The following is a 72,089-nucleotide window of genomic DNA, read 5'->3' as shown; positions in this document are numbered from 1 at the left end:
ATAGCCGCCTGAGCGGCAAGTTTCTTCTCCAGATTCTCCTTACGGATATCTGAAGCCTTTTTTGCGGGTGTTTTGGCGGTGGACAGCATCTTTTTAGCTTCTTCTGCAAAACGAAAACACATCCGGTCAGAAACATGAAAATTTGGCATTGCAATCAAGAGAAAAAGGTCAGCCGGCATCAAATTAACCGGCTAGGGTTCGTAACCTTTGCTCTTAAACATGCTGCTAAGCCCACAGGCGGACAAGAAGCACTCGTCCTTAAAAAATTCGTGTTTGGGCACCCAGTTCTTAGGTACCCTTATTATCTCTCCGGTTGAGAGAGAGGAAGAGGTCAGCTCAAAAAATCCGGAGTCCAGAATTGCCACCCTGTCATTATCAGGAACTGGAGGCAGCCGGCACTTCTGCCCCAAAAGCTCTGGTTTCCGGTTGTAGGTCCGGTACTCCTTGTTCTCCTCCTCAGACGGACCTTTGACCAGGTAGAACCGGTTCTTCCAGTCCGACCATTTGGACGGCTTGTCCAAGGTCATCATATATTGGGGGAGGGTTGTCAAGGTGTATCAGGCCCTCCAGCCGCCTGGGCTCCGGCTCAAATAGTGCATATGGGCAAACGCCTCCCAGCCGGGGTTGAGACCCTGCATCTCGCAGGCGGCGATGTACCCTGGAATGTTCACCCAAGAATTTGGGGTGAGTTGCCAAACGCCTAGGCCATACCCCCTAAGTATGGCCTTAATTGTGTTGTGAAGGGGGAAGCAGACACCGGCTAGGAAAGCTGCTTCGTAGCACCCAAACCAACTGTTAGCGTTGGGTTGGTCATCTTCCCATACAACCGTCCCGAACTCCCCCGGCACGGTCATTTTGTATCCTCCACCAAGCGGCCGCTTGGTAATAAAGTCTTGTAGTGAAGACCGCATGAGGGCACGGTCCTTCAAGGAGACGGCGATCATGAGAGGGTCGTTTCGGCTTTGCCACGAAGGCCTCTCCGCCTCCTCGCTATCTTCTGACATGGTCAAGTAGCTGGAGCTACTACTTTCAACCCGACCGTCATCAGAGCCGGACGGGGAGTTGGGACCCTCATTGGCAGTTCCTAGCTGCTCAGCCTCCTAAGCCGGAGAGGTCTCCTCTTTGTAGGAGCCTAGAATGCTATCGCTTGGGGTGGCGGGGGTACCGCCGGATGGTTCTCTAACCGCCCCGTCTGGGCCTTGATTTTCAGGCGATAACTCATTTGAGTCTCCGCCTCTGTAATTGGGGTCCATAGTTGTTCCCCTAATTCTGGCCATTGTGTCCTGCACAGACACGGAGTCGGTCGATACAGGCGTTGAAAAGGGGAAATTCCAAAGATCAGAGGCGGCAGATCCAGTTCTAGACTCAGCCGTACTAATTGACCGGCTGAGTTCACAACTATGGTCCGGATATGGGTATAAAGGGTCCATCTACCTATGGGACTTATAAACAAAAATGCAAGCAAAAGACGCAAACGAAAATACATGGAAAAGCAAGAAGGAATAGAGACGGTACCTAGAGTAGAAGAGAGTTGAAACCTCAAGAAATTTCTTGGGGATGCTTGCGAAGACACAGACGGTTGGAAGACCAGCTAGGTTCTCTGGGGTACCCTCTCAAAAAACTTTTGCTTGCTTACGACTTTACAGGCGGTCTGAAAACCGGCTGCTCTTAAGACTATCAAATCTCCGTGTGCTCTGAATTTCAAGTACCGGATGCTCTCAAATGCCGGATGCTCTCAAAATTCAAGAAAATTCACGAAGTTTGTAAATGAGCTCTCATGCGCTTCTTCCCCTATTTATAGGGGTTGCCTCAGAAGGCGAAGGGACGTGACCCTTCCCCTTCTGCTTTTCCCTCTTCTTTCAGTTAGAATTTGAAGGGGTTTTGTAAAAAATAAATAAATAAATAAATGTGTTCCGTCAGCTCTCTTCTCAGGTGCCACGTGGCACCCTTCCACGTCAGCACCTGAGAGGGGCAAATGTTTGGGGTGAAATTACCCCAGCCACGTGGCCCTATGGCTGAGCGACACGTGGCACCTTGCTATTGGTCAGCAGGGCTCCAATCCCCTGCTGACACGTGTCCTAGGAACCCTAAATGGGGAACCAATGCTCCCCACTATAAATAGTGGGAGTATCCTCATTAATGGGGAATTCAATTGAATCCAAAAAATTCAATACATTCATAAATACACTTACACCAAAACCGAGCAATATTAATTGCGGAATTCTCCCATTACGCGAGAAGTAATTTCACTCTTTTACGCACTATCTTCCTCCTGTACATCACTGACTTGATCGTCGGAGGCGGAACTCCACCCAACCGGAGTCTTCGTGGTTTTGCAGGTACAGGCGGCTGAAGGGAATTCTTGGAATTGTAACTCTCCCGCAGGACACATCAAAAAACCCCGAAACATCATCAACAAATTTACTTGATTCCTTAAGTCCATAGAAAATATAGGTGCTTCATTAACCCAAAAGGCAAAATAAAACTCAAACGTCCAAATTTTATCAAAAGTGCCAAATTTCCAAATGTCCTCTTTCGAATATTCTTACTTAGTAATTCCTATCCTCAAGTATAACCTCAAAATATTGTTACTCCTTTCGATTGACTAACAAAACTCCCCTCCAAATCAAAAGATAGTTATTTTTCATTATCACCTTGATCAATCCTTCCATAAGCACTTTACAACACTTTTATTCTTCCACTTTTACAGTTTTATATGCTCTCCAAGACGATGTAACCTTGTTTCAATGACCTTGCAATTATACCCCTTTAACTCCTCCAACAATACTATATTATCCTTTCTCCACACACAATAGTGTACTTATCTTACCTCAAACTTTACTCAACCTTTATATCCTTTGCTTACATTTCTCCATAAAAACCATCACCTTTTCTTCAACATTCCTTGAATAAATATCTTATAATTCACAATTAATCTCAACTTCAATTACCTCATAAGTAATCCATACTTAAATTATATCAACATTTTGCAATCCGCTCCATAAATCTTGCCATAGATTCAGTTCTTTATGACCTTCTCATATCCATAGCTTTATAACACTAATGCTTCCCAATATACTATTTCCTTATAATTCAAAATTCCTTAACTTTCAAGAGTTACTCAAGCCACCTTCTTAAATAGTTCACCCTGAGTATCTTCATTATTAGCTAAACTCCTTGCTAGTTGTTGGGCAACAACTGCCAATTGTCTCACTATTTCACCTAGGTCTCTTCCACTATTGTTGTTTCCACTTCCTGCCATATTCCTTCGTCTAAATTTAAACAAAAGGGGTATTTATTAAACATGGTTTTGACTAGCCCTCAAGTTAGACACTCATCTAACTAATATGTACTTTACACATACACATTAAATTTTAAGCTAACAAACCGAGATTAGAAAATCTCCAAAATTTGTAGCTATTCCAACAAATATTGAAAATCTCCTAGAAATTCATTTCCTTTACAATACCTGTTTTGCCCTTTTTAAAACACGAAAAAGGAAAATCTAAGATATTACCGCCACCGTGAAAACGGCTAAGGCAATTATCAGAGACACACAGCGAAAGACTATCATTAAAACTATTTAAAATCAAGTCAACTTAAAAGTCAAACCAAACGTAAGTAAAAGTCAAACAAAGTCAAACGAAGTCAACCTACAACTTGTAACCATTGTAGGCCCTTAAACCAAAATGCTTGAAAATCCTTTTGCGTTAGTCTCACAATCAACGTAAAGAAATAATAATTCAGAGCAATAAACACATCATATTCCTATGAGAACTAAGCATGATTCACTCTTCACTCATGCCCCATCATGATTATGCTTCATCACCTGAAAAGCTTCTCTCTACTTGTCCCCACTACTCGCCATTAGAAATGGGTCGTCGTAGGGCTAAGGTAAAGACAAGGCCAAAAAAAAAACACACGATACACACAATCAGCAAAGCTGAGTACATAAGCGTAATAAGAACACACTAACATGCTTTCATCCTATCAACACACAACTTACCTTGTTGCACCTGTTTACAAGCATACAAACATTCAACAGTTAACTAGACCAACAACTAGTCCAATTATTTAGCTTGATTACGCATCGACGGGTTTCCCCCTAACCTGCCCCAATAAAGGGGTACTAACACGGGAGCTAACCGTGAAAGTATAAAATAAAACACTCGTAAGTGGCGGAATTCCTGCGCATAATAAAAAAAAAAAAGGAAAATACAGCGTCTTGTACTCCAGTAGAAGTTATGGTTAAATATAAAACCCCATAACTCCCCCCATATGTTCATACTCAAGGTATATACGTTCCAAGAGTTTTGGTGCGTAATCTCTTTCACTTTACGTTATTTACCAATTATTAGACTTGGTGGTGACTCTCAAACACAACACAATCAAACATGATAAATCATTCAAACAATCAAACATACCAATTTAATTATTAAATAATTAGTGACCACATAAATTTATAGTTGAACCCTTTTTAATCTACCTCGGTGTCAAAGGAACCTTAAACGCATAATGCGCCACAAATCCTATCCCTTGGTGTTAAAAAAAACACCTTAAGTGCACTTGGGCACCAAAATATAATTTAATCCTCATATACATAGACAATTAAATAGCTCCTTCCTCATGCTTATAGCATCATAAAAATTATATGAACCATAATAAAAATTCCTATTTCATATTCTCAACCATATTAAACATTTAGTTTAATTAAACATGCTTTCTAACATGCAAATAATAAAATATGGTTCACAATCAACATGCCAATACAATTAATTCCAATCACCAATTCACCATAAATAATTCATACATAACCAATCATTCACCAACATCAATCCAATCAACAAATTCCATCCAATACCTATCATGATACTACTTGGAATTAATTTAACAAAGCCTAGCATGCTTCTATACACTTAAACTTTACCAAGTATGCGAACGTACCTTGAATGCGATCTCAAAATAGCCACGATTACACAAAGTCACTCACTTAGAAATCTCCTACAAACCAAAATTATAAAGGAGTATTAATACCTCTTTAACACAAAAATTCTAGCAATATATATTCTTTTCTTAAATCGCTCACAAAACATTTAAAATAAGTTGAAATTTTATTTAAAACCCTTACTTTGTTCCCAATTATATGGGTTATTAAAAATTCCTTCAAGAAACTTAATTTAGGCTTATATATAAAATTACCAGCATTATTAAAACATCTTAAATTGCTGTAATTTAATTTTAAAACACCTATTTCAATAATTTAGATCATCCACAATCTAATCCCATTAACACATATTAATTTAGAAACATAGGGTTTTCAATTTTGGGGTTTTTTTTAATTCAAAACTAAAATCTAAAAATTATAAATAAAATAATTATTATTAAACATCATAGAATCACCACAAAACCCAAAAACAATAATTAGATTTAGGTAGATTTAATTAAAAAAAAACAACATAAATCCTTCGTTAAAAATCAAAATTTGCCCGAAAACCATATTTAGAAGGTGAATTTGGCCACGAGAGGGTAGTGCTCACTATCCTACGTAGTGAGTTTTGTTTTGAATGTCGTTTACACACGAAAAACTTTATTTATTTGTACAAATCGGACGAGTTAGAATCTAAACGTGATTAAGAAAATTAAGAACGGAGAATAGGCAACACACAACCACCTGGGTCGCCGCTGCCACGCTGCCTGGTGGCTGCTGCCACCGGGGAAGTTTAGTGGTGGTGGTGGCCGGCGTGTGTGGTGGTGGTTAAACAATAAATAATTAAATTAATTAATTAAAGGGAAAGGGGAAAAATTAAGATAAAATAAAATAATAGGAGAGAGAGAATTTACCTTTGGGCGCACTCCACCCTGGGCATATGATGAGTATTTATACCCTCTCTCTTAAACTCCTACTTACTTCCCTTAATAATCCCTTTCCTATTCAAACTTTTGACCCTTTTAAAATAAATTATCTTTTATAAAATAATATGCCCCAATATTTTTAAATCATGAAATCAAATACTTTCAAGATTATTAAATAATAAAACTTACTTTTAATTAAAATCATTCTTTTTGTATTGAATAAAACCCTAAATAATTCATTTTGTATTATTTAAATACTTCATGAAATACTTATTTAAATTTGAAATACGTATAAAAATACGAGGTATTACATGTTCCTAGGAGGGAAACATCTCCCTTTTATTGGGTGTTGGAAAACGTGCCTAATACTAGGTTTCAGTAAACCTTGGGCTAATTGGGCTTTGCCTAGAACTTTGGGCCGTAAGAGGCCACTTGCTCATTTGGCAATTTTGCCTGCCACGTGACCTGATTGGTCCACCTTGGACCTCTCACGAGGTGACACATGGCGGACTCTGATAGGTCCACGTGGATGACACATGACAGGATATCATTAGTCCACGTGGCGGGGGAAAATCCCCTAATCAAAACGTTTGGAAGTTTCATAGTGGATTAAAATTTTACTAAATTCCACAAACTATTTAATTGTGGTTTAGAATTAAATAATGATCCTATTTGATTTATGAGAATATTCAAAACAGGGTATCAAGACCATGTCTTGGATAAAGAAACACCTGTTAAGTGAACACTCAATATTTCAATCGAAAATTATCCCTAATCAAGGTCATTTAAATGAGGGCGATTAATGACCACTTAAGATTAATGGGTAGTATGATTTATAGCACTGTTTCTTGTGCTATGAGGATATGATTGTCATAAATCATTTTCACAAGTATTAGTTTAGAACTATACCGGATCGACCTATGAGATTACTTTAAGAGATTTAAAATCTTCATAAGTATATTTCTCATTATAGCTATCGAAACCTTTTTCCTCGACCATGAGTATTGTAAGTTCTCTTGCTTGAGTACTAGTCCATTTTGATGTTGTCAAACGTCTGCCATAAATGGGGATTATAACGACAACACTCGGGCGGCCAGGTCCTCTTAGTAAAGGAAGCTAACAATGCAAGACTGGGAATGTCCCCCTACTAACAATAGGGAACATGTCTTTATTGTTTACAAGGCCTCTCGAAGAGCGAAACTGTGAAAATGCATGGCCATGCTCAGATGGATTTTGCAAATCATCTCCTTATTGACAGTCGAACTCGAAAATTGAGAAACACTTCTAGACGTAATACAGATGACGAAAAATCTTACCTTATAGTTCATGAAGAGACATTAAGCGACATAGGAAATGGGCCTTACACTAATTGCACACTTGTCCGGAAGGATAAGTGGGAGATTGAAAGGAATGGTGTCCTTCTAACAAGTGTATTATTCCGATAGAGGGTTCAGAATTATTAGAAAGCTAATTCTTCAGTGAGGTCAAGTGATCGGAATGCCTAGGTGGAGGCCGCTTCCGATCAGTAATATTAATGTGTAATTAATATTACAGCTTAATCTTGACTGAACCCTTCGGGTCACACCAATCGAGTAGCCGATTCGAGACGACGAATTAATCCGAAGGATTAAATGAGTCGTTAGAGTATTACAAACAATGACGTCGGATATCGAGCTTAGAGCGTCGAGACCGAGCGTCGCAAGTCGAGTCAAATTTAGAATTCGACGAGACGAGAAACCAAGCAAGCAACAAGTTCGAGCTAAGCCGTAGCCTCGCATTTGCCTAGAAATGCGTGTGCTAGGATAGCTTAAGATGTCATGCGCCTCACTAGGCATAACGCAAGCATGCTAGCAAGGCTGTTGCACAAGGCCGCAAGCATACTAGCAGCTAGCGCATGCTAGCGTGCTAGTGTGCTGGGCCACGCACCCAGCCGCATCATTGCTAGCTCAAGCACTGCAGTAGCGCGTTATGCGTGTTGTGCTATGGCGATGTGCGCTAGCATAGCAGCCTCACGCATCTCAGCCTCTCACACACAGCCACGCATCGCAGCATCGCCTAGCATCACAGCGTGCTATGTGATGTGGCTGTGCATGCTTGCATGCTGGGCATTGCAGCATGCTATGTGCTGAGGCTAAGCATGCATGTGTGCCAGGTAATGCCTAGTATACGCTACGCAGCAGCAGCAGCCCGCATTGCATGCGTGGCTTGCTGGATGTGTGCATGCGTATGCAGGCTGGCTAGCTAGTGCAGCCAAGGTGCAAGGCACTAGCTAGGTTGCCTTGGCAGCCAAGGCAGGCTGGTTGCTAGCTATGCATGGGCTGCTCTTAAGTTTTGGTGGGGACCGATGCTTGGTGGCCTTTCTTGGGGAGCAAGGGGATTTTTGGTCCCCTCCTTTAGTGGTCCTCACCTACCCTTGCTCACCCTTTGCCACTTGGAGCTTGTTGATTGCATTGCATTTTAATTTGTTTTTGATTAAAATAAATTGGTGGAAAAATGCAATTCTCCCACATTGATGGGAGAAGGGAGATCAAGTCTCCTTTCCCTATAAATACCCAAGTTTTGGGTTTGGGAAAAACCACTTGAGTTGAACTCAATAAGGCATCTCCTTATAGGTAAGAAAACCTTTAAGTTTGTAATACTCTAGTCTTTTCTTAGTCTAGCCCCGACTAACCTTCGGGGTAGAGGCCATTTGGGTCGGGTCTCGAGGGTAGACTCCGTCGGAGGCTCTCACGCTTGCGGAGCTAAGGCTTTGAAGTCCGAGCTCTATAGGAGCGAAGCACGCGTCGAGGATAAGAATGTCATTTCCCTTTCTCTTTGTTTTGTTGTTTAATTATGTGATTAAATGCTTAGTTACTTTAATTAATGAGTGGGTCTTGGGTGTGTTTCTCTTCCGCATAGCGTTGGACGCTACGAAACCCAACAGACATGACATGTGGCACCAGTTAGCATCAGGGTGAAACAACTTTTAGGCCCAATTCTCGAGGAGCCATAAAGCGACGCACCTCATTTATCTAGGTTTAATAACCTAGGAGCCACGCACTCCCTCACACTATAAATACCGTTTGTAAATGAACAATAATGCGCATTCAATACACATTTAATAAATTCACTCGAAAACCAAGGAATTTACTCCGATCTTTTACTCTCTAATTATTACAATCCTCTTTTCGGTACTAATGAGACTGTCTAATGCGAAACTCCGAAAAACCGAAGCTTTCCTTATCTTGTAGTTACAAAGCCTTCGGTAGGTTATATTAGATTAGGGGATTTTTCCCTAACCAATCATCGTCAGACAAATGGACCAATCAGGCCCTGCCATGTGTCCGCCACATGGGCCATTAGGAGCCTGCCACGTGTCAGACGTTGATCAGTCCACCATGGGCCACTTGTGTCACGCCACGTGGCCTCCCCCATGCCAAGCAGGAAAACCGGCCACCTAGGCCCAAAGACTTGTGGAAGCCCAATCAGCCCTAGGTTGACCTAAACCTAGGACTGGCACGCATCCTAAGAATATAAATACATTTACTAATCCTCATTAAAGAGGATTACGCCAATTAATTACTCTCACCTAGAGAAAACACTTAACCTTTTTTCCGCATTTATTACTCTTAAAACAAGTACTAACTTGACCGTCGGAGGCGGAGCTCCTAACACCCAGAGTCTCCGTTGTTTTGCGGGTACAGGCACCCGGTTCCAGTCTCGGAGTTGTAACTCTCCCGCAGGATATCAGAAAACCCCGAAACATTTTAGCGCCGTCTGTGGGAGAGTACTTTCGTGATGGCATCTAAGTCTGTACCGAATCCAGAAGTGAGGCGTCCAGAGGACGACCCTCAAGTCTACTCACACCACGATACTGAGAATGAGGTTGAGGTTGAAACACACACGGCCTCAGACGGGACCCTAAGGGCCCGACGAACCCGTCACACCGAAAGGAAAGAACGGGTAGATTACCAAGTTGGACCCAGCAATCCAGCCGGTTCACCGCCTGATCAGCTACAGGCGGCCGAAGGATCTGCCCATATTACACGGAACGAACTCATGACCTCCATGAGGGGGTTCAAGGGGGAGATCCAAGAATTGATCAGTAAGAAGACGCCTGCTCCCTTTAAGGAGCAATCGGCCAGAAAACCTTCTCATTCAGGAAGAAGGAAGCCTGTTCAGGGTCGAGAGGCGACCCCCCACCCTAACTCTAGGAAGTGGGAGCCGCCTGTGATCGACTTAACAAAATATCGTTTTCCCCCACCAGGGAAGAGGAAGCCCATTCGTCATGTACAAGCAGATGGGTCAAAGAAAACATACTCAGATGCTCGCCTATTGCTAGAGCAGAAGAAGAATGACCGACTGTCAGAGTCGGCCTCCACTTCAGACTTCCAAGATAGTCTGCACAATACCTCTATGAGGTATACTCAATCAAATTATGAGAGTCAGACAGGCGGTACCTCCCGTTGGTCTGGATTTCATAAAGAGCAGGCGGTACCAAACATGCCATACGTACCGCAACAACAATACTTCTTGCAGCCTCCTCTGTTTGGAGGACAGGCGGCAAAAAGCGTCTAACCTTTGGACTGGCAACTACGGTTGCTAAGACTTGGAAAACAGCCGTCCGCTTTCTCCAAGGAAATTACTGAGGCCGCCCAGCCAGCCAAAGTTAAGAATGTGCTAGTAGGCGCCTATGATGGCACTACTAACCCTAAAGACCACTTAATGGCGTTCACCAACCTAATGTACCTTCAAGGGTTGTATGAACCCACTTGGTGCAAGTGTTTCCCAGCAACTCTCAAAGGAATCGCACAACAATGGTTCGGCAACCTGCCGATTGGTTGTGTGAATAATTTCAGGACGCTTGCTTACTTGTTCACCTCTAACTTTGCTATGAACATTCCTGCAAAGAAGACGACCCTTGATTTAGGGACAATTTAGCAGGGTGAAAAGGAGGGGCTTCGTTCATACATCAGGCGGTTTAACCAGATGAGGAATCAAATTCAAGGGCTGCCGGATGAGGTAGCCTACACTGATTTTTTCAGAGGTCTTAAGGATGGGTCGACCTTCAAGTTTGACCTAGTTAGAAAGAGGGTTGCGACTCTCCAAGAAGCTTTGATTGAAGCTGAAGCCTGTATACAGGCGACTGATCTTTGTAATACTAGAAAGCAGTCGGATGGACGGAGGTCCGACAAAAAGAAAGCCGACCAAAGCAGTCGGCCAATAAAGATGAGAAAAAGAGGAAAGAAGTCTGGGCGGCCGACTCTTCTAAACAGCCGGCCCAGAAAAAGAAGAAAGAGTTCAAACCATACTCTCCGAAGTATGTTTCAACAAGGATAGCCAAGCTATCCTGAAAGAAATCAAGAGTCAAATCTCAATCGAGAAGCCGGCCCCCATGAAGGGTTCTGCAAGCAATCGGAACCTGGACCGCCTAGCTGAACAAGGCAACCTTGACTCCTATGTCAAGAAGTCCAAGGGGAATACTTCCTCAAAAAGAATCATCAGTCGGCTGACAGTTCTGATACTGATGACGCAGTCGTCTACACCATAACAAGCGGCTTCTTAGGAGGCGGCCCCACTATCAGGGGCAACAAAGACAATATCAGGCGGCTAGATGTTAATTTCGTTCACCAAGAACGGACCGCCAAGAGTTCATTCCCAAAGATTGTCATCACAGAAGAAGATCTAGGAGGAGTTAAGGGGTCGCATGATGACCCCATTGTCATTGAGTGCAAGGTGGCCAACCAAAGAGTTGGCCGGATCCTCATAGATACCGGTAGCTCCTCTGATCTCATCAGTAGCAAGTGCTTGGCAAAGCTTAAGTACAAGACTGATTGCATACATCCGGTATCCCACCCTTTAATAGGGTTTGGAGGAGGAGTCGTACACCCAGTAGGGCGAGTGGATCTACCCATTCGCCTGGGTGAGAAAGGGGAGGGCCCTCACATAGTGGTTCGGTTCTTAGTGGTTGAGGAACTCTCGGCCTATAACATGATCCTTGGACGACCCACCCTGAACAACTCTAAAGCTGTCATTATCCTCTCTCTTATGCTGCTCAAATTTGAGAAGGATGATGGAACAGTCGGCTCCCTAAGGGGAGATCAGAAGATGGCTCGAGAGTGCTATCTCTCGGGTATCAAACCCACTGTGGTGGCTGCTGGCCCAAGTGGTGAAAAAACTGACCTTAATTTTGTCAAGAAGGATGCGCCTGCTCAAAAGGCAGGTGGCAAGAAAAGAAAGCCTACCGAATTGGGGGCCGAGAAAAGAGAAAAAAGATAGCAATCACTGGCAGAGGAACGGTCGGATGAATTCCGCCCTCAGCCGGCTGGTGAATATACGGATGTCGTGCTGGACGACTCATGTCCTGACCAAACGGTCAAGTTGGGACGACTGCTCTTGAGATTTTGGTTGAAAATTTTAACCAACTTTTGAAGGAATTCAAAGACATCTTTGCGTTCGAAGTTCATGAAATGCCAGGCATCAGTCTTGACCTGGCGGTACATAAATTGGCAGTGGATCCGAAAAAGAAGCCGGTCAGGCAAAAAAAGCGAAATCATGGTGAAGAAAGAAGTCAGGCGGCAGCCGGCGAGGTTAAAAAGCTGCTTGATGCAGGCTTCATTCGGCAATGTTACTTCCCTGACTGGGTTGCAAATGCGGTACTAGTAAAGAAGCCGAATGGTACCTGGCAAATGTGTGTGGACTACACTGATTTGAACAAGGCGTGCCCCAAAGATAGGTATCCTCTGCCCAAAATTGACAGTCTAGTCGACTCAACAGCCGGCCATGCTTTAATGAGCTTTATGGACGCCTACTCTGGCTTCCATCAGATTCCTTTGTGGAAGAAATATCAGGAGAAGACGGCCTTCGTCACTAATCAAGGGCTATATTGTTACACGGTTATGCCATTTGGTTTGAAGAACGCCCCGACCACCTTCCAAAGAATGATAATACGGTCTTCTTTGATCAAATTGGGAGGAATGTCGAGGCATACATCGATGATATGATTGTTAAGTCCAAGCTTCAGACAGACCATCTGGCGGACCTCCGAGAAACATTCACCACACTCAGGCGGCACCATGTCATGCTCAATCATAAGAAATGTGTTTTTGGGGTTGAGTCTGGGAAGTTTCTCAGATTCCTCATTAATTAGAGAGGCATAGAGGCAAACCCTGAGAAAGTGCAGGCGGTCATTGACATGCAGTCGCCTCGCACCGTCCGAGAGGTTCAGAAGTTAACAGGTTGTCTGGCGGCCTTGGGAAGATTTCTCAGCCGGTCAGGCGACAAGTGCCTTTACTTTTTTCAGGCAATAAAGAAGAAGGTAAGGTTTGAATGGGGGCCGGATGCTGAGGCGGCCTTCCAAAAACTGAAAGTTCACTTGCATTCCTTGCCAAGGCTGGTTAGTCCCTTGCCCAAAGAAGTGCTTCACATGTATCTGGCAGTAACTGACCATGCTCTAAGTGCCGTCCTACTTGTTGAAAGAGACGGCTGCTAGCTCCCGGTCTACTTTGTCAGCCATGTGTTGAAAAATGCCGAGTTGAGGTATCCCTTAGTGGAGAAATTCGGTCTTGCTCTCTTCATGGCTGTTAGAAAATTGAAGCCTTACTTCTTGGCGCATTTAGTCGTCGTGTACACAGATCAACCGATCAAGCGGCCACTGACAACCATGGAGTCGTCAGGCCGAATGATCAAATGGGCAATAGAAATTCAGAGCCTGGAAATCACATTCGAGCCCAGGAAAGCAGTAAAGGGGCAAGCCTTTACTGATTTTATTGTAGAAATGACTCGGCCTTCGGATTTTCAAATTTCAGACCAAGTCTGGAAGTTCTATGTGGACGGGAGCTCCACCTCAAACGGCTGTGGAGCAGGCGTCATATGTCAGTCGCTAGAGGGTGATAGGTATGAGTATGCTCTATGTTTCAACTTCCAAGCCTCGAACAATGAGGCAGAATATGAAGCTTTGCTGGCCGGTATCCGCATGTGCAAGGCGGGTGGGGCAAGAAAAATAGACGCCTGCTCTGACTCACAATTGATAGTGAGCCAGTATAATGGCGAGTACGAAGCAACCCATCCGGCCATGATCAAGTATTTGCAGGCGGTACGACAAGCAGTCGGATCCCTTGAAGATTTTCACCTGACTCAAGTACCAAGATCCGAAAACAAGCAGGCGGATGCTCTTTCAAAGTTGGCGTCCTCGGCCTCCTGTGATACTCCAAGAACTGTCTTCTGGGAGGTTATGGAGAAAAGAAGTATTGAATAAGACCCTGTTGGAATTCTAGATCGAAGTTCAACCAGGATGGATCCAATCAAGACATACCTAACAGACGACACCTTGCCGGATGATCATCACCAAGCGGCCTCACTGAAAAAGTGAGCGTCCAGTTTTGAAATAATAAAGGGAGAACTTCACAAGAGAGGGTACCTTCAACCCTTCTTGAAATGTGTTACTCTAGAAAAAGGACGAGGGGTATTAGAAGATCTTCACTCTGGTTTTTGCGCTTCCCATATAGGCAGCAGGGCTACTTCTGGCCTACTTTAGAAGCAGATGCAATGGAGATGGTGAAAAAATGTGACAAGTGTCAGAGGTTTGGCAAATTAATTCACCGTCCGGCTACTGATCTCACTGCCATCCATAGCCCACTACCGTTTGCTAAGTGGGGCATGGATATTCTGGGTCCCTATACGCCTGCTACAGGCGGTAGGAAGTACATACTTGTTGCAGTCGACTACTTTACCAAATGGGTAGAGGCAAAGGCTGCTAAGGGAATCAAGACGAAGGATGTGATTTCATTCATCTGGAAAAATGTCATCACTCGGTTTGGGGTGCCCATGTCTATGGTATTTGATAATGGTCCCCAATTTGAGATGCATTTTCTCAAAAATTGGCTGGGAGATCAAGGCATCTCGCACTACTTTGCATCAGTCGGTCGCCCTCAAGCAAACGGCCAAGTAGAAGCTTTTAATAAAATCATCTCAGACGGTCTTAAGAAGAAGATTGAACGGGCAGGCGGCCTATGGGAAGATGAACTACCACATGTTCTCTGGGCCATTAGGACGACTAAAAAAGGGTCGACTGGAGAAACTCCATTCCTCCTAGCTTATGGCGCAGAAGTTGTTCTTCCAATTGAACACTATGAGCCGACTCTTCGAGTAATGCTATATGACGAAGAGGCGAACTGGGAGTCCATGCGTCTGGCATTGGACTCACTTCCAGAAAGAAGGGGAAATGCGGCCCTACGCCATGAAATCTACCACCTGAGAATGACAAGGTCATACAATAAAAGAGTGCATAGGCGTCCACTCAAAGTGGGTGATTTTGTTCTAAGAAAAATGGAAGCAGTCAGTAGGGCTAATGAGTCAGGCAAACTAACTCCCACCTGGGAAGGACCCTACCGAATTTATGAAGAGGTTCGAAACGGTACCTACCGCCTGGAAACGCCAGATGGCCAACCCTTGCCTCGAACCTGGAATGTAGATAATCTCAAAAAGTATTATTTTTGAATGATGTAAATAGCCGAGAGCTACTAATAAAAGTTTGTTATTTCACTTCATCTATTTTGTACTAAGAGGGGCATGCCTACTGGTAAAACAGTCGGCTACTCTCCATACTTTTTAAATACGCATTCAATAAAGAGGGGCATGCCGCCTGTATCTATACAACCAGCTACTCTCCCATACTTATTTAACCAAGAACTACCTAAGGCCTATGGCCGAAATGATCAGACCAGGCGCCCAGCCAACTGATCCAACTTTTAAAAACTAATCCGACCTGTCCCAACATCATAGCAGGCGTCCGGCGGCATCCATCCGGATGAAATTCGTCGCAGAGAGCAGCTCCCTTTTGGGTGGAACATTGTTCAATAAACTAATTACACGACACCTATGCGACTGTCCACAAAGACAACCACGTAGCCGTTTTTGAGACAAGGATAACTATATCACTGATCCAATGAGTGTTAGCAATTAACATCCGCGTCGGATAACCGACTGTATTACTTGGGATAAGTACAGCCGGTACCTCTTGAGTTAATAGCCAACAAACATTGGCGAATCAAGGGGTCCAGCCGGCCTCCGCCGCCTGGTACCTCTACTACTCAAACAAAAGTGACGGCGACTAAGTAACATCAATGTTAACTTATAGTCACTCCCTAAAACTTGGTTCGAAATCTAAAAGGTTTTTTAATAGACCGACTGTTTCTTAAACAGGAGCATTCAAACCCCTATTCTTACTAGGTTATCGCATCTTGAGTAAATAACCAACAAAATTGGTGAATCAAGGGGACTAGCCGGCCCACGCCACTTGGTGCCTCCACTACTCAAGCATAAACATGACGAGTGAGTAACCTCAAAGATTACCCATAATCACTCTCATACTTAGCCAGGATTCAAAAGGTATGACGAGTTTGCCTGCCTAAAGGCGAACCAGAGCGCTCGTACCCTAACCCTGCTAAGATGTTTTCTCTTCAAACCGAATATGTTTGAAAAGTTGGTTCACAGGTCGACTGCTTTTTAGCAAGCAAGGACTCAAGAACTTTTTCTATTTTCCTTTCTAACTTGTTTCAAGTTAAGCAAACCTAACGTATTCACCAAAATATGTTGGGGTCCGATTGGATTAATGGCTAACTAATCGCCTAACCTGGAACTAAGACAACCAGTTGTCCAGGGGCATAGGCAGCCCTCATATTGTACCTGTTCGCAACTTTCGGCCATACAAAACAGTCGGCATGACATGCAAGCGGATATCAAGGATCCTTGACACTTAGCAAAATATTCAAAATAAAGTACGAAGCAAATTCAATAAGCAAATACGACCAAAAGATGGTCGCCGAATCCATATAAACAGCCGGCCATAAAGACCGGCAAAATATTCAAATACCCCGGCCCCCTGGGCGGGTAAAGTGATACAAAAATAAACGGCACACAGGCCGAAGAAAAGTTAAAGAACATAGAAGCTTCAAGGTTGAGGCAGGGTTTCAGTATTGACTACCGCCTGATTAGTAAGGGACGCCTAGTTCTTAGAGGCATCCTTCTTACTTGTCCCGGCATCAGGGGCAGCTTCTTTGGACGCATCCACCTCAATAGGCTGCAGGGCCACCTCCTCCACTTCTTCTGAGCTGGACTCGGCCGCCTCGTCCTCCTCAGCCGCCTGCCTCATGATTTGTTGGTTGTACTTTTCAGTACAAGCATTGAATTTTTTCTCCTAGGCGGCATAGTGAGCTTTAGGGAAGAGGCTAGTCATCCTCATAATTTGGGCCGAGTCCTCCATCATGGCCTGAGCTAAAGCCATCTTTTCAGCCTCGGCCTTTGCATTAAGATCTTTGGTGATGGCCGCCTCCTGCGTCTCTAGGCGCTCCTTGAGTCTGTCAAGGGACGTCTGCAGACCTTCAGCTTTGTGGGCAATGTTTTTGAGGGGCCGCAGCTCATCGTTAAGGCTCTTGACCTTCGCCTCCAGCTCATTGTTCTTCTTTTTGGCCACCTCCAATTCAGTCTAGATGGTGGAAGTGGCCTGCGCCTGATAATAAAGAATATCAGTTGTCAAAATTTCATTTTGGGTAATTTGAAACATTGCCTTATCAACGTCAGAGGCGGCCATAGCTTTAGCAGCCTTTACCTCTTTATTCTTGGCACTAATCGGCCTTCGCAGGCCGTGTACTCTCAACATGGTCTAAAAAAGAAAAAAACCAGGCGTCAGATTAACAAAAAGCAGGCGGCATGCAAATTAATAAAGTTGAAAAATATTCTAAGTCTACCTCAGATAGGAGACCCATGATGCCGTCTAGGTCAAGGGTGCCGACTCCCTTGACCGCATCCCTCTCCTCTTGAGGGACGGCCTTTATCATGGACTTGGCCATTTGGACCAAGTCCGGTTCTGAAGGGCCGCCTGCATCAAAAACAAAGAAAAACATCAGAAACATGAAGAGAGTGATAAAGAAATAAGCAAGTCTAGCAGAGCAGGTTATACTTCTCGGCGGCCGTGTAAGAACAAGTGATGGGTTCCCCATACTTTGTGGGGTAGCCGGCTGCTTGTCATCCGATTGTTTCCTGGCAGATCCAGGCGTACTCCCACCAGTCGTCTTCCGAACCTTTGAGTCCGGTTGGTGGGAGGGTGAGGGTTTGGAAGTGCCCGTCTGCGAAAAAGACGAGTGGTTAATAATTATTAAGCAGCTTTTTAAAAGGCAAGTTCTAAGGATCGAAACTCACTATGGGTTGGCAGGAGAATCAGAAGCGGTTCGCTTCTGGTGCATAATTGAGGCTCGCAGCATTGCATCCGCCTTCTTGGAGGCAGAGATTTGGTCAATAGCTTCAGCTACAAATAAGAACCACAAGAGCTAGAAAAATTTTCAAACAAATTAAAAAAGGGGTGCATATATTCAAGTGGCCGGCTACCTATGGAGGACCGACTGCTAAGGCCACAAGCGGCCAGGAAAAACTCGTCATAGAGCCATTGAAACTCCGGGACGCAGTTTAGGGGCACTTGCTCGCACCCCAGTAGTAGAGTTTGCCCTAATCTCTACTTTAAAAAGCCCTCGGTCCAGGATCTCTTCCCTGGCCTTGAGGGGAACAAGTGGCATGCTGCGTCCGCCTGCTAAAAGAGGCGGATCCCTGTTCCACCTATTGTAGCGTTTGTTCAGCAGGCGGTCGGGGCTGGAGATGATGAGGAAGGTGTTTCTCCAATCCTTCCATTTATTTCTTTGCCCTTGGTCATAAGGTAGCCCTTATGACTAGTTAATTAGTACCAGCCGGTACCGCTTGCCTGGGGGGTCCGGCTAAGGTAGTTCATTTGGGCGAACACCTCAAAATTTGGCTCCGCCCCATGCATTTATAGTCTGCCAAGCTTCCTAGGATGAAGTTGCAAAAGCAATTTGTGAGAAGAGAGAATCACTCACTGATTGTTGGAGAAAAAATAAGGCTTTAGCATCTTTTTATTTTTTTTTTAATTTTTTTTTAATTTTTTTATTATTTTGCTTTAATTTTTATTCATCATTTTCTTTATCATCATATCCATCTTCAACAAACTCCCATAATTCTTGAGATTTGAAGAGAGTCTTCATCTTAATTAACCATAACTCATACTTATCACCATCAAAAATAGGAATTAGCGGCTGGGAAGTGGTGGAAATCCCATTTGTAGCCATGGATACTCTCAATTTGTTGGAAGTCCTCACTGTGTTTCACTCAAGCTCTCAATTGAAACAATGGCTACGGTGCCCACGTGTTTCTCTCTCTAACTTTACTCTTTTCTCTACAGTACCCACTTGAAAACCTCACTCAAACAGTTTATATATATATATTTTAACGGGTATCCGGGTACCCGAAATTAGCAAAGCTTGTCCCATGTCCCGTCCCACGAAACTTCTATTTTAGTGGGACGGGTACCCGACCCGAAAAAACTAAAAAATTTGTTAATTTCCCATCGGGTTTTTGTGGGTCATCGATAATCGGAACAGGACAACCGGGTCAGGGTTTTTTGAACACCCCTAGTTGTAACTCTCCCGCAGGACATCCAGAAAGCTCCAAAATAAAACTGATTCATGTCATATAATGAAACAAAACCGTCAGCGATTTTACTTTTTTTTTTTTTTTTTTTTTTTTTTTTTTTTAATCTCAAATTATGCCAATTTTGCCCCTAATAAACAATATTTGAACTGCTACTAGTATATTCCCATGGGCTAATACCATAGTGTGGAATGGCTCTGCTCCGATTCATCTCCATCAACACTCGCCATCATCATCATCATCATCAATTCCAGATTCTGCAGAAATCCCTTACATTCTCTTCTTCTTCTTCACAAACCCATCAACCTTACAACACAATTTCTCTCTCCTTCACTCACAACTTCCTCACTCTTCGCTCTTCTTCTTCTTCTTCTTCTTCTTCTTCTTCTTCTTCATCTTCAATGGAGTCTCCTCCCGAGGGTTACCGAAGAAATGTCGGTATTTGTCTCATCAACCCCTCTAAAAAGGTCTCTTCTTTATTTCCCTTAAATTTTTTTATTTTTTTATTTTTTTTTTATTTTTTTTTTTCATGTTACATTTTTGTTGATTTAATTTCTATTTTGCAGATTTTTTCTGCTTCTAGGCTAGATATACCTGATTCTTGGCAAATGCCTCAGGTAATTTAAGTTTTTTTTTTCTTTCTTTCTTTATTTATTTATTTATTTTTATCTTTGATTAGCTTGGTTCAATTGTTTGTTGATTGCGTAATTTTATATATATTTTTTTTCTTGTCTGAAATTGAAGGAGGTGAGTTGAATTTTCTACATAATTTGCATGTTTTGAAAGCAAATTTAGAAAATTCAATTATTTCAGTTTTTAAGGATAATGTCAGAGCTGTCTGAAGCACTATGAGCGCCGTGCTAAATACTCCGTATAAATTTTAGGTCCCTTTAAAAAATTCAATTATTTTTGGTGTAAGTAAACTACAAATTTACATTGAAAAAAAATTGTGTTTAAACAAGGCCAAGTATAAACTAGGCCCATTATTGCCCATTATTTCAATTGCTTTGAACTTTTAGTTGAATGCAAGTATGCAGCTCATTGTATTGATATAGTCACAAGTATAGGCTATTAACATCCATGAATTTTATCAAAAAATTTGCTGTATAAAGTGCTTGTACTAATTTTTAAGAGAGAGATGAACTGGAAAGAAAAGTAAAAGACCCCATACCCAAATGCTATTATTATTGTTATAAAATGGTAAAAGAAAAGCAATACAAAAATAAAAAACTTCATAAAGAAAACAAAAGTTGGAGAAAAGTTCCAAGGCTGTCATGTGAGAAAAGGAGTGTAGACTGAAGAGTAAAATAAAAAATTGGATAGAGCAACTATTCAAACCTGTTTCGGGGTTTTCTGATGTCCTGCGGGAGAGTTACAATTCCGAGACTGGAACCAGACGCCTATACCTGCAAAACAACGGAGACTCCTGGTGGTGGGAGCTCCGCCTCCAACGGTCAAGTTAGTACTTGTTTAAGGAGTAATTAATGCGGAAATAAAAGTGATTGGGTCTCTCTAGGTGAGAGTGTTTAATGTAGGTAATCTGCTTTGTTAGCGTGATCAGCCTGTTATCTCCGTAATCCCCCCTTAATGAGGATTAAGGGAGGTATTTATAACCTTGGGAAACGTGCCAATCCTAGGTTTAGGTTAACCTAGGGCTGATTGGGCTTCCCTCGGAAGTTGGGCCTGGGTGGCCGGTTTCTCCATTAGGCATGGAGTATGCCACGTGTCATGACATAATAGGTCCAAGGTGGACGAATAAGCGCGTGCCACGTGGCAAGCCCTGACAGTTCCAACTGGGGGACACTTGGCAGGACCTGATTGGCCCACGTGGCGCATTCCGATTGGTGGGAGCAAAATCCCCTAATCATTTGCCCCTCACAAGTGGCACGTGACTGGTCACGTGTTACTTGTGACAGGTGTCGCACTGTAACAGGCGACGGCCTGCTACAGGTGTCACTCGGCGAAAGGCCGAGAGATTCTCCCGCCCAAATTTTGAATTCTGGAAGTGACCCTTAGCCTTCTCACTTCACCTATATAAAGGAGTGTTGACTTCAGTCATTTTCACACTTGAGAACTTTGTGAGAGAACATTCGGACCCCTGAACTTGCTCTGACATTTTGGACCCTTTCTGCCTACCGCCTGCTCTGACAAGCCGACTGCACAAGATTTTCATAACTCCATCAACGTCACTTGTTCAGGTAACCGTCGGTTCTCTTACTCTTAATTTTCTCTTTATTTTATTCTTTTTTGAAATGGCACCACGGAAGCACACGACACGACCTAGGTTAGTGATCAGCCGGTCACCGGGGACGGCTAAATCTAGGACTAGGAGTGCCGCCTGCCCTTTTCCGGATCCATCTTTGCACTTTATACAAAGTCCGACTGTCTGTGTCTATGCAGAGCATGATGGCCAGAACAAAAAAGACTGCCAGGATCTCAAATTCAGACGGCTCCTCCCACAGGGTGCCGATTAGTGAAACATCTGACCAGGCGCCAGATGTGGAAGTGAAACAAAGCGGCTTGAAAGCCGGCTGTTCTGAGGGAGGAATCAAAGTGACCCCTTCCCATTTCACAGTTGACAATTCTTCATTCTCTCCTGCTCCTTTTAAAAGAGAGGAGGCGGGCCCCTCCGGGAGAGGGGAGGAGTCGTCCTCTTCGGACTCGTCAGAGGACGATTCCGAGTCTAGCTCTTCCTTCTCTGGACACAGAAGAGAAAAACAGTAGCCTTCAAGAGGCGAGGCTTTCTCACGCAGTTGAGAAGGGGGACTATTGGGCGGAGCCATCAGCCTCTTACCGAGAGCAAAATACCCCCTACTACTGCACGGTACCTCGGGGCCGGATCACAGCCATGCAAGAGAAAGTGGAGAGCTTTATCGCAAACCACACAATGGGCCCCGACTTTTTAGTGTTTGTGCCGGATCCAGAAGACACAGTCGTCTGGTCGGCTGGTACCAGTTATGATAGCGCCTGCTTTGGCTGCTACGAGGCGGCCATCAAGGCTGGGCTGCGCTTCCCATTACATCCGGCTGTTCAGCGGATCTTGGATGGGTATGAGTTGGGGTTATGGCAGTTAGCCCCGAACTCCTGGGTCAACGTACTCGGCTATGTGGCCGGGTGCGAACTGCACGGGGTGGAGCCGAGTTTCGAGGCTTTCTCCCACATGAACTACCTCAGCCGGACCCCTAAGGCAGGCGGTACCGGCTGGTATCAATTGACGAGCCACAGGGGCTACCTCATGACGAGAGGTAAAGCAAACAAATGGAAGGACTGGCAGTGCACCTTCATCATTGAGAGTTCAGACACAGAGCTGAACAAGCGCCTCAACAGGTGGAACAGGAATCCGCCCCTTCTTGCAGGCGGCCGCAGCATGCCGCCTGTTCCCCCAAAGCTAAGAAAGAGATCTGGATAAAGGACTCTTTAAAGTAGAGTCGAGGGTCGACTCTACTTCAGGGGTACGAGAGCAAGTACCCCTGCACTGCGTCCCGAGCTTCAAATGGCTCTACGACGAGTACTTTTTGGCCGCCTGTGGCCTCAGCAGTCGGTCCTCAAGAGGTAGTCGGCCTGTCGAATACTCTGCTGTTCCGTGCATTTTTGTTATAACTTTTATTAACTTTGCTGTTTGTTTTTGCAGCGGACGCCATGAGCAAAATTACCGCCTCCAAGACTGCGGCGGTCATGTTGCGGGCCTCCATCATGCAACAAGCTTCAACCGACTCCCCCAACAAGGGGGCACCCTTGGTGGGCTTCGAACCTTTCACCCTCTTTTTGGAGTTGTGTTTATGCGTATACTGACTTTTTTCTTCTTTTTTAGACGGGTGCTCCAAGAGCTTCTTCTCCCCAACAGCCGGACCCCAAGGCCCGGAGGACGACTGTTGCGAGCTCTCCTGGTTCTGCCAGGAAACATGCGGCGGCTGAGAAACAGCCGGCCACTTCTTCTAAAACTCCAGCTGGGCCGCCTAGAAGTATGAAGTTGTCCTTGTAAATTTTAGACTTGCTCCCTTTACTAGGTCTAATCCGTTTGTTTATGCTTGATGCAGCCGGCCCTCAGACTTGGTAGAGGTTGCCAAGTCTATGATCAAGGCCGTTCCTCCAGCTGAAAGGGAGGCGGTCAGGGGTGTCGGCACCCTTGACCTAGACGGGATTGCAGGGGTCCTTGTTGAGGTATACTTAGCATATTTTTGAGTATTTGAATTCCAGGACGCCTGTTTTCTTTTTGTTTGGAAACTGACGCCTGTTCCCCTTTTTACTTAGGCCCTGCTCCGAGTGAACGGCCTTCGCAAGCCGCTTGACCGGAAGAACAAAGAGGTAAAGGCTGCAAAAGCTATGGCCGCCTCTGACTGTGATAAGGCAATGTTTCAAATTGCCCAAAATGAAGTTTTGACCATTGATATTCTTTATTATCAGGCGCAGGCTACCGCCGCTATCCGGGCTCAGTTAGAGGCGGCCCAGAAGAGGAATGGCGAGCTGGAGGCGACCATCAACAACCTCAAGGCCGAGCTGAGACCTCTTCGCCACAAGATGTCCTCATACGAAGCCTTGGAGAAATCCTTGGCCAACGTAAAGGAACGCCTGGTGACCCAGGAGAAGAGTCTTACTCAGGAGCTCTCGGGAAAGGCCGAGCAAGAAAAGAAAGAGCTGGTCCGGGAGATGATGGAAGACTCTGCTCAAATCCAGCGCATGACTTGGGGCCGCCTCTTCCCCAATGCCGACTTTGCCTCATGGGAAAAAACGTACCGCCAGTGTTCTAACACATATAATCAAGAGATCCTGGCGGCTGCTGAGGAAGAGGCGTTGGAGGAAGCGTTGGAGGAGGAGCCGGTAGTGGCGCTTGTGCCGCTTGGGGGTAATGCATCAAAGAAGGATGCAGCTGAAGCCGAGTCCAGCAAGAAGAGTGCTGACCAGGCGGCAGCTACTAATATTGAAGATCTGCCCCCTTCTTAAGCTTTATGTCTTCTTTCCACGGCCTGCGTGCCGTTTGTTTTGTATTTACCCGGCCAGGGGGCCGGGCTCTGAATATTTTGCCGGTCTTTGATGACCGGCTTCTTTTTAATGAATTTTTTGTTTTGCTTCAAATTTTTTTAAGTATTAAATATTCTGATATCCAATTGTACATTATACCGACTGTTTTACATGGCCGATAGTTGCAGACAGGTACGAATAGTTAGTCACGCCGCCTATGCCCCTGGACGACTGGTTGTCTGTTTCCAGGATAGACGATCAGTCGGCCATTTATCCAATCGGTATTCGAACCATTTTAAAGACTGGATATCTTTAGGCAGGCGGTCCTGTCATTTGTAAAATTTACCAAGTAGGAAAGTGGTTTGACCAAGTAAACATGATTGTTACCTAGTTGCCAAGTAACTGAGTAGTAGAGGTATCAAGCGGTTGGTACCGGTTGTTCCCCTTTATTCACCAATGTTTGTTGGCCTATAACTCAGGTTGTTAACCTAGCAGGAGTAGTGGTTGAGAGCCCCTGTTTGCTAAAAACAGGCAGACGACTCATACCTTTTAGGCTCCATACTAAGTTTGAGGGAGTGACTAAAGTAAACATAGGAGTTACTTAGTCTCCGTCACACTGTAGCTTGAGTAGTAAAGGCACTCCACCGCCTGAACCTTTTGATTCGCCAATGTTTGTTGGCTATTAACCCGAGTGGTTACCTAGTAGGAATAGGGGTTTGAGTGCCCCTGTTTGCCAAAAAACAGGCGGTCTACTCAAACCTTTTAGGTTCCATACTAAGTTTGAGGGAGTGACTATGAGTTAACGTTGGTGTTACTCAGTCGCCGTCACTCTTGCTTGAGAAGTAGAGGTACCAAGCGGCGGAGGCCGGCTAGACCCCTTGATTCGCCAATGTTTGTTGGCTATTAACTCAAGAGGTACCCCCTGCATTTGTCCCAAGTAATACAGGCGGTCATCTGACTCAGATGTCAACTGCTACCACTAGTTTGGTTAGTGATACAGTTATCCTTGTCTCAAAAACGGCTACGTGGTTGCCCTTGGGGGTAGTCGTATAGGTGCCGTTTAATTAGTTTATAGAGCAATGTTCCACCCAAAAGGGAGCTGCTCTCTGCGACGAATTTCATTCGGAGGGATGCCGCCGGACGCCTGCTATGATGTTGGGACAGGTCGTATTAGTTTTGAAGATTTGATCAGTTGGCTTGGCGCCTGGTCTGATCATTCGGCCTGTGGCCTTGGTTAGTTCTTGGTGAACGTAGGTGCTAAGTAAAAGGAGGGTAGCCGCCTGTTAGGCACAGGTCGTATTAGGCACAGGGTCGGCCAGACCCTAATCTTTTTTAGCTAAGTATAAGGGGGGTGGCTGTGTGTTTGGAACCAGTCGGCCCTCTTCTATGGAGAGTAGCCGACTATATGTCCAGACGGCATGCCCTTATGGTGAGTAAAATACTCGATGGAGAGTAGCCGACTGTAAAGGTACAGGCGGCATGCCCCTCTGAAGATAGAGTAAAATACTCGATGGAGAGTAACCGACTGTAAAGGTACAGGCGGCATGCCCCTCTGAAAGAATAAAATATTCAATGGAGAGTAGCCGACTGTAAAGGTACAGGCGGCATGCCCCTCTGAAGAGAGTAAAATTCTCAATGGAGAGTAGCCGACTGTAAAGGTACAGACGGCATGCCCCTCTTAAGTAAGAATAAAAATTAAACATGGAGAGTAGCCGACTATTTGTTAGTAGGCGTGCCCCTCTTAGTACAAAATTGAATATTAAGTGCAAACTTTTATTAAGTAGCCCTTGATTATTTACATCATTCAAAAGAAATATTTCTTAAGAATATCTACATTCCAAGTTCGAGGCAACGGTTGTCCGTCTGGTGTTTCCAGCCGGTAGGTACCGTCCCTGACCTCTTCGCAGATTCGGTAGGGTCCTTCCCAGTTGGGAGTTAGTTTGCCAGACTCATTAGCCCTACCAACTGCTTCCATTTTTCTAAGTACAAAGTCCCCCACTTTGAGTGGACGCCTGTGTACTTTTTTGTTGTATGATCTAGTCATTCTCAGGCGGTAAATTTCATGGCGCAAGACAGCATTGCCCCTCCTTTCAGGAAGTGAGTCTAATGCCAGGCGCATGGCTTCCCAGTTTGCCTCTTCGTCATATAGCATTACTCGAAGAGTCGGCTCGTAGTGTTCTATTGGAAGAACAGCTTCCGCACCATAAGTTAGGAGGAATGGAGTTTCTCCAGTCGCCCCTTTTTCAGTCGTCCTAATGGCCCAGAGAACATGTGGTAATTCATCCGCCCAAAGGCCGCCTGCTCGTTCAACCTTTTTCTTGAGACCGTCTGAGATGATTTTATTAAAGGCTTCTACCTGGCCGTTTGCTTGTGGACGGCCGACAGATGCAAAGTAGTGTGCAATTCCTTGGTCACCCAACCAGCTTTTGAGAACAGGCGTCTCAAATTGGGGACCATTATCAAAAACCATAGACATGGGAACCCCGAACCGAGTGATGACATTTTTCCAAATGAATGAAATTACATCCTTCGTCTTGATTCCCTTTACAGCCTCCGCCTCTACCCATTTAGTGAAGTAGTCGACGGCAACAAGTATGTACCTCCTTCCGCCTGTAGCAGGCGTATATGGACCCAGAATGTCCATGCCCCACTTAGCAAACGGTAGTGGGCTATGAATGGTAGTGAGGTCAGTAGCCGGACGGTGAATTAGTTTGCCAAACCTTTGGCACTTGTCAACCTTTTTCACCATCACCATCGCATCTGTTTCTAAGGTAGGCCAAAAGTAGCCCTGCCGCCTTGCCCGTTGAGCAAGCGTCCTACCGCCTATATGGGAAGCACAGTAACCAGAGTGAAGATCGTCTAGTATCTCTCGTCCCTTTTCTGGAGTAACACACTTTAAGAAGGGTTGAAGGTACCCCCTTTTGTGAAGTTCTCCCTTTATTATTTCAAAACTGGTTGCTCGTTTTTTCAGTGCTGCCGCCTGTTGATGATCATCCGGCAGGGTACCATTTGCCAGATATGCCCTGATTGGATCCATCCAGGTTGAGCTTCTGTCTAGGATTCCAATAGGGTCTTCCTCGATGCTTCTCTTCTCCATTACTTCCCAAAAAACAGTTCGAGGAGTATCAGAGGAGGCGGATGATGCTAATTTTGACAGTGCATCCGCCTGGTTGTTTTCTGATCTCGGCACTTGGATCAGATGGAAATCCTCAAGGGAGCCGACTGCTTGTCGGACCGCCTGTAAATACTTGATCATGGCCGGATGGGTTGCTTCATATTCGCCATTGTACTGACTCACTATCAATTGTGAATCGGAACAGGCGTCTATTTTTCTTGCCCCTGCCGCCTTGCACATGCGGATTCCGGCTAGTAAAGCTTCATATTCTGCCTCATTGTTTGAGGCCCGAAAACTGAAGCGTAGAGCATACTCGTACCTGTCGCCCTCCAGGACATATGACGCCTGCTCCACAGCCATTTGAAGTAGAGCTTCCGTCCACATATACCTTCCAGACTTGGTCTGGAACTTGAGAGTCAGGGGGACGAGTCATCTCAACAATAAAGTCAGCAAAGGCTTGCCCCTTCACTGCTTTTCTAGGCTCGAAAGTAACTTCGAGGCTCTGAATTTCTATGGCCCATTTGATCATTTGGCCTGACGACTCCATGATGGTCAGTGGCCGCTTGATAGGTTGGTCTGTATACACGACGACTGCATGTGCCAAAAAGTAGGGCTTTTAACAGCCATGAAGAGTGCAAGACCAAATTTCTCCACTAAGGGATACCTCAACTCGGCATTTTTCAGTACGTGACTGTCAAAGTAGACCGGGAGCACAGCCGTCTCTTTCAGCAAGGAGAACAGCGCTTAACGCATGATCAGAGACGGCCAGGTACATGTAGAGTACTTCTTTGGGCAAAGGGTTGACCAGCCTCGGCAAGGAATGCAAGTGAACTTTCTATTTCTGGAAGGCGGTCTCAGCATCCGGCCCCCATTCAAACCTTGCCTTTTTCTTAATTGCCTGGAAAAAGTATAAGCATTTGTCGCCTGATCGGCTTAGAAATCTTCCCAAGGCCGCCAGACAACCTGTTAACTTCTGAACCTCTCGGATGGTACGAGGCGACTGCATGTCAATGACCGCCTGCACCTTCTCAGGGTTCGCCTCTATTCCTCTCTGATTGATAAGGAATCCGAGAAATTTCCCAGACTCAACTCCAAAGACACATTTCTTGGGATTGAGCATGACATGGTGCCGCCTGAGTGTGGCGAAAGTTTCTCGGAGGTCCGACAGATGATCTTTCTGTAGTTTAGTCTTGACAATCATATCATCAATGTATGCCTCGACGTTTCTCCCAATCTGATCAAAGAACACAGTGTTTATCATTCGCTGGAAGGTAGCCGGGGCATTCTTAAGACCAAACGGCATAACCGTGTAACAGTATAACCCCTGATCAGTGACGAAGGCCGTCTTCTCCTGATCTTTCTTCCATAAAGGAATTTGATGGAAACCAAAGAAGGCGTCCATAAAGCTCATCAAAGCATGGCCGGCTGTTGAGTCGACCAGGTTATCAATTTTAGGCAGAGGGTAACTGTCTTTGGGGCACGCCTTGTTTAAGTCTGTGTAGTCTACACATATTCGCCAGGTGCCATTCGGCTTTTTAACAAGCACCACATTTGCAACCCAGTCTGGGAAGTAACATTGCCGAATGAACCCTGCATCAAGTAATTTTTTAACTTCGGCGGCTGCCGCCTGACTTCTTTCTTCGCCATGGTTCCGCTTCTTCTGCCGTACCGGCTTCTTTTTCGGATCCACGGCCAGTTTATGTACCGCCAGATCAGGACTAATGCCTGGCATTTCATGGACTTCGAATGCAAAGATGTCCTTGTATTCTTTCAATAGTTTGTGAAAGTCGTCACCTAGGACTCTCAGAGCAGTCGTCCCAACTTAGACTGTTCAGTCAGGACGTGAGTCGTCTAGGATCAGGTCCGTATGCTCACCGGCTGAGGGCGGAATTCATCCGACCGCTCCTCTGCCAATGATTGCTATTTTCTGTCTTTTCTTGCGGCCCCTGTTTGGGATGCCTTTCTCTTCTTGCCGCCTGCTTTTTGAACAGGCGCACTCTCCTTGACATTGTCAAGGTCTATTTTTCCACCACTCGACCCAGTGGCTTTAACAGTCGGCTTGACATCCGAGAGATAGCACTCTCGGGCCATCCTCTGATCTCCCCTTAGGGACCCGACTGTCCCATTATCCCTCTCAAACTTGAGCAACATAAGAGATGGGATTATAACAGCCTTGGAATTATTCAGGGTTGGTCGTCCCAGAATCATGTTGTAGGCCGAGAGTTCTTCTACTACCAGGAACCGGACTACCATGTGTCGTCCTTCCCCTTTTTCGCCCAGGCGGATGGGTAAATCCACTCGTCCCACTGGGTGGACTCCTCCTCCTCCAAACCCTACTAAAGGGTGGGATGCCGGATGTATGCAATCAGTCTGATATTTTAGTTTCGACAGACATTTGCTACTGATGAGATCTGAGGAGCTTCCGGTATCTATGAGGATTCGGCCAACTCTCTGGTTGGCCACTTTACATTCAATAACGATAGGGTCGTCATGCGGCCCTCTTACCCCTCCTAGATCTTCTTCAGTAATGACAATCTCAGGAAATGAATATTTGGAGGGCCGTTCTTGGTGAACGGAATTTACATCTAACCGCCTGATATTGTCTTTGTTGCCCCTAATAGTGGGGCCGCCTCCTGAGAAGCCGCCTGCAATGGTGTAGACGACTGCATCCTCTGTATCGGAGCTGTCGGCCTGTTGATTCTTTTTGGCCGACTGCTTTTTTGAGGAAGTGTTCCCCGTAGATTTCTTGACATAAGTGTCAAGATCACCTTGCTCAGCCAGGCGGTCCAGATACCGCATGAGACTGATGCAGTCATTGGTGTGATGACCAACATCTTCATGATAAGCACAAAATTTTTCATGGTTCCGGTTGTTTGCAGAACCCTTCATGGGGACTGGTTTCTCAATTGAGATCCGTCCCTTGATTTCCTTTAGGATAAACTGGCTATCCTTGTTAAACGCATACTTTGGGGAGTATGGTTTGAATTCTTTTTTCTTTTTCTGGGCCGGCTGTTTAGAGGAATCAGCCGCCCAGACCTCTTTTCTCTTCTCATCTTTGTTTGACGACTGTTTCTGTCGTCCTTCTCTTTTGTCGGACCTTTTCCCGTCCGACTGTTTTACCGTACAAAGATCAGTCGCCTGTATATAGGCTTCCGCTTCAATCAAGGCCTCTTGAAGAGTCGCCACCCTCTTTCGGACCAAATCAAATTTGAAGGTCGACCCGTCCTTGAGACCTCTGAAAAAGTCAGTATAGGCTACTTCATCCGGTAACCCTTGAATCTGTATTCTCATCAGGTTAAACCGCCTGATGTAAGAACGAAGCCCCTCCTTCTCGCCCTGCTGAATTGTTCCTAAATCAAGGGTCGTCTTCTTCGCAGGGATGTTCATGGCGAAGTTGGAGGTGAATAAGTAAGCAAGCGTCCTGAAGCTATTTACACAACCAGTCGGCAGGTTGCCGAACCATTGTTGTGCGATTCCTTTGAGAGTCGCTGGGAAACACTTGCACCAAGTGGGATCATCCAACCCTTGAAGGTACATCAGGTTGGTGAAGGCCATAAGATGGTCTTCTCGGTTAGTAGTGCCGTCATAGGCGCCTACTAATACATTTTTCACTTTGGTCGGCTGAGCGGCTTCAATAATTTCCTTGGAGAAGGCCGACGGCTGTTCACCAAGTCTAAGCAACCGTAGCTGCCAGTCCATAGGTTGGACGTTTTTTGCTGCATGTCCACCAAACGGAGGTGGCTGTAAAAAATACTGTTGTTGCGGCACAAACGGTAAGTTTGGTACCGCCTGGTCGCTATGAAAGCCTGACGGGAGGTGCCGCCTGACTGACTCTCATGATACGACTGCGTATGCCTCATTGAGGTATTTCGCAGACTGTCTTGGAAGTTTGAAGTAGAGGCCGACTCTGACAATCGGTCACTCTTCTTCTCCTCTAGCAGTAGCCGAGCGTCTGTGTATGATTTCCTCGACCCGTCCGCCTGAATATGACGAACAGGTTTCCTATTTCCTGGAGTAGGAAAACGGTATTTTGTGAAATCAAGGGCAGTCGGCTCCCGCTTCCTAGATTTAGGATGAGGAGTCGCCTCTCGCCCTTGAACTGGCTTCCTCTTCAGTGAAGTGGAAGGTTTCTTAGCCGACCAGAGCAGGCGGCTTCTTGTTGATCAACTCTTGAATTTCTCCCTTGAAGTCCCTCATGAAGGTCATGAGTTCGTTCCTTGTGATGGGAGCAGACCCATCAGTCGGCTGCTGCCGAACAGGCGGTGCGCCTGCTGGCTCGCTTCCAGTTTGAAGATGTTCCCGTTCCCTCCTTTCGGTATGACGGGTACGTCGGGCCCTTAGGGTCCCGTCTGAAGCTGTGTGAGCTTCAACTTCAAATTCACTCTCAGTATCGTGGTCCGACTGAACTTGAGGGTCGTCTAGGGGACGCCTCTCTTCAGGAGTTGGCACAGACTTGGATGCCATCTCAGAAGTACTCTCCCCACAGACGGCGCCAAATGTTTCGGGGTTTTCTGATGTCCTGCGGGAGAGTTACAATTCCGAGACTGGAACCGGACGCCTGTACCTGCAAAACAACGGAGACTCCTGGTGGTGGGAGCTCCGCCTCCAACGGTCAAGTTAGTACTTGTTTAAGGAGTAATTAATGCGGAAATTAAAGTGATTGGGTCTCTCTAGGTGAGAGTGTTTAATGTAGGTAATCTGCTTTGTTAGCGTGATCAGCCTGTTATCTCCGTAATCCCCCCTTAATGAGGATTAAGGGAGGTATTTATAACCTTGGGAAACGTGTCAATCCTAGGTTTAGGTTAACCTAGGGCTGATTGGGCTTCCCTCGGAAGTTGGGCCTGGGTGGCCGGTTTCTCCATTAGGCATGGAGTATGCCACGTGTCATGACATAATAGGTCCAAGGTGGACGAATAAGCGCGTGCCACGTGGCAAGCCCTGACAGTTCCAACTGGGGGACACTTGGCAGGACCTGATTGGCCCACGTGGCACATTCCGATTGGGAGGAGCAAAATCCCCTAATCAAAACCCACAACAAAAACCCACCTAGCCACTCGTCATAATATGATCACTCACCTTACCGCTACTATTTTTGTACATAACATTACTAAATCAAAGGATTCGAAGGCCCCTGTTATCTTTGTATCTTGATAGTTGTAGGATGCTAAAATGTTTGAGATTTTGTAATATGATTTAAGAGAACGTCTGTTTAGTGGGGAAGAGCTGAAGTAGTGGTGCTTTCACCTCTGATGCATTAATAGGGTTTAAGGTTCTTTATAGTCATTCTAGCACTTGGAAGTTACTTTCACATTTTATATTAATCACCATTGGTCATATTCAAGGAGGGTCATAAGTAATCTTTTTTAGAAATCGAATGTAATTGGGTTGCTTTTGTGAAGTATGGCCATTACCAGTAAACCTTGCCAACTTGGGTTGATTTTTCTCTGAATCTAACTTTTCTTCTTCTGAATGTAGAAAAGGGCAGAGGAGCGACATTTTAGTATCCTTTTTTACTGTCTTTGTAGATTGTGAATTGCATGTCATACTCCTATTACAATCTTTTGAATGATGTATGGTGTATCTTAGAACTTTCATTTTCAGAGGTAATCAAGGGACCCCCTTGATTGTTTGTTGGGGGTAGCTTACTAAGTTGATGAGAATCTTTGTTATGGCTGTTATAATTTCATTATAGGAGAGTGTATTCCTTTTACTACCAGCTTGTGAAAAAGCCAAATTCACAATCCTTTCCTTTTTTTTAACTTTATTTCGAATGTTAAGGTATTCATGTGTGTGAAAGCTTTTCTCTAGGTTGCTAGATTTCTACTCATATGAGGAGGCATGGAATCATTTGTTTTTGCATTGTCGTGTGATGATGTATCTTTATGATAGGTTATCTGCTTGTGAATCATAGAATCATTCCTATTTATGTAGTTTGGTAGGCCCATTATGTTGGTGCTTTGGTTGGGGAGAAATAATTGGTTTTACCATGGTTGGGAGTTTTCTTTAGTTGCTTTGTGTGAGCAAGTTCCAAATGATGTATTAGCTTTACTTTAGCCTCATGTAGACTTGGCAATCTTGACCCAGACCCGATGACCCGACCCGAATGGCCCGACCCATGACTCGAAATTGACCCGAAAACAGTGACCCAAAATTGACCCGAAAACAGTGACCCAAAATTGACCTGAAACTCGAAATCAACCCGATCTGATTCATACCCGACCCGAAGTGGAATTGCCCTGACCTTGACTAGAAACCCGGAGTGACTCGACCCGAAATTGACCCGATTCCCAAATTGACCCGACCTGAATTTATCTTGAATTAATTGACCCAAACAGACTTTAAACCCGAAGTGACCCGATCTAAAATTACCTTGTACTCGAAATGACCAATTACATTTTAAGCCAAATACTTGACCCTAGCAAACCCAAATAGAAAATACTCGCAACCAAACTGACTCGATTTTTAATTTTTTAATTTATTTGTAATGTACTAAAGTGTAACAGTGTAAGTAATTTACATATTTTGAGTATTACTTTTCTCAATGTTACTCATATTAACACTAACAATTATATTTTCAATAAAAACAATAATAATTATTTCGTATAAAAAAAAAATCTACTAATAAAGCTTGACTCAAAGTATCAACCAAAACTGTCCTGACCCGAGTTTGACCCTACCCGATCTTGACCCGATATATGGACCCGAATTGACCCGACCCAAAGGCGACCCGAAGTATTGACCCGAACTCGACCTGAAACCCGAAACGTCCTGACCCGAGCCAAACCCGGCCCGAATATCTGTTGACCCGACCCATATCCGACCCGAACGACCCATTTTCCACGTCTAGCCTCATGTTCTTAGGGAATTTCTAGCCCTCTACATGGTCATAGTTTTTAGGTCGTATATTACAGTATGCTTTCTTATCTCAATAAAAAAAAATATATAATAATAAAGAAAGAAAAAAATGGTGTTGTTTATTGATTTTTAACTTTTCATGTACAGCCCTTAGGTTGTCTCCAAATGATAATATAATTATTATTATCTCTCTCTGTCTAGCAGAAGCCCATTTCTTGATGTATTGATTATTGTGTTAAGCCCGGGGCTGATGCTGTTGTGTTTGCAGGGTGGTATAGATGAAGGTGAAGATCCCCGAAATGCAGCTATCAGGGAGCTTAGGGAAGAGACTGGAGTAACTTCAGTGGAAGTCCTTGGAGAGGTTAGAATTCTAATTTGTTTTACTTAAGCTAAGTGTAGATGATGCTTTTTAAATATTTTGTAAAGTTGTGTAGTTTGTCATGTCATGTGTTTATTACTCTTTCCATAGAAGTAGGGGCTTGATAAGGGAATTTGGGAAAGAATTTAGGCTCTGCTTGTTTTAACGGGAAACAAATTTTGGGAAATGATTCTCCATGGAAAAAAATTTCCAAGGGAGAACACAATTGTAAAAATAGTTTTCCATTGTTTGTGTCCCTACAAGAAAAATTATACAGGAAGGGGAAAATAGGAGTGGAAGGGAGAAGAGAGAGGAGAGGTAAGGGATGTAGAGAGTAGGGAGGTGGCATACCTTTCTTTAGAAGGAAAACATTTTCTACTTATGGGAGAATTATTTTCCACCTTTGGGTAAGTTGTTTTCCATATCTTTACTTACCAAACAATGGAAAATGAGAAAATCGTTTTCTAGGAAAATATTTTCCATCAAAATAAACGGAGTCTTAGTGACTCAAACAATCCCTATACAGTAAATATGCCATAAAAGGGCTTGATGGTTCTCTGAATTTTGTGATGGCTCCTAGGTTTTGTGTGCACTAAATGTGTATCAATAACATATGAAGTGATAGATAGGAGAGACCGAGAGTGCTATACCATCATCTACTAATGTAAACTTAATGAGAAGTATATATAAGATACATGATATCTAATTTGGTGTAAGTATAGGGTAAGTGTATGCTCTTAATACAACATTTCTATTCAATGCTAATGATGCTTATGTCTCCCATCTATCTTTATATTCATAGGCCTATTGTGTTTATGTGCCTCTATCTAAGCTCAGACTTTTTGATTATATATTTCTGGCTTATTTATGTAGCTTTTGTTTGCATTTGTGAAGGCTTATTTTTTGCACTGAAAGCTTTTTGGCCATGAATTCGTCTTTTTATCTAAATTCCTAGGCGTGACAGGCTATCATTAATTCATATCTTAAGTGCTTTTATGGCCAAACAACTTGAATATAAGTTTTTGTTTCACTTTCATGGATTTACAGCCTTGATCTGTTCTCGAGTATATTAATTTTACAGATTTTGGTTGCAAACCCTGGTTTTGCAATGTTTTTTTCGCAAATTGGCATACCCTTGTATGCTGAATTGGAATCTTTTAAGCATAACTGGCCAAGTCTAATACAAAGTATTTCATATATACACTTTAACTTTGTTTTATTAAAACAGGTTCCCTATTGGCTGACTTATGATTTCCCTCCAGATGTAAGGGAGAAACTCAGGCATCGATGGGGATCAGACTGGAAGGGTCAAGCCCAAAAGTGGTGAGTGCTGACCTTAATGTGCCATTTTGGTGTTTTGTTTTGTCATTTTGGTGCTTGTTGTTGTTGAATTTACCTTTTGGGTTTGGCAGGGACTGACTTTCTCGACCAAGCCAAACTACTTCTCCGGTGGACTCTTAATTTAATTATTTAAATAAAAATGTAATAGCATAGAGTATAATTAATTGAGAACGTAATTGAGATTAATTTGCTATGATTCACGCTGAGCAGAGGCTTGATTGATTGTACTGAATAATTCTGAAAACAGATTACAAAACATGACTTGAGGCCATGAATCTCTAAGTAGCTTTAGGCTACCACTCTCATGTGTTTCCTCACAATTTTCTGGATGTCCTTTCCCCTCTCACAACTTTCAATTAAGTACAACCTTTTACAACTAAATTTAGATAAAACAAAAGTAATGAAAATAAGAGCCTAAAGTCTTCTTGCTTAATTAGTGAAATAGCTGCTCCCCTTTGTTGCCTTGCTCAAAATGGACCCTTCCACAAAGTAGCCTTGTTCCTTGCACATTGTTGCTTAGTGCCTTGAGTTGCTGCTGCCCTGTATGCTGCTACTGCTTTGCTGCTGCCCCGGAAGCTGCTGCCGACCTATGAGTTGTTGCTTTTGTGGCCTCGGACGGCGAGTGTACACCTGATTTGTTGACCTGAGCTTGGGTCCATAACAATACCCGCCTCCTCGAGATTCACCTTGTCCTCAAGGTGGAATGATGGAAATCGAGCAAGGATCATCTTGCAATCCTCCCACGTGGCTTCAAATTCCGCAGCCCCTGCCACTTAATCAACACCTCCATCCGTACACTTCTGCCCCTAACCACCTTTCTGGAATCCAAAACGGCCTCGGGTTCCACCACCATTTCCATATCAGGGGTTAGTTGGATTGGGATAGTTGGATTCACGGGTATGGACCCCACTGCCTTCTTGAGTTGAGATATGTGGAACACGGGATGAATTCGGGAAGTGGGTGGGAGGTCTAAACGAGGCCACCTTACCCACCTTCTCTACCACCGTGAACGGCCCATAATAACGAGCCGTAAGCTTCTCATTTGGATGAATTGCTAGTGACCTCTGTCGGTACGGCTGTAATTTCAAGAACACTGATTCCCCAATATCAAATTGCCCTTCTCGTCGCTTACTATCGGCATACCCTTTCATAACTTGCTGAGCCCGGAACAAATTCACCTTCAATTCATCTAGCATTAAGTCCCTTTCTTGCAAATGGACCTCCACCAAACTGACCGGAGTTTGACCAGCTCCAACCCTCCATAATCGCGGAGGCGTGCGCCCATACACTACCTGAAACGGTGTTACTTTGGTGGAAGAGTGTGGCGAGGTGTTGTAAGCATATTCCGCCCAATGTAACCATGATGCCCAATTCCGCGGTTGCCCCGTGATAAAGCACCTGAGATATACCTCCAACCCTTTGTTAACCACCTCTGTCTGCCCGTCCGTTTGAGGGTGATAGGACGTGCTTCGCTTGAGTTGTGTTCCTTGTAATCGGAACAACTCTCTCCAAAACCCACTCAGAAAAACTCTATCCCTGTCCGAAACAATGGACTTCTGAATCCCATGTAGACGGACCACCTCCTTCGTGAAGGCTTCGGCCACCTTGACTGCCGTAAATGGGTGGCGTAGCCCAATAAAATGGGCGTATTTCAAAAGCCGGTCTACGACTACCAATACGGAGTCCACCCCCTTAGACAAAGGAAGACCCTCAACGAAATCCATTGACAACTCTTCCCACACTAGTTCCGGCACTGGTAGCGATTGTAGCAACCCCAATGGCGTTTGTTGGGAACTCTTGTTCCTTTGGCAAACCTCACATCGGTGCACATAATCGCCCACGTGGCGGCGCATCCCCACCCAGAACCATTCGGCGGCAACTCTGAGGTAAGTTTTAACCTCTCCCTCGTGGCCTCCGGTCGGAGAATCATGGTATTCATGGAGCAATCTAGGAATAAAAACAGAGGTGGGAGGAAGTACTATCCTTCCTTTATATATTCTCGTCCCCTTTTTCTAGGCCCAAGCGAATTTGGGCCAGCCATTTTCAAGCCTTCATCTCCTCTTTCAGAGTCTCCCATTCCACTACTCGAGAACAAGTCAGAGTACTTAATTGTGTTAAATAATGGTCTCGACGTGATAAGGCATCGGCGACACGGTTGGAAGCCCCAGGCCGATATGGCACTTCAAAATCGAACCCCACTAATTTTCGCATCCATTTTTGATGTTCGCTGCCCACCTCTCGTTGTTGGGTAATGTAACGGAGGCTTTGTTGGTCGGTTCTAACAATGAAATGTCGACCAAGGAGATAGTGCCTCCACTTGACAATAGCAAGAACTATGGCCATGAGTTCTTTTTCATAAATCGACTTCTCCATAGCCCTCATGCCAAGTAGTTTGCTATAGTAGGCTATGGGCCGGCCCCCTTGCATCATCACGGCCCCAACTCCAAAACCGGAAGCATCCGTTTCGATCACGAACTCCTTGGTGAAATCGGGCATAGCTAGAACGGGAGCCGAGATCATGGCTCTTTTTAGAGCTTCAAAGGCTTGGGTAGCCTCTTCCGTCCAACTAAAGCTATCTTTCTTGAGTTGGGCCGTTAATGGCCCGACAATTTGAGCATAATGGAGAACAAACTTTCGATAATATCCGGTAAGCCCAAGGAACCCGCGTAGCTCCCTTAAATATCGGGGTATCATCCACCGTAGAATGGCCTCCACCTTCTCCCCATCCATAGCTACTCCACTAGTCGAAATCACATGGCCCAAGTAGGCCACTTCCACTCTTTCAAACTCACATTTTTTTAGATTGGCATACAACTCATTTCTAGCAAGCACCTCCAACACCTTTCTCACATGCTCTCTATGTTCTAGCTCGTTCTTACTATACACCAAGATATCATCAAAAAACACAAGGACAAATTTCCTCAAGAATGGCCGGAATAGATCGCTCATGAGGGATTGGAAGGTGGCCGGGGCATTGGTTAACCCAAATGGCATCACTAAAAACTCATAGTGCCCTTCATGAGTCCGAAAGGCGGTTTTGTAAGTATCTTCGGGTTTGACCCGAATTTGGTGATAGCCCGATTTCAAGTCAAGCTTTGAAAATATTGTAGCCCCATGCAACTCATCTAGCAACTCATCGATCACCGGTATGGGATATTTATCGGGAACCGTCTCCTTATTCAAGGCCCGATAATCGACACAAAACCTCCAAGATCCATCCTTATTTTTAACAAGCAAAACCGGGCTACTAAACGGGCTTGTGGAGGGTCTAATGATTCCGGCCTCCAACATTTCCGCTATTAGTTTCTCAATCTCATCCTTTTGAACTTGAGGATAGCGGTATGACCTCACACTCACCGGGTTGCTTCCCTCCTTAAGTACAATTGCATGCTCATGCCCTCGGGATGGTGGCATTCCGTGAGGCATCTCAAACACTGCTTGGAACTCCTCTACTAACTCCCTCAAGAATGCCGGAACTTCCCTCTCTTTCGGCTCCTCTTCCAACTCCATCCGATTAACCTCCACCAACACTCCCCCTTTATTTTTGCAAAGGGTCCGAATCATTGCCCTCAAGGACACTTGTGTTTTCTCCAAAGTGGGATCCCCTCTCAAGGTAACCAGTGAACCGGCCATGGTGAAGTGCATCACATGAGTTTTCCAATTGGTGGTGACCGAGCCAAGCTTCTCAAGCCATTATACTCCCAATATCACATCGGCATTTCCCAACATTAATGGCAAGAAGTCCTCCTTAATGGTCACTCCTCCCTCAACTCTCACTTCTACCCTCCTACACACACCACTTCCATGCACGGTTTCCCCATTTCCAAGAGACACCGCAAACTCCCCCTTACCCTCTATGTCTAATCCTCCTTCTTCTACTAGCTTCAAAGAGATAAAGTTGTGAGTGGCTCCGGGATCTATCATGACTATCACTTCCTTTCCACGCACCATCCCTTTCAACTTCATTGTCTTTGGGTTAGTTAATCCAACCACTGAGCATAGTGACACCTCAACCGCCTCTTCTTCCTTCCCTATCCCCTCCGGTTCTTCCTCTATCTCCTCCAAGTCATCCGCCACCATCAAAACACTCAACTCCTTTTTACAACGATGGCCGACCCCCCAACGCTCATCACACCGAAAACATAATCCCTTGTCTCTTTTGTCTTATAATTCGGCTTCCGTTAGTCTTCGGGTTTCGGAAAAAGGTCGAGAAGTTTGAGTAACGGTAGTTTTGCTTCCACTCACGGATGCAAGAGACTCACTGGCCTTGTTCCAATTTCGGTTTGGGCCTGAAGTTGGAGGCAGCCCATAAGTGGAAATGAGGCCCCCACTGGTTCTACTTCCCCCTCCACCTAAGTATGTCACCATGGTATTTTGACCTCCTTTCCAGGAACCAGCTTCTCTTCTGCCTCCCCCTCTATTTTTCTCTTCGATTCTTGCTGCTAGCTGCATTACTCTCCCTAAGTTCTCAGGTTCCCACATTCTCAGTTCCCTCTTGATTTCATCCTTCAGCCCATTGATGAAGGAATTTTTCATTACCTTCGCCGGAATGTCCTTCAACGGAAAGGCTAATTCAATGAATTTCCGGCGGTACTCCTCTCCAACGCCAGCCACTGTTCCTAAAGCTCCCCTCCTTGTGCTTGCCGGAATTCCTCTAAAAGCCGATCCTGGAAGATCTTCCCAAGAAAGGAAGGGCCGCCGGTCTGCTTCCAGGTAGAACCACTGAAGCGCGGCGCCGTCTAGAGCCACTTCAACGGTTGCCAGCCTCTCAATTTCAGTTAAGCCATAAAAATCGAAGTACCTCCGAATTCGCATTACCCAATTATTTGGTTCTCTCCCCTCAAAGATGGGCATCTCCATACGCCGTGGTCGCCACCCACCGTCGTCTCCAGGTCCGTCGCCCCATCCCGTCCTCTCCTGCTCCCTCCTGCCCGGAGTTTTATCGGAGTTCCCTTCACCCGTTCGACTGTTCTCACCCTCATCCCTGTTGTGAGGGTTGTGGCGCCCCTGCCCTTCATTCATGGTATTTCGGAAGGTGGTGCGTATTGGGGGGGGGGGGGGTTGCGTTATCCGGGCTTCAAGTGCAGCCAGCTGTTTGGACAGGGCTCTCTGGTTCGCCGCCATCTGTTCTGTCAGGTGTCGTTGGTTCTCCGCCTGGGTCGCTAGCAACCTTTTTATGGTGGATAGTCGCGTATCCACCTCTTCGGATTTTCCCTCCAGGGCTTCGAATCGTTGAGCGTTGGTGCTCACCATCTCTGTTCCTCGATCGGCTGCTCTGATACCAATTGGCAGGGACTGACTTTCCCGACCAAGCCAAACTACTTCTTCGGTGGACTCTTAATTTAATTATTTAAATAAAAATGTAATAGCATAGAGTATAATTAATTGAGAACGTAATTGAGATTAATTTGCTATGATTCACGCTGAGCAGAGGCTTGATTGATTGTACTGAATAATTCTGAAAACAGATTACAAAACATGACTTGAGGCCATGAATCTCTAAGTAGCTTTAGGCTACCACTCTCATGTGTTTCCTCACAATTTTCTGGATGTCCTTTCTCCTCTCACAACTTTCAATTAAGTACAACCTTTTACAACTGAATTTAGATAAAACAAAAGTAATGAAAATAAGAGCCTAAAGTCTTCTTGCTTAATTAGTGAAATAGCTGCTCCCCTTTGTTGCCTTGCTCAAAATGGACCCTTCCACAAAGTAGCCTTGTTCCTTGCACATTGTTGCTTAGTGCCTTGAGTTACTGCTGCCCTGTATGCTGCTACTGCTTTGCTGCTGCCCTGGAAGCTGCTGCCGACCTATGAGTTGTTGCTTTTGTGGCCTCGGACGGCGAGTGTACACCTGAATTTGTTGACCTGAGCTTGGGTCCATAACAGGGTTGTGAATGAGGCTGTTGAGAGTGACTTGGCAATAGCGTTGATATTTAGATGTTTGTCATGATTTCTCTTTGGGGTATTTTCTTATATGAGTATTAATCCAATAAAAGAAGGGTTATGATCCACTTCCATTTTTTGTCTTTGGTTTGTTCATATTGCCCTTTGGTTCTCTTTTTAATTTTTTATCCATTGTCTTGGTGAAACTTAGCTTGTTAACTAGGTAAGTAGGTACCAGCAAGTGACAATTTTATAAATTTATTATGCAAAAGAGAATGCAGTTATTAATTTTTAGCTGTTGCTTAACAAAGCAACTATCAAGTAGCAAAGCTATATAAGGGTTTTTTCATTGGGTGGTTAACATATTATAAAAAGATTCTTTTGCTTCTATCACCAATTATCAAAAGTTTGTGTTTCTAGACAACTATGTTACATGGACTCGGGAACGGGCGTCGGACACGGACACATGTCTAAGTGTCCGATCCAACACGTCTATACGTCACTTAAATTTATAAAAATAAATTATATATTACAAAAGTTTTAAATTTTTCATTACGTCCAACCCCCCCCCCCCCCCCCCCCCTTTTTTTATTTTATTTTTTTATTATTAATTCTTTCCTCGATAAATTCTCCTAATAAATGGCAATCTTCTTCTCTCCATCTTCTCTATATCAATGGTGGTCTTCAAACAAGATGTGTTTTTCTTTCATGTTTCTCTTCTTTTTTCTTCTCTACTCTTAATGGAAGTGTCCGAGTTAGTGAAGGTTCGGACACGTGTCAGATTAACATAGCTAGACAATATAGTTGCGATTTGAAGTGCGATTGAGGTATTCAGTACAAATGTGTTTGTTAGAAATGTTGCCGTATTAGGACATTTTTGTATACTAATATGCTCTGAATCCACTGGAAGACTGGTTAGACATTCAATTGCTATGTCTGCAGGCCTGCAGCCTTGATAATTTTTTATAAACTTTCTTTCGAGTCTTGTCACCTGTGATACTCAGGGACATCTAATGGGTGGTCCTTAAAACTTCTCTAATATTGGAAGCACCAAGGAATGGCTATGGGGTGCCTCTTAAGAATAGGGGATGAGAAATTTAAAGGGGGACAGTTTAAGGATGGTTGAGGAGGTTATACACTCATTTTCTTCCTTTTGAAATACATTTGTTTCTGACATGAGGGGGAGTTTTAAACCAAATTTGAGATGACTGCAGTTCAGAAATTTAATGTGACTCCATAGAAACAGCTTTACCGACAATTCATAAGAACAGCACTACTTCATTTGTTATACATATTGTCATATTTTGTTGGATAAAAACAGAAACTGATACTCGTAAGTCATTGATTATTGAAAGTAAAGTTTCATATTATCTGGCTGACTGATGACAGTGGTTCAATAAAATGGATCTAGAAAAGCTGCTTAAGTGGACACACCCTCAATAAAGATAAACTGATTCTGATTAAGCGAGCAGGTTTCTAATGAAGTTGCTGGGAAATGAGGATGAAATCAATCTCTTGGGCGATGGCACCGAGAAGGCTGAATTTGGAATGTGGGCATGGATGACACCCGAGGAAGTAGTGGAGCATGTAAGCTTTCCATTCTGCTAGACGAAGTTATTATACTTGTAGTATATGCTCCGTGGTATCATCTCATCTTACTTTATCTTATACGAGTACAAAGGTAACAAATTCTTTTTCTTACAATGCAGGCTGTGGACTTTAAAAAGTCTGTCTATGAAGAAGTCTTGAAAGCTTTTGCACCTCATCTTCAGTGACAATTCTCAAGTCGTCTTCATTCCTGCGGCTTCTTCTCATTAGATAACATCAATTTGTGACAATGTCAGCAACGTATTAATATGTTTTGTATACTTCTATGAAAGTTTTTATCAGCTTGTATTTTCGGACGATTTACCAAATTAAGCTTAATTCACAAACAATTTTGTAAAGTAGACGCGTGACAAAACTATTTACCAAATTAAGCTTTCAGGGTAAAACGCTGTTCGTTTTATACCCTGGTTTTTTAAGAAAAAAAAAATCAATTTGTAAAACACTGTCTGGGACAGCGTTTTACATGTTGACTTGTTTTTTTAAAAAAAAATTCGTAATTTCTGATTTAAAATTTTCTAAAAAATTGAATATGTAAAACGTTGTCCCAGACAGCGTTTTACATATTGACTTTTTTTTTTTTAAAACCAAATTTTTGATTTGAAAAAAATAAATAAGTTCTTGAAATGCTGCCTCAGACAATGTTTCACTAATTTATTTTTATTTATATTTTAAAAAAAAAAATAGATATTCCACGTTCTCCATTGAAGCATACTCCACGTTCTCCATTGAAGCAGCAACCATTACAACATTCTTCATTGAAGCATACTCCACGTTCTCCATTGAAGTAGCAACCCTTACAACATTCCAGGGTTTATCATTTTATTGACGGTAAGATCAATTATTGAAAGATGATCAATTTTGATTTTTCGAGCATAGTTTACTTTTGAATCGAATTTGCAGTCAATATTAAGGAGCTATGAAATTGGACCTTTTTCCCTAAAATTTGTGATTTTTTCGAGCCTAATTTTGGAGGAATCAAATTTGGTTGCTAATGCATTGCTGAACCCTATAATGATAGGAAGAAACTATGAAATTTGCTGAACCCTATAATGATAAGAAGGAAGGAACTATGGTTGCTGCTTCAATGGAGAACGTGGAGTCTCTGATTTGTTTTTTTAAAAAATAAAATAAAAATAAGTTACTGAAACGCTGTCTGAGGCAGCGTTTCACTAACTTATCTATTTATATTTTTAAATCAGAAATTTGGTTATTTTTTCTTTAAAAAAAAAAGTCAATATGTAAATCGCTATCCCAAACAGCATTTTACATATTCAATTTTTTTAGTTTAGAAAATAAATCAGATATTACGAAATTAAAAAAATAAAAGTCAACATGTAAAACGCTATCCCAGACAGCGTTTTACAAATTGTATTTTTTAGTGTGGTTAATAGTTTTGTCATGCGTCTACTTTACAAAATTATTTTGTAATTAAGCTTAGTTTAGTTAATTGTCCTGTATTTTCTCATTATTAAATGAAGTAATATGGATTATTCTTGAGGACTTAAAAGACTTGAATCACAGTGGAATTATTTTTATGATATTTTTTTTTTTTTTTTGGTAAGGATAATGATATATATAGCACTCAGAGCTGCATATAAGCATAAAATGTATTTCCTAAAATGGAATAAATTTGGAAATTCATTATTAAATCGCGTAAATAGATGTAATTAATATTTATCTATCATTAATAGAGTAGTTTTTGGATAGCCTCTTCAATGGTAAACTAATTGTCAAATTAGACAGTCATGTCACATAGGATTTTAAGTTAATCTTTATTGTAGCTAGTTTGTGTTCTAATGATTAGCTATTAACTTGCTATTTTTTGAACATGACTTTCTCAATTGGTTTTTTAAATTTAATTATTTTAATATATCAATCTCCTAAAATTTGAAAACTTTTTCTCAAGCAAATTAGCTTGCTGCTTGCCTGCTTGGCAAAACTAATTCTACTTTTTTTTTTTTTTTTTTTTTTTTTTTTTTTTTTTTTTTTTTTTTTTTTACCTTCATGGTCAAGCTAGTAGTATACATTTAAAATTTGCAAGCAAGTCACTAGCTACAATCATTATATTTTTTTATCATATTCTATTTTTAAAAAAAATTCAGATGATGACTATTTATGATGTTGGAAAATTTGTCAACAATTGTAAGCTGTCTATGGGTAGGTTGAAACGATCAAAATTTTGTAGTTAATGCTAAATTCTTGTCCCTAGTTAAAGTCTTCGGTGAAAAATGCTAAAATGAAAACTAATTCCTTATATGCATCGGTTAGTAGCTTTTTTCGGTCTAAAATCACTAATGGCAATAGAGGTTTTATCTAATATAGAACTGATATCACTAGTAGCAATTTTATTATAAACCACTAACACCAGCCACAAATTTATTAATTAATTTTCGAAATGAATGGGAACAAGCATGAAGTTAGGAATTGGAGATTTGATCGATCGTGGAAAATATAAATTAACTAGATAATACCCGAGCTGCGCTCGGATTTTTCAATTAATACAAATATAATTGGATTATTTTTATGCATATCATATCGAAAATAATTTTTGTATGTTGATTTGCTTAGTCGATCAATAATTGGAATTATCAATATGTAACAAACTTATATTTTTTTATTTGGTCTAATTGAATATAGGATTGTGTATGCTAATTAAAATTGAAATTTTCAATCTTATATTTTACCCTAATAAAGTCAAATTTTAGTTATGGATTGCTTTTAAATATTAATCTTTAAAACTAACTTGAAATTATTAAATTTTCAATGAAAAAATGACAGAAAAAAAAAATGCTTTTGGCGGGAAAATATTTTATGTGGTGTTGGCATGTGTAATCTAAGAATTTTTTCTAGGGATTACTTTAGTATAGTATATATATAAATAGACATTTAAAATGAATGGTACTATCGTCTATTGTTAGCCATTTTAAGCTTAGAAAATTAAAAATTAAAATTAAAATTAAAATTAAAATTATCCAACTGAACTTACATAGACCGCATATGACAGTATTTTCTAAACCAAGTACAAATGAATATAATTTTCTTTTTGGCATTACTCAGGGAAATAACTCAATTTTCCCACTATCTTTCTTTCTTTCTTTCCTTTTTTTTTTTTTTTTTTTTTTTTTTTTTTTTGTTTTTTGGTTTTTTTTTTTTTTAAATATAAAAACTCTTTAATAACTATATTCACTATTTGAAATTTTTATTCACCTTTAATGAACTAATACTCACTATACATAATGACCTATTTTTTCAATCCTAAAATTATTAGGTAACACCTATTAAACCTTGTATGAATTTATTTTTCTCGAATTTATCAACATTTAGGTAATGTTTTATTTACCTAAAATTCATTTTTTTTTTTAAATCCATTTACCTAAAATTCATTAATCTTATATAGTTATTATCTTATCTTATTAGTCTATAAGTTATTTGCCCGTGTATTATCCTATCTAAACTTAATAATTCTTATATATTATCTAATCTTATATTATCTTATTCGAAATTATCAAACCTTGTTAGACCTTATTTGGTGTTGTTTTGGGGTTTTTGGAGTCCCACGGGAGAGTTACAATTCCAAGAATGTGCGTCGACCGTCTATACCTGCAAAACCACGGAAAATCCGGTTGGGTGGAGTTCTGCCTCCGACGATCAAATTAGAACGTGTCCGGATGTATAAAAGTGCGGAATGTAAAGGTTTTTGTCTCAGATTCCGAGAGAAATCTGCAATTAATATTGCTCGGGTTTTGTGTGTATATTTATCAATGTATAATAAATGAGGATTTTCTCTATTTATAGCGTAAGGGGATTAGTTTCCCTTTCAGGGGTTGGAGTGCCACGTGTCACCATAGGGTTGGTTCTCTCAGAACCTCTTTGATGCTGACACGTGTCAGCACGCAATTGGTCCACGTGGACAGGGGGGGTATTTTTACCCTAAACATTTGCCCCTCATAGGTGTGACGTGGCTTTCCACGTGGCACCTGTGACAGGTGTCGTGATCTTAGAAGGTGAAGTTCCGTCTCCTTCTCTCTCCCGTTTTTTTTTTTTTTTTTTTTTTTTTGAATTTGGAAGGTGTCGGTTTGCCTTCTGGGGTTCTTCTCTATAAGTAGAGATCCCCCCCTCTCATTTTCAACACTTTGCCATTTTTGAGAAATTTTTGTAGAGAAAAGAGAGCTCTGATACCGGCTGCTATTTCTTGCTCAACCGTCTTCTTTTTCTTCACTCAACCGGATACCGTCTGAGTGCTCTTCATTCTAAACATATTAAAACCGCCTGAGGGTCTTTTGACACTCCTAGCTTTCAATACACCCACAACCGGTCAACCGTCTGGGGTATCTTCAAGCAAAACTTCAGAGAAACGTCTGGGTTTTTCAACAATTTTCAATTGCTCTTCAAGTGGGTACATCCGGGCAACCAAATAGGTATCTAGCAAGCAACAAAGAGATTTCCGGCTACTGATCCAGATAGTCAACCTCCCCCCTACTCAAAACATCTTCGAGGTACCGTCTCTACCCCTTGCAACTTTTTTGAGTTTTTCCGGCTGTACAACTTGTAAAGAATAATGGACTCACCCAACACACACACAGCACGACCTAGGATAGTTGTCAGCCGGTCATCGGATACGGCTGAGTCTAGGACTGGGGATGCCGCCTGGGGGTGTTTGGACCACCCTTACTCTTCCACGAATTCGATCATCTCTGTTCATGTGCAGGACAGAATGGCTCGGACGAGACGGACGACTGTAGACCCCGATTACCGATCAGACGGCTCAGCCGAAGCTCTGGCTGACCTTGTACATTTTGACAATCCGGGTATACCTAGCACACCCAGTGATGACATTTTAGAGGAGTCTGAGGATATAGGCGGTGAGGAGACCGTCCAACAGTCAAACTCTAAAGAGTCGTCCTTAGAACCGGATGCCCCCCAAGGGGATGAGGAGGCGTATAAATGGCCCTCCATCAATAATCCAACATAGGCTCACATGTCCGCCAGGGATGTTGTTACTCTGATTGCCACCTTCCCCGGATTTATAAAGAAGTGCCCGATTGGGGAAAGATGGGAGATTGTGGTACCGCCTGTGGAGGCAACCGTCGTCTGGGATGACAACCTTGATCATGCCGACGACTATTTCGGCTGCTATGAGGCTGCATTTAAAGCCGGCCTCTAGTTCCCCCTCCATAATGCAATAAAATCCATTTAAAGAGGCTACGACCTTGGCGTTTGGCAGTTAACACCCAATTCCTGGGTGAATATATTAGGATACATAGCCGCCTGCGAGATGCAGAACATCACGCCAAGCTGGGAGGCGTTTGCGCATATGCACTACCTCAGCCATGCCCCAGGCGGCTGGAATGTGTGATATACATTGACCACGCACCCGGAGTTCATGATAACGCTGGACAAGCCGTCAAAGTGGAGTAGTTGGAAGAGCAAGTTTTACTTGGTTTCTTCCCCATCTTTGTGTCTGAACCACCGGCTGCGTCACTACAATAAGCACCCGACTCTCCTTGGAAAGAAATGCGCCCTTCCCAAAGTACCAGAAGAGACCTGGATGCAAATAATGGAGACGGGGCTCTTCAAGAGAACCTCAATGCCTTTGGATGATGGGACTGAAATCATTGTCCCTAAGAACTGGGTCCCTCATCTGGACTGGCTAAAGGACGTGGCGTTCCTTTCCGCTTGTGGCCTTAGCACAATGTTTAGCAGACGTATGTTGACTGATAACCGACACTTTATGCCATCTGTATCGTGCTTGAATGGAATTTGACATTTTGATTTACTTCTTTATAGAGAAAGGATTAGAGATGGTGCCTCCAGAGAAGACGCTTGCTAAATCTGCTGCTCAGATCCGGAAGGATCAGTTGGAGAAAAAGAGGGCACAATTGGCGGCCAAGGACGATGGGGTAAGCTCCGGCTGAGCTCTTTTTACCGTTTGTATAGTTTGATGTCAATTCTGATATTAACCGGTTGTTTTGTTTCTTTTTCAGACGGGGAGCAAGAATGTTCCCTGCTCCCTTGCTAAAATGCTGAAAAGGCCGGTTGACGAGCCTTCTCAACCTCCTTCCAAGACAAGGAGGGTTCCGGCTGCCCCTACCTCTTTTAAAAGGCCTCCTGTGCCTGACAGGCCAACCTCAGCACGCAAGAGCCTGAAAGACCTAGGTTTAAAGACCGGGCCGGCTGAGGTTGAGAGGAGGGAGCCTAAGATACCCTCGGGCCGGCATCTTGTTGTAGCAACCGGCTCCAATGCGGCTGGGGGTGAGGTGACCCCTCAGCCTGAAAATCAAGGTATGGCCTTCACCTGTGATCCCCCCTGACCGCTTGGGCCTATGCAAGTCAAGTCCTAAGCTACCCAATCAGGGGATTCTTCAGGCAGCCGGCAGAATATAGGTGCCGCCTATGCTAAATACTTAACAAATGACTCTGTTGGTGCATATGCCTCTTCCCGTTGGCCTGACCTCCAACAATATGCAAAGCGGATGCTGAGGACCCTCACCCAATCCGTAAGGAGGCGGTGCCGGGCGTCCACCAGGTCAACATTGACCGCATCAACTCGCTGCTTGCTGAGGTAATTTGCCGGTTGGGGTACTTTTTCATAATCTACTCTTTGTGCCGAGTGTATCATTATTGAGAGACTAACCCTTTTCCGGCTTATTTTACAGGTGATGCTAAGGGTAGACGGCCTCAAGGTTCCCTTGAGGAAGAAGCAAGAGAAGGTAAGAGACGCTAATAGGCTGGCGGCTGACCTCATTGATGTTACTCAATACAACACTTTAATGTATGAAATACAAACTAAAAGCCGGGAGATGAAACAGGAGGAGCTTATTAAGGAGCTTATTGCGGCTGCTGACACAACCAACAAGAAGGCGACCGACTTTAAGCTGCAGGTGAAAAACCTCCAAGCCGATGTCAAAGCGCTAGGGGATGCCAACAAGGAGAACACCCAACTACGGGCAAACGTCTCCCGGCTGAAGAACGAGTTGGCCCAGACGCAGGCTGACCACAAAGCTGAGCTTGTGGCCGAGTAGGACCGGCTGGTTGTTGAAAATGAGCAGGATTGCGAGGCTCGCATGAAAATGGCTTGGTCCCTCATCTAACTGGACACCGAATGGGAGTTCTTTGAGCTAACAAGTATGCCACCGAGGTGTCCGATGCTTAGACTCTTGGGCTTGAGAAAATGGCTCCCTTCGAGGAATGGGCTGGCATTGTCGAGGAAGATCAGGAGGAGGAGCAAGCGGAAGAACGAGCGCCGGGTGAGTCTAATAAAGCCCAACCTCAGCAAACTCAAAATGCTCCTCCATCCGACCAGGGCCAGACGTCTCAGCCTCCCTAACAGCAGTGAACCTTGTTGTTTTTCTCTTTTATCTCCTGCCTGCAAGCCGAGTATCTCATGTATTTTCCTTTTCCCCGGACGTAGTTCCGGCTGACAATTATTTTTATTCAATAGATTCTGCTGACTGAGTCGATTTTGCCCATATTTACCTTTGATATATTTCGCTTCAATTTTCGCAATTTCCTCAATTTTCTAGTATGCATGAATATTTTTGCATGTAACCTAACACATGCGGTTTACCGGGTGCATTGGCTTTACCTGCCCCTGGACGGTTGTTTGCTTGGTAGTTTCCCTACCCTAAGCGGGCAGCCGTCCAATCAAGCATCCAGAGAGGTAACAGACGGTCATTGACCATATTTAAAGAAGTAGAATTATCCTCTAAGTTGGATTAGTAGACGGTGCCGGCTAGGGCCAACCTAGATTATTCGTTTGTTAGGATGTAGGCGGCCATTGGCCGGGCGTAGGTATCATAACTAGGTTATGAAATAGCTTCTAAGGTTTTGACCTTGCTTTATTTGGGTTTGTAACCGGTTGTAGTGCCTTTGGGAAAAGACCGGTTATATGTGACCAAGATATCCGTTACCACTTGTGTTGCTTTGAAGCAATGACCGGTTGTATCTAGGTTTCAATTGGTTATTCAAACGGCGGTGAGTTATCTTTAACCTAGACAATCGGTTAAAGCCGCTTGAGTTATGATTTATAGAACAATGTACCACCCAAATGGGAGATGCTCTCTTCGAAGAATTCACCCAAATGGGCGTCGCCAGTTGCCTGCTCATGTTAGAGCAGGCGATTTGATGGCTATCCGCCCATTGGCCTTATAAATAGCTGCTAAGTTTGAGACTTAGCTTATATCTACTCAATTTAGAGCAGACGTATGCCCGGTTGTGCATTGCACAGATGGGACTTTGTACAAGAAAGCATAAATAAAGCTTCTTTTCATTAACATACTCTATTTACAAAGATTTACAAGTCTTTAGAAGTAGTACTTTTTCAAGTTATCTACATTCCATGTTCTGGCTAGCTGCCTGCCGTCTGGAGTTTCCAGGCGGTAGGTGCCGCCTCTAACTTCCTCAAAAATTCGGTAGGGGCCTTCCCAATCAGGGGTCAGCTTTCCTTGCTCATTGGCTCTACCGGTTGCCTTCATTTTTAGTAACACAAAGTCCCCCACTTTTGAGGGCCGTTTGTGCACTCTTCTCTTATAGGCTATTGTCATTCTCAAACGATATATCTCATGACGCAAGGTGGCATTGCCCCTGCGCTCTGGGAGTGAATCCAATGCTAGACGCATGGCCTCCCAATTAGCCTCTTCATCATAGAGCATGATTCGAAGTGTTGGCTCGTGATGTTAAATAGGCATGACGACTTTAGTGCCATATGTCATGAGAAACGGGGTTTCACGAGTTCCCCCCTTTTTAGTTGTTCTGATGGCCCATAGGACATGAGGCAACTCATCTGCCCATTGACCGCCAGCTCTTTCCATTTTCTTTTTAATGTTGTCTAAGATGAGCTTGTTGAAGGCTTTAACTTGGTCGTTTGCTTGGGGACGACCGACTGATGCAAAACAATGTGAGATCCCTTGATCTCCCAACCAGCTCTTGAGGGAAGGCGTTTCAAACTGAGGGCCATTGTCGAAAACCATAGACATAGGTACCCTAAACCGGCGGATGATGTTCCTCCAAATGAAGGAGATGACATCCTTTGTCTCAATGCCCTTGACCGCCTCTGCCTCAACCCATTTGGTGAAGTAATCTACAGCTACCAGGATGTACCTTCGTCCGCTTGTAGCAGGCGTATATGGACCCAGGATGTCCATGCCCCATTTTGCAAATGGAACACGGCTGTAGATAGCCGTCAGATCAGTAGTCGGACGGTGTATGAGTTTGCCGAATTTTTAACATTTATCACACTTCTTCACCATTCCCATGGCATCTGCCTCAAGGGTGCGCCAAAAGTAGCCCTACTACCTGGCCCTTTTTGCTAGAGTTCTGCCGCATATATGTGATGCAAAAAAGCCCGAGTGCAGATCCTCTAGAACTTCTTTCCCCCTTTCAAGGGTAAAATATTTCAGCAGCGGCTGAAGGTAACCCTTCTTAAAGAGTTCTCCATTATGGATCTCAAAACTTACGGCTCGCTTCTTCAATGCAACCGCTTCTGAAAGGGCATCCGACAAAGTACCGTCTGCCAGATAAGCCTAGATGGCATCCATCCAGGTCGAGCTTCGGTCAAGGACTCCAATGGGATCATGTTCAATACTTCTTTTTTCCATGACTTTCCAAAAGACAGACCTAGGCGTATCACAAGAGGCGGATGATGCCAGCTTGGAGAGGGCATCCGCCTGATTGTTTTTTGACTTGGGCACTTGACTTACATGAAATTCGTCAAGTGTCCCGGCCTCTCCCTTGACCGCCTGCAAATATTTGATCATAGCCGGATGGGTGGCCTCGTAGTCACCATTGTATTGGTTAACGATCAATTGAGAATCTGAGCAGGCGTCGACCTTTCTTGCCCCCGCCGCCTTACACATACGGATACCAGCTAGTAGGGCCTCATATTCCGCCTCATTATTTGAGGCTTAGAACTTGAACCATAGTGTATATTCATATTTGTCCCCTTCCGGAGACTTGCAAATTATGCTTGCACCACAGCCGTTCATAGTAGAGCTCCCGTCTACATATATCTTCCAAACCTGATCAACATTTTCTGGCTAATCCGGCCTTGTCATTTTGACAATGAAGTTGGCGAATGCCTGACCTTTCACTGCCTTTCTTGGTTCGAAAGTTATTTCCAGACTTTGCATTTCAATAGCTTAGTTGAGCATTCTGCCGGATGACTCCAAGGTTGTCATTGGCCGCTTGAGGGGTTGGTCTGTGTAGACCACCACCGGATGTGCCAAGAAGTAAGGTTTCAACTTCTTGATTGCCATGAAAAGATCAAGGCTAAAATTTTCAACCAAGGGGTATCGTAGCTCAGCATTCCGAAGTACATGGCTAATGAAATATACCGGGAGGTGAATGCCGTCGCTTTCAGCTAGGAGAACGGCACTGAAGGCATGATCTGAGACAACCATGTACATATGGAGAACCTCTCATGCTAGAGGGCTAACCAGCCGTGGCAATGAGTAGAGGTGCTATTTCAATTTCTGGAATGCCGCCTCAGCATTTCCCCCCATTCGAATCTAGTCTTCTTTTTATTGCTTGAAAGAAGTAGAGGCTCTTGTCACCTGACCGGCTGAGGAATCTCCCCAATGCCGCCAGACAACCGGTAAGTTTTTGAACTTTCTTGACAGTGCGGGGTGACTTCATGTCAATTACCGCCTGTACCTTTTTCGGGTTGGCCTCTATCCCCCTTTGATTAATCAGAAATCTGAGAAACTTCCTAGACTCAACACTAAAGACACACTTCTTGGGATTGAGCATGACCTTGTGCCGCCTGGGGTGGTGAATGTTTCTTGGAGGTGAGCAAGGTGATCCGTCTGTAGCTTAGATTTGACTATCTTGTCATCAATGTACGCCTCTACATTCCTCCCAATTTGATTAATAAAGACTGTAACAATCATTCGTTGGAAAGTAGCAGGCGCATTCTTCAGCCCAAACAGCATCACCGTATAACAGAATAACCCTTGATCAATGACGAATGTCGTCTTCTCTTGATCTTTTTTCCACAAGGGTATCTGATGGAAGCCTGAGTAGGCGTCCATGAAGCTCATCAAGGCATGACCGGCTTTAGAGTCGACCAGATTGTCGATCTTTGAAAGTGGATAGCATTCTTTCGGACATGCCTTGTTCAAATCAGTGTAATCAACACATATCCTCCAAGTACCATTCGACTTTTTAACAAGGACAACGTTTGCTACCTAAATAGGGTAGTAACATTGCTGAATGAATCAAGCATCCATCAGCTTCTTAACCCGGCGGCAGCCGCCTGAGATCTATCCTCGCCATGATTTCTCTTCTTTTGCCTAACCGACTTCTTTTTGGGATCCACGACGAGTTTGTGGACAGCAAGATCCGGGCTGACGCTTGGCATCTCTTCCACTTCAAAGGCAAAAATGTCTTTGAATTCTTTTAGCAGTTGGTGCAAATCTGTACCCAACTTGGCAAAAGCAATCGTCCCCACCTTAACGGTTCGTTCCAGACGGTTGTCGTCAAGAACAATGCCGATATTTTCACCAGCCGGCTGGGGACGGAGATCATCTCACCGTTCCCCGATTAGTGATTGCTATTGCTTTTCTTTTTTACGGCCACCAAGTGGTCCGCCTTTCTCTTTTTGCCGGCTGCTTTGGGAGCATGCGCGGGTTCCTTGAAGTCATCAAGGTCAATGGGTTCCTCATTTTGGCCGGCTGCGGCCATAGTAGGCTTGACGTCTAGAGATAGCACCCCCTTGCTGTCTTCTGATCCCCATTCAAGGAACCCACTGTCCCATCATCCCTCTCAAATTTCAGCAGCATGAGGGATGGGATGATGACTGCCTTGGACTCATTGAGGGTTAGACGACCCAAGATCAGATTGTAAGCGGTCAGTTCCTCGACCACCAAGAACTTAACAGCCATGTGCCATCCCTCTCCCTTTTCTCCTAGTCGGATGGGTAGGTCAATCCTCCACACCGGATGAACTATCCCCCCCCCCCACCAAACCAACTAAGGGGTGAGAAACTTTGTGCATGCTGCTAGGCTTGTACTAAAGCTTCGCTAAGCACCGATAGCTGATAAGGTCAGACGAGCTTCCGGTATCAATGAGGACCCGGCCCACTCGTTGGCTGGCAACCTTGCATTCGATGACTATGGGGTCATCATGAGGCCGCTTGACCTTGCCCCGGTCCTTCTCAGAAATGATGACCTCAGGGAAGGTGTCTTTTGACGCCTGACCCTCATCTACTGAGTTGACCTCCAACTTTCGGATGTTGTCCTTGGTGCCCCGGATGGTAGGAACCTCTCCCGCGAAATCGCCTACTATAGTAAAGATTTGCTCTTCATCAGTGTCAGAGCTTATAGCAAGGTTGTTAGGCTTCTTGGACGGCTGTCCACTATTTGTCCTGGGTTTACCTTTGGACTTTAGAATGTAGGAATTCAAAGCCCTCTTGCCAGCCAGACGATCTAATAATTGCTTGAGGCTATAGCAGCCATTGGTGTCATGGCCTATATCCTCATAGAAATGGCAGTACTTGCTCTTGTCCCGGCTTTTGATGGGACTTTTCATTGCAGCCGGTTTTTTAATGGTCAACCGGTCTTTAATCTCCATGAGGATGGAGGAGCAATCCTTGTTGAACTCGTACTTGGGGACGTACGACTTTAACTCTTTCTTTTTCTTTTGGGACGGCTTACCAGAATTGTCCGCCACCTAGACTTCTTTTCTTTTCTTGCTCTCCTCTTTTTTAACCGGCTGAGCTGACCGGTTTTCTTTTTTGTCGGACTTTTTAGGGTTCGACGGCTGCTTAATGGCATAGAGCTCTATCGTCTGTATATAGGCTTCGGCTTCCATCAAAGCTTCTTGGAGGTTTTCCACCCTCTTTCTGACCAAGTCGAATTTGAAAGTCGACCCGTCTTTCAGACCCTTGAAGAAGTCTGTGCAGGTGACTTCGTTAAAAAGTCCCTGAATTTGAATTCTCATCAGATTGAACCTCTTGACATAGGACCTTAGCCCTTCTCTATCTCCTTGCAGGATAGCTCCCAAGTCAAGGCTTGTCTTTTTGGCGGGGATATTCATAGAGAAGTTGGACGCGAACAAGTATGCAAGCGTCTTGAAATTATTGATGCAACCGAGTGGCAGAATGCCAAACCATCGTTGGGCTATGCCCTTCAACGTCGCAGGAAAACAAGTAGATGAGGTTACCGTAAGCGATTAGGTGGTCTTCAGGGTTGATGGTACCGTCATAGGTTCCAACTAACACATTCTTAACCAGAACGCCGACGGCTGTTCCCCAAGGTTCAGCAGTAGGAGCTGTCAGTCCATTGGCTGGACATTTTGTGCCGCCTAATGACGAGGGTTAAATCGGTCGCTACAATCTAACTCTCAATCAAACAATACTTATACGAACACCCTATAACCAAGTACAATGGCAAATAAAGGTTCGGTCCACGAGGAACGAGAGTAATTGCAAATTAATCTTAAACCTAAGCTAGTTCGAAATCAATGGAAAATGGTGTTCTAAAATACTACTAATAAGATGGAATAAATCAATAAACTAAGACACTAGGGAGAACGGGAATCCGCCTAACCATTGGTAACTAAGCAACAAGGAATCACAGAGACAAACGGGATATGCAAAGACTATAAGTCTAATCAATATCATGTGATAGGAAGACAACGGGCAATACTAAGCTTGGATATCTCATGCACTTAACATTACTCGGTACATAATCAAACCACATTCAATAATGAAATACTCAATTCACAATCTCTTGTTCAAATCAAGAATATCATGCAATCAAATTCAAGATTCTAGGTTAGCTACTCCTATTATAATGAATTAACATGCAATCGCATATAATCAATTTAATCACAATCCGTTTATCAAAATCAATCCTCAATTACACAGATTACCTAGGCCGGGTTTCATCCCGAAACCCTAGCTAGGAGACTACTCACACATATTCATAATCAAAGCAATAATGAATTCCAAAAGCATAATAGATATAAACATGAATTCTGATTAAGGAATAATAAAGCTTGATTAATAAACAAGAATGAATAATACCAATTGTATTGATGCGAATCAATGGAAAAGTTCAGAACTTTGATATCCGTCGTCAATGAATAATACAAAGAATCTTCGCAAATCTTGCTTCAAATCAATCCAAGAAAACTAAAATCACTAGAAATATCTCTAAGAAAACTAATGAATCTCTAATACTAAGAACGTTCTCCAATAACTCTCTACAAAGGCTCTCAAAACTATCTCTAAAAAACTGTCTGAGGAATCCTCTTAGAGTTGGGCCTTATATACGTCTTCTAATGCGGAGAAGTCAAGCGCGCAGTTAACCCTGGATCAGCACGGCCGTGCTGTATTTGGCACGGCCGTGCTAGCTTGTCAGTAAGTAAACAAGATTTCTTCTTCAAATTGGCACGGCCGTGCTATATATGGCACGGCCGTGCAGCATCCTGGCACGGCCGTGCTAAAAATGACACGGCCGTGCTGAATATGCTCTAGCACGGGGCTCATACTGAAGCTGACACGGGCACGGGCAACATCTGGCACGGCCGTGCTAATGGCCTGCACGGCCATGCGGGTGCGTGGATACTGACACGGCCGTGCTATTGGCTTGCATGGTCGTGCTGCCTTGCCTGGGGTTGCTTGCTTATAGGCCAGCACGGGTGTGCCTATGGTAACACGGCCGTGCTGCCTGTGCTATGTAATCAATGCACGGCACTTGAACTTCCTTAACTCCTCGGACTCCGGTCAAGGCTAGCTCGGTTACGCATCAAGGGCTCGGGATCCGATTAAACTCGGTTGATATTACCTGAAAACACATCAAAAACAAACCGAAAACCCGTGAAGCACGTAATATGGGGAACGTAAGCATAACAAGGTAATAGTCGGCCAAAGCGGCCCCAAATACATCCAAAATCATCCTAAAATATGCTCTAAAGCGCGCCCTAAAGTGCGCTTGTCACCTAACCCCCAAAGAGGGCCGGCTGCATGTAGGGTGATCCGTACGGCATGTATGGTTGTTGGGGCACATACGGAGCCGGTTGGATGATTTGAGGGCCAGTATGTGCAGACAAGCTGTGTGACTGACTCCCTCAGTTTGTCTCCGAATACATCATCGAAGTATTCTCGAAACTGTCTGGGTAAGTCGACGTTGAAGCCGACTCAGAGAACTGTTGACTTCTCTTCTCCTGGATTGGTGCCAGTCGACTTGTTTATCAGGTCCTTGATTTCCCCTTTGAAACTCGTCATGAATTTCATGAGTTCGTCTCTAGTAATGGGAGCAGCACCCTCCGCCGCCTGGGGTTGGCCAGTCGGCTTGACGGTTGGGTTGCATGTACCAGCTTTGTCTTTGCCCCGTTCCGTCGTTTCTTTGGAATGGGTGCGTCTTGTTTTGAGTGACCCCGTCTAGGGCCACATAGGTGTCGACATCGAAATCGTCACCACTCTCTTGGTCTGTACAGACCTCTACTCCGGCAAAGGCCGATTCTCATTAGCAAGTGGTACAGACTGCTGTTAAGCCATCTTAGAAATACTCTCCCCATAAACGGCGCCAAATATTTCAGGGTTTTTGGAGTCCCACAGGAGAGTTACAATTCCAAGAATGTGCGTCGACCGTCTGAACCTGCAAAACCACGGAAAACTTTGGTTGGGTGGAGTTTCGCCTCCTACGATAAAGTTAGAACGTGTCCGGATATATAAAAGTGCGGAATGTAAAGGTTTTTCTCTCGGATTTCGAGAGAATTTTGCAATTAATATTTCTCGGGTTTTGTGTGTATATTTATCAATGTGTAATAAATGAGGATTTTCCTCTATTTATAGCGTAAGGGGATCAGTTTCCCTTTTAGGGGTTGGAGTGCCACGTGTCACCAGAGGGTTGGTTCTCTCAGAACCTCTCTGATGCTGACACGTGTCAGCACACAATTGGTCCACGTGGACAGGGGGTATTTTTATCCTAAACAGGTGTTATATAAGGTGTGATTAGACCTTAATTTTTAACCCTTACATTGTACTACATGGACTGCACTTATATTATATTATCTGAAATTTTATGAATTTATCTTATCTAATTTATCATAATTAAAATTAGTGAAAATATGTTGAACATAACAAAGTACTTAGCTTGAATTATTTTTCTGGAAATAATTGATTATAAGTGCATTATTGAATAAGTTTAAATAGCATCATATTTGTTCATCAAAACACCCTGAATTAGCAGCAAATTGAGTAAATGATACACTCCCTTTGTTGGCCCAAAGTGTTAGGTAAATCGAGTGCAGGGTTTATTTTATGGAAAAATTGGCAGGAATGATTCCAACTTTGCTCGATTCGCCCAAAATAATTTCAACTTTGAATTATTTTTTAATAGTCTGAATTTTAATGTGAATTTTCTTCTAATGGTCCCCGGTGACCTGTAACTGGTTGAATAGGTAAATTTAAAAATAAATAAATTATTTTACACGTGCCACCAAGTGATTGGTCAACAATACTAATTAACTCTTAAAATAAATTATTAGTTACTAAACAACACTTAACTAAGGGTGTGTTCTATTCATCTGATTTTCACTTATCTGAACTTAACTTAACTTATCTGAACTTATTTGAACTTATTAAAACTTATTTTACTAGTAATTTGAACTTGGGCAGCCCTTATCAGAACTTATTTTTAGAACAGACCCTTAGAAAAAAAAAGAAAAGAAAAAAAAGGTAAATATAACTAATTAATTAAAAATGATTAAAAAAAACCACCACCACCAACCAACCTCCCTGCCCCCACACCCTGCCCAGCCCTCCGCCTCCACCCCCATCGCGCCTAGACCAACCGATTCCCCTCATCGACGCTTCCTATCCCTTACCTCCTACGTCGCCTATAAACCACCACAACCCCACCATGAAATACCATTTCCCTTCCCCGAAAAATCCCTAAAAATTTGCGAACAACAGAATTCAAGCCCTTTACCTCCTCCTCATTGTTATCATCATCAACGAACTCGAATTCGTACACAAAATCATCACCATAACCATCAACATTAAGAAGCCCGTTAACAAATTCTTCTTCCTGCATATCTTCCTCCTCTAAATAAGAACCAAACCCTTGAAAAATATCTTCTCGAACTTCACCAAAATCAATGGCTATTTGAGCTTCATTCATATTCGTCGTCAAAATAATCAACTACATTTTCTTTGGAAATCATTATCTCGTGATTATTAACATTATCATCAACATAATAATCATCAATGTATTGGGTTCTTTTTCTTCATCTTTGGAATAATAAACAACATGATCATTATTGGGTATTAAAATCTAGGGTTTGTGCAATGGTGCTTTAGGGGCGACGTATAGGTAAGGGTAGGGGAAGCGCAAGTGAGGGGTATCGATGGGTCTGGGAAAAACGGGGGAGTGGGAACCGGAGCGGGAGAGTTGGGTGGCGGCGGGGGCAGGGAAGGTGGTTGGGCTGTTGGGGGGGGGTGGGTTTTTTAGTTAATTATTTTTTTTAATTATTTTTCTTTTAATTTTTTGGCCAATTACACGCTGACACGTGTCAATTAACGTATTATAACAAGTTAAAAAACCGGTTGGACCATTAAAAGAAAATTCACATTAAAGTTCGGATTATTTTGGGCGAATCGAGAAAAGTTGGGATTATTCCTGACAATTTTTCCTTATTTTATTGATTATTTCTCTAAAAGAGAATGAAGTTCAATTGACAAATTAACAATTCAACATATGTTAAAATGTCTAACAAACAGGTCCGTTCCTAGCTTTTTGGTGGCCTATGGGTGGAATGAAAAATTGGGGCCCTTATTATCGAGTAAAGTATAAAAATGAAAAATAATTATTTTTTTCTTTTTTTTGCTTTGAAATGATCAAATTAAAAAAAAAGGCCAACTTATAGTAAAGGAAAAAATACAATAAACTTAAAATTAAGTATACAAAACATTGTCTACGAGCATTTCTAGATGCAAAATCACCAATAGTAGTGTCGACATCAATATGCTCAACACATATTTTTCTCAATACATAAAATGGCAAGAACGTTTAGTCTTTCTTGTGACATTGATGACCTCAAAAACGTTTTCAATAATTTTAACTTCGAAAAAGTACTTATGGTAGATGCAACGGTCACTAGGTCGGTGGATCCCACTGAAAATTAAAGAAGAAGAAAAAGAAGAAGACCATTTGAATAATTAAATTAGAGTTGTTTTAGAAGATTAATGAGGTTGAAAATTGCAAAAACAAATTAATGGGAAGAAGAAATCAATTAATTTTGATTGAGAAGAGATTATTTTGGAAGGGAGGTTGAATAGCCGTAAACCATGACAATTAAGATATTTTTAGGGAATTAATTAGGAAAGGATAAAGGAATTGAAAGTTGAAATTTGGGAATATGAACATATTATGGAAAAGGATGCATGCATACATTGTATAATACTGTAACATTAATTAGTTAGGATTTTTTTTTTCTTTTTTTTTTTAATTTGAAGGACTTTGATTAAAACTTGGCCTCTTTCATTTGGGCCCCGGGCAATGGCACTTGATGCCCTGCAAACAAGGGAAAAAGAAGAAAAAAAAGAGAAATGTAAGTGGTGTACGTGGGCCTTGATGAGTCTATTTTATATGTATTTTTATTCCCCGTTTCATGGTCATATTTGTGCTTATTTGAGCTTTGCAGAGCTATTTTTATTACTTTGGTATTATTTTGTAGGAATTTGCAGATTTATGATAATTCCCGAGCTTATTGAGCTACTACGAAACATTAAAGACGGATCGTATTTTATAATCGTATATTTAAAGCCTAAGATCGAGTTGAATAAATTTAATTCGGTGATTAAGGGCTCGATTAAGTGAATAAATCAAGGAGTACCAATAGATCATGATCATTGAAGACAAGAGACCAAAATTGTATTAAAGGTCCAACAGTAAAGAAAATGGCCCAAGAAAGGAGCCCAATACTAGTGGCTGCTAAAGGAGTCCGGGCCTGATCGGGCGGGGACTGGCCCGAACGGGCGAGAGTGTATTTGTTCGGTGATTAAGGGCTCGATTAAGTGAATAAATCAAGGAGTACCAATAGATCATGATCATTGAAGACAAGAGACCAAAATTGTATTAAAGGTCCAAGAGTAAAGAAAATGGCCCAAGAAAGGAGCCCAATACTAGTGGTTGCTAAAGGAGTCCGGGCCTGATCGGGCGGGGACTGGCCCGAACGGGCGAGAGTGTATTTGGGCTGCTGATTTGCTTTGTCGGTTAATGGGATTTTTGGCTTCTTTTCCTATATAAAGGAATAGGAGTAGTACGTAGGGGGAGGTTAGACTTTTAGGAATTAGTTTTAGTTTTAATTGATTTTAGTTTGTTACAGTTTTATGGAACTTTTTCATTGGTGTTCATTCTTTTATGCTTTCTAGTTTAGTTTCCATTAGTTTATTTCCTTTTTAGTTTTCATTCGTTTAAGTCTTTAATATTTTGCTTTATTATTAATTATTATTGTTTTGTTTTAGTTTTATTATTATTTTTTTAATTATGCTTAATTTAATTGCTTTGATTAGTTTAGTTTTAATTATGCGTGAGTAGTTTATTTCTAGGGTTTTGGGGATCCATGAATAATATGAAGGGATGGTTTATTATTGTTGATTGTTAATGTTTTAGATTAATTTCCTATTGATTGTTGTAATGCTATGCAATAAGATTTGTGCAGGTTTAGAAAGGAATGGTGTTTAGGGTAAAAATTACCCTAGGCACATGGCCCAATAGGCCCCTGACACGTGTCATCCCCCTAGTGGTTAACATAGGCTCCAATCCCTTTGCGACACGTGTCCTTTGAACCCTAAATTGGGGAATTGAACTCCCCCACAATAAATAGTGGGGCAGACCTCATTTATTGTATATACACAAATCAAACACAAACCCCGCGCAATAGACAACTGCAGAATTCTCCCAATCAACGAGAAGTATTTACTATTCCGTACATTTTACCTTAGACGTATTCTAACTTGATCGTCGGAGGCGAAACTCCACCCCCCAGTCGGAGTCTCGATGATTTTGCAGGTACAGACGTCGGACTGCGCATACTAGGAATTGTAACTCTCCCGCAGGACACATCAAAAAACCCCGAAACATCTGGCACCGTCTGTGGAGAGAGTACTTCCTAGATGACTTATGAGCCTGTACTTCCTGGTGGGAGTAAGCAGCCTCCCGGCGAACCCGAGGTCCATTCGGACTAAGACACCTGTGACAATTACGAGGTTCATACTTATACTGCCCCAGACGGGCCTTTTAGAACAAAGCGCACCCGTTCCAAAGAAAGGAAGGAACGGGGTGAGGCTGAGGCTGCTCCTAGAAGCTCGACCGGAAGGCCGCCTGGGTTAACCCAGGCAGCGAAAGGAGCTGCCCCTGTCTCAAGAGACGAACTCCTGAACCTCATGACGAGTTTCAAAGGGGAGATCAAAAACCTCCTTAAGTCAACCAACTCTCGTAAGGGTAAGGCGGAGGAAAAACTTCGTTCCGGAAAGAAAACGTCCAAGTCGTTGAAAGACCGTATGCCTATGCCTCACCCAAAGACAAAGATGACGGATAGGATCATCGACATTTCGAAACTTCGTTTCCCTGCAGAGGGAACAAAGAAGCCCATCTGGCATATACAGTCAGATGGATCAAAGAAGACTTACTCTGACGCTCGAACTTTAATCCAAAAAAAGAGAAGTCACCACATGTACGCGTCGGCCTCCACATCGACCTACCCAGACAGTTTCTAGAATGCATCCATGCAGCATTCTGAGACAAACAGAGAAAGTCAGTCGCGCGAGGTTTCTGTGCGTTCTGGCCCAAATATCATCCATCCGGCACCGTATGGGTCACCATACATGCCGTATGGATCTCCCTATAAGCAGCCGACCCTCTTTGGGGGTCAGCCGTCACATGTCCAGCTTATGGCCTTGCAGCTCCGCCTGCTAAACCTTGGGGAACAGCCAACAGCGTTCTCGAAGGATATAACTGAGGTGGCACAGCCTGCCAAAATAAAAAATGTATTGATTGGTGCCTATGACGGTACCACCAATCCGGAAGATCACCTCATGGCTTACACCAACCTGATGTATTTACAGGGTTTGGAGGACGCCTCCTGGTGCAGATGCTTCCCGGCTACTTTGAAGGGCATTGCCCAGCGGTGGTTTGGCAATTTGCCAGCCGGATGTATCAACAATTTTAGAACGTTGGCTTACTGGTTCACTTCAAACTTTTCCATGAACATTCTTGTTAAAAAGACAACCCTTGATTTAGGGGCAATACAGCAGGGAGAGAAGGAAGGACTAAGGTCTTACGTCAGGCGGTTCAATCTAATGAGAATCCAGATTCAGGGGCTGTCTGATGATGTTGCCTACACAGACTTCTTCAAGGGTCTGAAAGACGGGTCTACTTTTATGTTTGATTTGGTCAGAAAGAGGGTTTCCACTCTCTACGAGGCCTTGATGGAAGCTGAGGCCTATATATAGGCGATGGAACTTTGTGCTGTAAAAATTCCATCAGAGTACAAGAAAGCTGATAAGAGAGAGAGCAGGCCTACTCAGCCGGCAAAGAAGGAAGAAAGGAAAAGGAAAGAAGTACGGGCGGCGGAACCTGCTGGTCAACCATCCCAGAAAAAAGGAAGGAGATCAGACCCATACGTTCCGAAGTATGAATTTACAAAGGACTGCACCTCCATTCTAAAGGAAGTAAGAGACCGGTTGAAACTTGAGAAGCTAGCAGCAATGAAGAGTCCTGTCAGCAGCTGGGACTAAAGTAAATATTGCCACTTTCATGAGGTTGTTGGTCATGATACAGAAGGTTGCTTCAGTCTCAGGTGGTTGTTTGACCGCTTGGCTGATGAGAAGGCACTGAAATCTTACATACCGAAGTCCAAGGATACCTCCAGGCAGATCAAAGGACAGCCGTCAAAAACGCCGGCTGGCCATTCTAACACGGATGAGGAAACAATCTTCACCATAGCAGGCGGTTTCGCTGGTGGGGGTCCTACCATCCGGGGAGCCAAGGATAATATTAGGAGGCTGGTTAACTCAGTTGATGAGGGCCAATCGTCTAAAAATACCTTCCCAGAGGTTCTCATCCCTGAAAAAAGATCAGGTCCAGGTCAGGCAGCCTCATGATGACCCCATTGTCATTGAATGTAAGATAGCTAATCAGCGAGTAGGCCGGATCCTCATAGTTACCGAGAGCTCGTCTGATCTTATAAGATATCAGTGCTTGACAAAACTCAAGTAAAATCCTGGCAACATGCATCAAGCTTCTCACCCTTGATGCGGAAACGGATATGGGTTAAGGTGTTTGGGTGATGGGTTATGTGTCTAGGCTAGGTGTTTCTGTGGGAACAGGGTAAGGAAAGAACGAAGTTCCTGACAATGAGGAACTCGAGGGTTGATTAGCAAGGAACACTCGCAATACTAATCAAGGATAAGTATGGTTAGAGTTGAACACTCACTCTACTAACCATAAGCAAGCTAATCCCGAACACTCTGAATTAAACTCACAAACTCGAATCCACGAGTTCAAGCTAAACTTGAATCCACAAGCTTAAGACAAATAAGACATAAAATATCTTGAATTGTTGTATTTCATTAAAATTTTGATAGATGAATAAATTACAACCTAGAATAAAACTTCCTTTTATAGGCTAAGGAAGTACCTAGTTACATCAATTCTGTTCTTAACTAAAGTAATTAAAAAGGAACTTAAAAGTCACCAACTAGCAAAAAGAACTCAAAAGCCGCCAGGTACAATCAGCCCTTATGTGTAACGTTTCCCTTGGAAATCGTCACATATTAAAGACTAATAACTTCTGAATTTCCTTTAGAGGGGTTCCTAAAGGAACTCGCCGTAGGGCCCAGCTTTCTCCCTTGTAACGGCTGAGTGTTACAGCTTTATTACAGCAATTTAAGCTTAGCTAATTACTTCTAACAACTGAAAATTAAACATATAATTAACTAGTATTAAAAAGCAATTAAACTAAGGAAATTCAAAACTCAAAAGAAGCATCCAAGGGCGTGTAACGTCCTTCATAAACGCTACATTGAAGCTTGTAACCTCCCATTGATTTCCTTGTTGGATGCCTTCATTTATTTGCGAACTTGGACTGAAATAAGAGGGGGGATATTCCCTCGTCTATGCTATAACTCACGCCCAAGCATCCAAGGCAAGCATTGACTAATATTCTACCCAAGTCACGCAAGACTTGATTGGAGATGAAGCCATGACAAATCCTATGCGTGAACCTTGATGGAACTTGGACCTTTGTATGGACAAACCATGGACCAAAGGAACTTGATCTACTTGAACTTTGGAACGTGTTAATGGACCCTTCGAACCATGCATTGGACCATTAGACTCGTTAGCTTGTAGTGAACCTTGAATCATATCCAATTCTGGATCAACCCTTTAGTTGGTTTTGGGGGAGGAGTAGTACATCCGGTGGGTAGGGTTGACCTACCCATCCGGCGGGGTGAAAAGGGGAGCGGACGACACATGTCCGTCAAATTCCTTGTTGTTGAGGAACTGATGGCCTACAATTTGATCTTGGGACGTCCAACCCTTAATGTTTCCAAAGCAGTCATCATACCGTCTCTCATGTTGATAAAATTTGAGAAGGATGATGGCACAGTCGGTTCCTTGAGTGGGGACCAAAAGAAAATGGTTAAGTTGCAAATTAAAAATAAATATAGGATTGAAATAATATGAATATAATTTAAGCACGGATTTAGATTGTAAATATCTAGATTTTGATAATAATGAGAATCTATTTTATTAAATTCATTTTTTTTTATATGTAACAAACCAATTAATCTGTTTTAAAAAAGTTGAATTGATAAAATAAAGAAAACCGCAACTAAATTGGACTATGATAATCACATAATAGAAAAGTTTTAAAATACTATGTTGTTACAAAAAGGAAAATACACAACATTGTGTTGATGTGGTTAAGGGTAAAATCTATTCCCTTGATCGGACAACCTTAAAAAGTGTAAACTTTCATTTTGTCTTACTTTATTAAAACACAAATTTATATTTATCAGGGTCGTATTATTTCCCTGTTGACGATTATATATCAAAAATTGATAAAAGATATGAAACTAGATGTAAAAACAAAAGTGCGAAACTACGTGAGAATGTGGGATAATGAGCCAAAACTTGTGCTGAATATTCAAGATGGATAGTGAATAGTCATAATATATAGTCATATGAATAATGATGAATAGTGAACATTCAAGATGAATAGTGAACATTTATGACGAATATTGATATAAATAATGATCAACAGTGATATGAATAATGATAAATAGTGATGAATAGTGATATGAATAATGATAAATAGTGATGAATAGTGATATGAATAATGATGCATAGTAGTATGAATAGTAATGCATAGTAGCATGATTTTTTAGTGGTAATGCGTGAATAGCGTAGTGCGCTCAATATCTCGTCCATCTGTTTCAAATGCTGTTAGATAATTATTGATACAATTGGTCCTAATTGAAAATTATCGAATCTAGTATTAACCGTGGGTAAAAAAAAAGTAGTATTATTTTAGCCTGCGGCTCGTAATGGTAAAAAAATGTACATCAAAGGAGACTCTTTTAGCATTATGGCGTGTAGTACTTCTTTGGGGGTGACAATCTTTATTGCAGGAGAATGAATGTTTGTTATTTCCCTACTTGCATTTTATTGGGTGTTAGTATTTGGATTTGAATTTATAGGTAAACTGACCAAATTTGACTATTGTGCATAGGCCATAAAAATTACTAGATAAAAAAAAGTACTTTGACACTAAATAAAAATACTAATACACTTATCATACTTTGGAAGGTCAAACAATGCTTGTTTATCGTATAGCTCCATATTACTTAGACAAAATGACACATTCCCCTGGCATGACAAAATGTCGTACTTTTATAGTATATGATTGTCATACGTATATGTATAACAATACGGTATAATGTACACATTCTTTACTATAAAACGATGATTACCCTTATCCAAATCTCCACTCACCACTTATTTCTTATCTCCTTCTACCTTCCTTCTTACCCAAAAAAACCTAGAAAACCACCATTAATTCGGCATCATGTTCTAAAACAACCAAGGAAATCAACTTATCTTCACCTTTGAAGAAGACAAGAGGATGATAAGGGTGTACTTCTTGTACATTATGGGGTTAGTGGTTCTCCTGATAGCCGTATTAATTTACTTGCTAATTAACAAGTGAAGCCGCAAAATACTTCGGTGGAGCAGGGCAAAAATGCATGTGGTGTTTGCTGTACTTCGATTTTTTGTAATTTAATAGTTTAGAAGTACAAATTGTAACATGCATTTCGGAAATTATGAATAAAATTTATTATTATTACTCGTATTTTTCATCTTTAATAGCTTAAATACTGTCATTTAATTTATAAAAATGTTTTAGCATATACTTGAGTTAATACCAAGCCACACAATTAAAGTAACAATTTCTTTTAATAGCAAAATAATAATAGTTATCATAAAAATAAAAATAATGATTTTTAGTGAAATTAATAACAATAGCAGGGATCAAAATTTGGTGTCTACAACCACTAGTTTAGATTACAGGTTTTCAAATAGACTCTTAGTTAGGGATAGGTTAGTCAACTAGGGGTACATTTCGGGGTGCCTATTGATAATGTGGGCAACAATCGTCAGCCTTCAATGTTATATATGATAACATTGGAAAGAAGATCGCAACATAGAGTATTGTTTTTCTTTCCTAACCACACAAACTTATTCTATAGTCAATTCAATCATAATGGCGCTTACCTTCCAAGTGCTCAACTGTTTCAAAATGCAAGCCTCTATTACTAGGAAAGTAGACTCACTATTGGCAAGATTTTTCGGGCCTCTAATAAGGATTGTAAAGGCATGCATTGGGTAATGTAGACAACTAAAAATGTCTCCCCAAAACAAAACCCGATGATAAGAAACCTTTCACCGCCATTAATGGTCGGGTCGAGTATTTAATCTCGGAAGTGCTTAAAATCCACAATTAAACAAACACAGCTTACAAACCAGTCCAAGTATTTCGTCAAAGCATAGTCCAACCCTCATTTCATCCCAAACCTTTTTAATCCATTTCATTTTATTTATCAATTGAGCCTGATTAATAAATATTAAAATCCTAAACCTAAAATAGGTCCGGAATAGCTAAAACGGCGCCTAATTATCCCGTACTTAATGTAAAATTAAATATAAAAATGAATTTTGACGGATTTCAAGAAACACAATTTCCGCGCCACGACAATTTTTGCCGCGCAACGATATTCTCTGCTGCGCCATGACAATTTCTTTGTCCTTGTTTTATCTTTTTACGCGGTTTTGACTTTGAAACAGATAGAATTTTTTACCGCGCCTTTTCGGCATTACCCGCGTGTAGGGAATTTTTCAAACTCAACTTTGAGCCCCATTGTGATCATGTTTTTAAGCATGGGGGCGTACAAAGGGAAGGAAGCTAGAGATAAAAGAGTTGCTAATAAGTTTTAGGAACTTGTAAACCGTTCACGGGTGTGAGGGTTACACCCCATTCTCAATCACGGAGATTTCTAACTCCATAGTGGTCCGGAACCATGACTAGATGTTCGGGGATGATGGTACGAATCCAACCTAAAAGAGATTAAACCCGCCCTAAATCAACCTCTAGTTAAATCTTATGATATTCATGTGCGCTTTTTGATCAACATACATATATCAAATTAATCCTAAGCATATTTAATCTACGTTGGTTGATTAGGAATGCACAATCAAATCTATTATTGGTGATCACTTGAACTAAAACCATATTAGCCTAAATCAAATTATTAATTATCTTATTAGGCGTGATTTAAAGTACAGATTCCCTTTAAACCTGCAAGAAAGGGGCGTGATCAAGCAATAACAATCGATTATGAGTAATCAAGCAATATATAATTGACACAACAATCATCATCATAATAACACCATCAAAATATTATTAGCGAGATCCTAGCCATGATACTAAACGGATTAATAACAAATCCTAGCATGTCACTAATAATCAAGATCAAAGATTTATCCTAAACATGATACTAGAAATCATAATCAACATCATAACATGATACTAGGAATTAAAATAAGATTCTAAACATGATTTCTATATCAAAAGAATAATTAAGTAATCGAATTACTTATTTTGATGCCTAGTACTTCTTTCTATCAAAACAATACACACGTTAGTAAACTTCAAGATTGATTAAATCAATAAATCAAATATGATTAAAAAAATAGATTTGGGACCAAGCCCTCAGAATTATCAACCTTTCACGTAGAGGTCGAAGGCAACGTTGAGTATAGTTAGGAGTATTCGAATCTCATGAAGGAAATCTGGTGTTTGATCAAAGAGAGTATCAAGGATGTGTGTTTAGGATTTGTTTAGGGTAGGCTAGAACATAAAGAAAGAGAGAGAGAGAATATTTGAGAGGGTATTGATGATGATTGTTGGTGATTGAAAACGGGGTGATATGACCTCTATTTATAAGAAAAAAGAGGGTTGAAGGATTAGAAAAAGAGCCAGAATTTAAACCAAAGTAAAACACTTCTCATCGCAATGCGACAGGTCCATCACGACGTGATGAGCCTTTCACAACACAAATGGTGCTGTTGCTCAGCGATGGTTTTGGAAAGATATATTCCGTACGGAGTTTGATTCCCAATCGGATCGGGTTAACCACACATCCGTAAGTATTCTATTTTGACCGAGATTAGGATCATTGAAAAAAAGATGTTTTATTCAATGTAAAACTCTTAAATCTTTATCTTCTCAAAAACAGGATAAATTAGAACCTTCTAGAGGATTCTAGAAGCTCAAAATAAATCCTAATGGATTTAGGATCGAAAATAACCTTCTAGAAGATTTTAGAAGCTTCTGCTATTTTGGTGGCCGGTGATTCGCACGAAGCTGTAATATATCCTAATTAGTTTAGGAATGGGATTAAGGTAAATGGACCCTCCACATGATCATTAGGTCGCAGATGAGGCTTGGTTAGGGCTCGGTTTAGTATTTTGGACATAATTTCACCGTTATAAGTCGGATTTGGGCTTATAATATATCGTTGGAAAGCTCTTTTCAAATCTCATTGAATTATTTATTAATTGGACTGTGACGGATGAAAATAGAAAGGTTTGGACGTTTTTATATAGTGGACACGAAATGAATGATTTGAAGGACACGATATAAATGATTTTGGTTTAAAACATTTTAGGAAAGGTTAAAAATGGTAAAGTCTTAAGGGGAATTCACGAGACTTTTCAACTCTTCACCTAACTCGATAATCTAAGACGTGAAAGGTACTCATCATTGGCATTGGTTATCAGGGAAACACAATCAGGTGTCTACAAAAACCCCCACTTTGACTGAGTTTTGAAATACGTAAGTTTTGAAAACAAAAGTCAAAGAAAGTCGATAAGGACAAAGAATGATCCAAAATGTTTTGTAATTTTAAATTATTCTTTTTAACGCTGATACATGCAGAAAGTGTCAGTTCTACAAATAAAGGAGTCAAGAAATGCGTATCTGGGTTTCTCTCTATTGTATCAAATTTGCTTTGTTTGACAACCTCCACATCTTTTGGAGCGCCATCGAAGATTGCGGTGCTTCACCATCTTC

General features: G+C 42.7%; 1 protein-coding gene across 1 annotated transcript; it reads left to right on the top strand.

Moving 5' to 3' along the window:
- Positions 1 to 19,445: 19,445 nt before the first annotated feature.
- LOC110698370 (nudix hydrolase 26, chloroplastic-like) lies at positions 19,446 to 43,894 on the top strand. The gene is made up of 6 exons (XM_021875792.1): positions 19,446 to 19,793; positions 19,893 to 19,943; positions 34,524 to 34,616; positions 35,842 to 35,936; positions 43,310 to 43,424; positions 43,547 to 43,894. The coding sequence occupies exons 1-6, from the start codon at positions 19,518 to 19,520 to the stop codon at positions 43,610 to 43,612; spliced, it is 696 nt and encodes a 231-aa protein (XP_021731484.1). The 5' UTR covers positions 19,446 to 19,517; the 3' UTR covers positions 43,613 to 43,894.
- The last annotated feature ends 28,195 nt before the right edge of the window (positions 43,895 to 72,089 follow it).

This window comes from Chenopodium quinoa, unplaced genomic scaffold (assembly GCF_001683475.1).
Source record: "Chenopodium quinoa cultivar QQ74 unplaced genomic scaffold, ASM168347v1, whole genome shotgun sequence".
NCBI classification, from domain to species: domain Eukaryota; kingdom Viridiplantae; phylum Streptophyta; class Magnoliopsida; order Caryophyllales; family Amaranthaceae; genus Chenopodium; species Chenopodium quinoa.
The sequence above is the reverse complement of the archived record's forward strand: the minus strand, read 5'-3'. Positions and strand labels throughout refer to the sequence as shown.

Coding starts and splice junctions, on each gene's coding strand:
- LOC110698370 (XM_021875792.1), top strand. CDS start 19,518: ATGGCTCTGCTCCGATTCATCTCCATCAACACTCGCCATCATCATCAT. Junction 19,944..34,523: donor ATTCTTGGCAAATGCCTCAG/GTAATTTAAGTT, acceptor TTGTGTTTGCAG/GGTGGTATAGATGAAGGTGA. Junction 34,617..35,841: donor CAGTGGAAGTCCTTGGAGAG/GTTAGAATTCTA, acceptor TTATTAAAACAG/GTTCCCTATTGGCTGACTTA.